The following is a 72,089-nucleotide window of genomic DNA, read 5'->3' as shown; positions in this document are numbered from 1 at the left end:
CCCCACCGTCATCGTCTGGATACTATCAGCTCTCCGGTTTTGAAAGCGGACCATCGGATCGCATCTATTATAGAGCCAAAGAAAGAATGAAATTGATGGCACATGATGTTTCCCCACCATCATCATCTGGATACTATCAGCACTCCGTTTTTGCAAGCGGACCATCGGATCGCATCTATTATAGAGCCGAAGAAAGAATGAAATTGATGGCACATAATGTTATCCCACCGTCATCATCTGGATACTATCAGCACTCCGTTTTTGCAAGCGGACCATCGGATCGCATCTATTATAGAGCTGAAGAAAGAATGAAATTGATGGGACATAAAGTTACCCCACCGTCATCATCTGGATACTATCCGCACTCCGTTTTTGCAAGCGGACCATCGGATCGCATCTATTATAGAGCCGAAGAAAGAATGAAATTGATGGCACATAATGTTATCCCACCGTCATCATCTGGATACTATCAGCATTCCGTTTTTTGCAAGCGGACCATTGGATCGCATCTATTATAGAGCCGAAGAAAGAATGAAATTGATAGCACATAATGTTACCCCACCGTCATCATCTGGATACTATCAACACTCCGTTTTTGCAAGCGGACCATCGGATCGCATCTATTATAGAGCCGAAGAAAGAATGAAATTGATGGCACATAATGTTACCCCACCGTCATCATCTGAATACTATCAGCACTCCTTTTTTGCAAGCGGACCATAGGATCGCATCTATTGTAGAGCCGAAGAAAGAATGAAATTGATGGCACATAATGTTAGCCCACCTTCATCATCTGGAAACTATCAGCACTCCGTTTTTGCAAGCGGACCATCGGATAGCAACTATTATAGAGCTGAAGAAAGAATGAAATTGATGGCACATAATGTTACCTCACCGTTATCATCTGGATACTATCAGCACTTCGTTTTTGCAAGCGGACCATCGGATCGCATCTTTTAGAGCGGAAGAAAGAATGAAATTGATGGCACATAATGTTACCCCACCGTCATCATCTGGATACTATCAGCACTCCGTTTTTGCAATCGGACCATCGGATCGCATATTATAGAGCCGAAGAAAGAATGAAATTGATGGCATATAATGTTACCCCACCGTCATCATCTGGATACTATCAGCACTTCGTTTTTGCAAGCGGACCATCGGATCGCATCTATTATAGAGCCGAAGAAAGAATGAAATTGATGGCATACAATGTTAGCCCATCGTCATCATCTGGATACTATCAGCACTCCGTTTTTGCAAGTGGACCATCGGATCGCATCTATTATAGAGCCGAAGAAAGAATGAAATTGATGGCACATAATGTTACCCCACCGTCATCATCTGGATACTATCAGCACTCCGTTTTTGCAAGCGGACGATCGGATCGCATCTATTATAGAGCCGAGGGAAGAATCAAATTGATGGCAAATAATGTTACCCCACCGTCATCATCTGGATACTATCAGCACTCCATTTTTGCAAGCAGACCATCGGATCGCATCTATTATAGAGCTGAAGAAAGAATGAAATTGATGGCACATAATGTTACCCCACCGTCATCATCTGGATACTATCAGCATTCCGTTTTTGCAAGCGGACCATCGGATCGCATCTATTATAGAGCCGAAGAAAGAATGAAATTGATGGCACATAATGTTTTCCCACCGTCATCATCTGGATACTATCAGCACTCCATTTTTGCAAGCGGACCATCGGATCACATCTATTATAGAGCCGAAGAAAGAATGAAATTGATGGCACATGATGTTTCCCCACCGTCATCATCTGGATACTATCAGCACTCCGTTTTTGCAAGCGGACCATCGGATCGCATCTATTATAGAGCAGAAGAAAGAATGAAAGTGATGGCACATAATGTTACCCCACCGTCATCATCTGGATACTATCAGCACTCCGTTTTTGCAAGCGGACCATCGGATCGCATCTATTATAGAGCCGAAGAAAGACTGAAATTGATGGCAAATAATGTTACCCTACCGTCATCATCTGGATACTATCAGCTCTCCGTTTTTGCAAGCGGACCATATGATCGCATCTATTATAGAGCTGAACAAAAAAATGAAATCGATAGCACATAATGTTACCCGACGATCGTCATCTGGATACTATCAGCACTCCGTTTTTGCAAGCGGACCATCAGATCGCATCTATTATAGAGCCGAAGAAAGAATGAAATTGATGGCAAATAATGTTACCCCACCGACATCATCTGGATACTATCAGCACTCCGTTTTTGCAATCGGACCATCGGATCGCATATTATAGAGGTGAAGAAAGAATGAAATTGATGGCACATAATGTTACCCCACCGTCATCATCTGGATACTATCAGCACTTCGTTTTTGCAAGCGGACCATCGGATCGCATCTATTATAGAGCTGAAGAAAGAATGAAATTGATGGCACATAATGTTACCCCACCGTCATCGTCTGGATACTATCAGCTCTCCGGTTTTGAAAGCGGACCATCGGATCGCATCTATTATAGAGCCGAAGAAAGAATGAAATTGATGGCACATAATGTTACCCCACCGTCATCATCTGGATACTATCAGCACTTCGTTTTTGCAAGCAGACCATCGGATCGCATCTATTATAGAGCCGAAGAAAGAATGAAATTGATGGCACATAATGTTACCCCACCATCATCATCTGGATACTATCAGCACTCCGTTTTTGCAATCGGACCATCGGATCGCATATTATAGAGCGGAAGAAAGAATGAAATTGATGGCACATAATGTTACCCCACCGTCATCATCTGGATACTATCAGCATTCCGTTTTTGCAAGCGGACCATCGGATCGCATCTATTATAGAGCCGAAGAAAGAATGAATTTGATGGCACAGAATGTTACCCCACCGTCATCATCTGGATACTATCAGCACTCCGTTTTTGCAAGCGGACCATCGGATCGCATCTATTATAGAGCCGAAGAAAGAATGAAATTGATGGCACATAATGTTACCCCACCGTCATCATCTGGATACTATCAGCATTCCGTTTTTGCAAGCGGACCATCGGATCGCATCTATTATAGAGCCAAAGAAAGAATGAAATTGATGGCACATGATGTTTCCCCACCATCATCATGTGAATACTATCAGCACTCCGTTTTTGCAAGCGGACCATCGGATCGCATCTATTATAGAGCTGAAGAAAGAATGAAATTGATGGCACATGATGTTATCCCACCGTCATCATCTGGATACTATCAGCACTCCGTTTTTGCAAGCGGACCATCGGATCGCATCTATTATAGAGCCGAAGAAAGAATGAAATTGATGGCACATAATGTTACCCCACCGTCATCATCTGGATACTATCCGCATTCCGTTTTTACAAGTGGACCATCGGATCGCATCTATTATAGAGCCGAAGAAAGAATGAAATTGATGGCACATAATGTTACCCCACCGTCATCATCTGGATACTATCAACACTCCGTTTTTGCAAGCGGACCATCGGATAGCATCTATTATAGAGCCGAAGAAAGAATGAAATTGATGGCACATAATGCTACCCCACCGTCATCATCTGAATACTATCAGCACTACGTTTTTGCAAGCGGACCATCGGATCGCATCTATTATAGAGCCGAAGAAAGAATGAAATTGATGGCACATAATGTTAGCCCACCTTCATCATCTGGATACTATCAGCACTCCGTTTTTGCAAGCGGACCATCGGATAGCAACTATTATAGAGCCGAAGAAAGAATGAAATTGATGGCACATAATGTTACCTCACCGTTATCATCTGGATACTATCAGCACTCCGTTTTTGCAAGCGGACCATCGGATCGCATATTATAGAGCCGAAGAAAGAATGAAATTGATGGCACAGAATGTTACCCCACCGTCATCATCTAGATACTATCAGCACTTCGTTTTTGCAAGCAGACCATCGGATCGCATCTATTATAGAGCCGAAGAAAGAATGAAATTGATGGCGCACAATGTTATCCCACCGTCATCATCTGGATACTATCAGCACTCCGTTTTTGCAAGCGGACCATCGGATCGCATCTATTATAGAGCCGAAGAAAGAATGAAATTGATGGCACATAATGTTACCCCACCGTCATCATCTGGATACTATCAGCATTCCGTTTTTGCAAGCGGACCATCGGATCGCATCTATTATAGAGCCGAAGAAAGAATGAAATTGATGGCACATAATGTTAGCCCACCTTCATCATCTGGATACTATCAGCACTCCGTTTTTGTAAGCGGACCATCGGATAGCAACTATTATAGAGCCGAAGAAAGAACGAAATTGATGGCACATAATGTTACCTCACCGTTATCATCTGGATACTATCAGCACTCCGTTTTTGCAAGCGGACCATCCGATCGCATCTTTTAGAGCGGAACAAAGAATGAAATTGATGGCACATAATGTTACCACACCGTCATCATCTGGATACTATCAGCACTCCGTTTTTGCAATCGGACCATCTGATCTCATATTATAGAGGCGAAGAAAGAATGAAATTGATGACACATAATGTTACCCCACCGTCATCATCTGGATACTATCAGCACTTCGTTTTTGCAAGCGGACCATCGGATCGCATCTATTATAGAGCCGAAGAAAGAATGAAATTGATGGCACACAATGTTAACCCATCGTCATCATCTGGATACTATCAGCACTCCGTTTTTGCAAGTTGACCATCGGATCGCATCTATTATAGAGCCGAAGAAAGAATGAAATTGATGGCACATAATGTTACCCCACCGTCATCGTCTGGATACTATCAGCTCTCCGGTTTTGAAAGCGGACCATCGGATCGCATCTATTATAGAGCCAAAGAAAGAATGAAATTGATGGCACATGATGTTTCCCCACCATCATCATCTGGATACTATCAGCACTCCGTTTTTGCAAGCGGACCATCGGATCGCATCTATTATAGAGCCGAAGAAAGAATGAAATTGATGGCACATAATGTTATCCCACCGTCATCATCTGGATACTATCAGCACTCCGTTTTTGCAAGCGGACCATCGGATCGCATCTATTATAGAGCTGAAGAAAGAATGAAATTGATGGGACATAAAGTTACCCCACCGTCATCATCTGGATACTATCCGCACTCCGTTTTTGCAAGCGGACCATCGGATCGCATCTATTATAGAGCCGAAGAAAGAATGAAATTGATGGCACATAATGTTATCCCACCGTCATCATCTGGATACTATCAGCATTCCGTTTTTTGCAAGCGGACCATTGGATCGCATCTATTATAGAGCCGAAGAAAGAATGAAATTGATAGCACATAATGTTACCCCACCGTCATCATCTGGATACTATCAACACTCCGTTTTTGCAAGCGGACCATCGGATCGCATCTATTATAGAGCCGAAGAAAGAATGAAATTGATGGCACATAATGTTACCCCACCGTCATCATCTGAATACTATCAGCACTCCTTTTTTGCAAGCGGACCATAGGATCGCATCTATTGTAGAGCCGAAGAAAGAATGAAATTGATGGCACATAATGTTAGCCCACCTTCATCATCTGGAAACTATCAGCACTCCGTTTTTGCAAGCGGACCATCGGATAGCAACTATTATAGAGCTGAAGAAAGAATGAAATTGATGGCACATAATGTTACCTCACCGTTATCATCTGGATACTATCAGCACTTCGTTTTTGCAAGCGGACCATCGGATCGCATCTTTTAGAGCGGAAGAAAGAATGAAATTGATGGCACATAATGTTACCCCACCGTCATCATCTGGATACTATCAGCACTCCGTTTTTGCAATCGGACCATCGGATCGCATATTATAGAGCCGAAGAAAGAATGAAATTGATGGCATATAATGTTACCCCACCGTCATCATCTGGATACTATCAGCACTTCGTTTTTGCAAGCGGACCATCGGATCGCATCTATTATAGAGCCGAAGAAAGAATGAAATTGATGGCATACAATGTTAGCCCATCGTCATCATCTGGATACTATCAGCACTCCGTTTTTGCAAGTGGACCATCGGATCGCATCTATTATAGAGCCGAAGAAAGAATGAAATTGATGGCACATAATGTTACCCCACCGTCATCATCTGGATACTATCAGCACTCCGTTTTTGCAAGCGGACGATCGGATCGCATCTATTATAGAGCCGAAGAAAGAATCAAATTGATGGCAAATAATGTTACCCCACCGTCATCATCTGGATACTATCAGCACTCCGTTTTTGCAAGCAGACCATCGGATCGCATCTATTATAGAGCTGAAGAAAGAATGAAATTGATGGCACATAATGTTACCCCACCGTCATCATCTGGATACTATCAGCATTCCGTTTTTGCAAGCGGACCATCGGATCGCATCTATTATAGAGCCGAAGAAAGAATGAAATTGATGGCACATAATGTTTTCCCACCGTCATCATCTGGATACTATCAGCACTCCATTTTTGCAAGCGGACCATCGGATCACATCTATTATAGAGCCGAAGAAAGAATGAAATTGATGGCACATGATGTTTCCCCAAAGTCATCATCTGGATACTATCAGCACTCTGTTTTTGCAAGCGGACCATCGGATCGCATCTATTATAGAGCAGAAGAAAGAATGAAAGTGATGGCACATAATGTTACCCCACCGTCATCATCTGGATACTATCAGCACTCCGTTTTTGCAAGCGGACCATCGGATCGCATCTATTATAGAGCCGAAGAAAGACTGAAATTGATGGCAAATAATGTTACCCTACCGTCATCATCTGGATACTATCAGCTCTCCGTTTTTGCAAGCGGACCATATGATCGCATCTATTATAGAGCTGAACAAAAAAATGAAATCGATAGCACATAATGTTACCCGACCATCATCATCTGGATACTATCAGCACTCCGTTTTTGCAAGCGGACCATCAGATCGCATCTATTATAGAGCCGAAGAAAGAATGAAATTGATGGCAAATAATGTTACCCCACCGACATCATCTGGATACTATCAGCACTCCGTTTTTGCAATCGGACCATCGGATCGCATATTATAGAGGTGAAGAAAGAATGAAATTGATGGCACATAATGTTACCCCACCGTCATCATCTGGATACTATCAGCACTTTGTTTTTGCAAGCGGACCATCGGATCGCATCTATTATAGAGCCGAAGAAAGAATGAAATTGATGGCACATAATGTTACCCCACCGTCATTGTCTGGATACTATCAGCTCTCCGGTTTTGAAAGCGGACCATCGGATCGCATCTATTATAGAGCCGAAGAAAGAATGAAATTGATGGCACATAATGTTATCCCACCGTCATCATCTGGATACTATCAGCACTTCGTTTTTGCAAGCAGACCATCGGATCGCATCTATTATAGAGCCGAAGAAAGAATGAAATTGATGGCACATAATGTTACCCCACCATCATCATCTGGATACTATCAGCACTCCGTTTTTGCAATCGGACCATCGGATCGCATATTATAGAGCCGAAGAAAGAATGAAATTGATGGCACATAATGTTAGCCCACCGTCATCATCTGGATACTATCAACACTCCGTTTTTGCAAGCGGACCATCGGATCGCATCTATTATAGAGCCGAAGAAAGAATGAAATTGATGGCACATAATGTTAGCCCACCTTCATCATCTGGATACTATCAGCACTCCGTTTTTGCAAGCGGACCATCGGATAGCAACTATTATAGAGCTGAAGAAAGAATGAAATTGATGGCACATAATGTTACCTCACCGTTATCATCTGGATACTATCAGCACTCCGTTTTTGCAAGCGGACCATCAGATCGCATCTTTTAGAGCGGAAGAAAGAATGAAATTGATGGCACATAATGTTACCCCACCGTCATCATCTGGATACTATCAGCACTCCGTTTTTGCAATCGGACCATCGGATCGCATATTATAGAGCCGAAGAAAGAATGAAATTGATGGCATATAATGTTACCCCACCGTCATCATCTGGATACTATCAGCACTTCGTTTTTGCAAGCGGACCATCGGATCGCATCTATTATAGAGCCGAAGAAAGAATGAAATTGATGGCATACAATGTTAGCCCATCGTCATCATCTGGATACTATCAGCACTCCGTTTTTGCAAGTGGACCATCGGATCGCATCTATTATAGAGCCGAAGAAAGAATGAAATTGATGGCACATAATGTTACCCCACCGTCATCATCTAGATACTATCAGCACTCCGTTTTTGCAAGCGGACGATCGGATCGCATCTATTATAGAGCCGAAGAAAGAATCAAATTGATAGCAAATAATGTTACCCCACCGTCATCATCTGGATACTATCAGCACTCCGTTTTTGCAAGCAGACCATCGGATCGCATCTATTATAGAGCTGAAGAAAGAATGAAATTGATGGCACATAATGTTACCCCACCGTCATCATCTGGATACTATCAGCATTCCGTTTTTGCAAGCGGACCATCGGATCGCATCTATTATAGAGCCGAAGAAAGAATGAAATTGATGGCACATAATGTTTTCCCACCGTCATCATCTGGATACTATCAGCACTCCATTTTTGCAAGCGGACCATTGGATCACATCTATTATAGAGCCGAAGAAAGAATGAAATTGATGGCACATGATGTTTCCCCACCGTCATCATCTGGATACTATCAGCACTCCGTTTTTGCAAGCGGACCATCGGATCGCATCTATTATAGAGCCGAAGAAAGAATGAAAGTGATGGCACATAATGTTACCCCACCGTCATCATCTGGATACTATCAGCACTCCGTTTTTGCAAGCGGACCATCGGATCGCATCTATTATAGAGCCGAAGAAAGACTGAAATTGATGTCAAATAATGTTACACTACCGTCATCATCTGGATACTATCAGCTCTCCGTTTTTGCAAGCGGACCAGATGATCGCATCTATTATAGAGCTGAACAAAAAAATGAAATCGATAGCACATAATGTTACCCGACCATCATCATCTGGATACTATCAGCACTCCGTTTTTGCAAGCGGACCATCGGATCGCATATTATAGAGGTGAAGAAAGAATGAAATTGATGGCAAATAATGTTACCCCACCGTCATCATCTGGATACTATCAGCACTCCGTTTTTGCAATCGGATCATCTGATCTCATATTATAGAGGCGAAGAAAGAATGAAATTGATGGCACATAATGTTACCCCACCGTCATCATCTGGATACTATCAGCACTTCGTTTTTGCAAGCGGACCATCGGATCGCATCTATTATAGAGCCGAAGAAAGAATGAAATTGATGGCACACAATGTTAACCCATCGTCATCATCTGGATACTATTAGCACTCCGTTTTTGCAAGTGGACCATCGGATCGCATCTATTATAGAGCCGAAGAAAGAATGAAATTGATGGCACATAATGTTACCCCACCGTCATCGTCTGTATACTATCAGCTCTCCGGTTTTGAAAGCGGACCATCGGATCGCATCTATTATAGAGCCAAAGAAAGAATGAAATTGATGGCACATGATGTTTCCCCACCATCATCATCTGGATACTATCAGCACTCCGTTTTTGCAAGCGGACCATCGGATCGCATCTATTATAGAGCCGAAGAAAGAATGAAATTGATGGCACATAATGTTATCCCACCGTCATCATCTGGATACTATCAGCACTCCGTTTTTGCAAGCGGACCATCGGATCGCATCTATTATAGAGCTGAAGAAAGAATGAAATTGATGGGACATAATGTTACCCCACCGTCATCATCTGGATACTATCCGCACTCCGTTTTTGCAAGCGGACCATCGGATCGCATCTATTATAGAGCCGAAGAAAGAATGAAATTGATGGCACATAATGTTATCCCACCGTCATCATCTGGATACTATCAGCATTCCGTTTTTTGCAAGCGGACCATCGGATCGCATCTATTATAGAGCCGAAGAAAGAATGAAATTGATGGCACATAATGTTACCCCACCGTCATCATCTGGATACTATCAACACTCCGTTTTTGCAAGTGGACCATCGGATCGCATCTATTATAGAGCCGAAGAAAGAATGAAATTGATGGCACATAATGTTACCCCACCGTCATCATCTGAATACTATCAGCACTCCTTTTTTGCAAGCGGACCATAGGATCGCATCTATTATAGAGCCGAAGAAAGAATGAAATTGATGGCACATAATGTTAGCCCACCTTCATCATCTGGAAACTATCAGCACTCCGTTTTTGCAAGCGGACCATCGGATAGCAACTATTATAGAGCTGAAGAAAGAATGAAATTGATGGCACATAATGTTACCTCACCGTTATCATCTGGATACTATCAGCACTCCGTTTTTGCAAGCGGACCATCGGATAGCAACTATTATAGAGCTGAAGAAAGAATGAAATTGATGGCACATAATGTTACCTCACCGTTATCATCTGGATACTATCAGCACTTCGTTTTTGCAAGCGGACCATCGGATCGCATCTTTTAGAGCCGAAGAAAGAATGAAATTGATGGCATATAATGTTACCCCACCGTCATCATCTGGATACTATCAGCACTTCGTTTTTGCAAGCGGACCATCGGATCGCATCTATTATAGAGCCGAAGAAAGAATGAAATTGATGGCATACAATGTTAGCCCATCGTCATCATCTGGATACTATCAGCACTCCGTTTTTGCAAGTGGACCATCGGATCGCATCTATTATAGAGCCGAAGAAAGAATGAAATTGATGGCACATAATGTTACCCCACCGTCATCATCTGGATACTATCAGCACTCCGTTTTTGCAAGCGGACGATCGGATCGCATCTATTATAGAGCCGAAGAAAGAATCAAATTGATGGCAAATAATGTTACCCCACCGTCATCATCTGGATACTATCAGCACTCCGTTTTTGCAAGCAGACCATCGGATCGCATCTATTATAGAGCTGAAGAAAGAATGAAATTGATGGCACATAATGTTACCCCACCGTCATCATCTGGATACTATCAGCATTCCGTTTTTGCAAGCGGACCATTGGATCGCATCTATTATAGAGCCGAAGAAAGAATGAAATTGATGGCACATAATGTTTTCCCACCGTCATCATCTGGATACTATCAGCACTCCATTTTTGCAAGCGGACCATCGGATCACATCTATTATAGAGCCGAAGAAAGAATGAAATTGATGGCACATGATGTTTCCCCACCGTCATCATCTGGATACTATCAGCACTCCGTTTTTGCAAGCGGACCATCGGATCGCATCTATTATAGAGCAGAAGAAAGAATGAAAGTGATGGCACATAATGTTACCCCACCGTCATCATCTGGATACTATCAGCACTCCGTTTTTGCAAGCGGACCATCGGATCGCATCTATTATAGAGCCGAAGAAAGACTGAAATTGATGGCAAATAATGTTACCCTACCGTCATCATCTGGATACTATCAGCTCTCCGTTTTTGCAAGCGGACCATATGATCGCATCTATTATAGAGCTGAACAAAAAAATGAAATCGATAGCACATTATGTTACCCGACCATCATCATCTGGATACTATCAGCACTCCGTTTTTGCAAGCGGACCATCAGATCGCATCTATTATAGAGCCGAAGAAAGAATGAAATTGATGGCAAATAATGTTACCCCACCGACATCATCTGGATACTATCAGCACTCCGTTTTTGCAATCGGACCATCGGATCGCATATTATAGAGGTGAAGAAAGAATGAAATTGATGGCACATAATGTTACCCCACCGTCATCATCTGGATACTATCAGCACTTCGTTTTTGCAAGCGGACCATCGGATCGCATCTATTATAGAGCCGAAGAAAGAATGAAATTGATGGCACACAATGTTAACCCATCATCATCATCTGGATACTATCAGCACTCCGTTTTTGCAAGTGGACCATCGGATCGCATCTATTATAGAGCCGAAGAAAGAATGAAATTGATGGCACATAATGTTACCCCACCGTCATCGTCTGGATACTATCAGCTCTCCGGTTTTGAAAGCGGACCATCGGATCGCATCTATTATAGAGCCGAAGAAAGAATGAAATTGATGGCACATAATGTTACCCCACCGTCATCATCTGGATACTATCAGCACTTCATTTTTGCAAGCGGACCATCGGATCGCATCTATTATAGAGCCGAAGAAAGAATGAAATTGATGGCACACAATGTAAGCCCATCGTCATCATCTGGATACTATCAGCACTCCGTTTTTGCAAGCGGACCATCGGATCGCATCTATTATAGAGCCAAACAAAGAATGAAATTGATGGCAAATAATGTTACCCCACCGTCATCATCTGGATACTATCAGCACTCCGTTTTTGCAAGCGGACCATCGGATCGCATCTTTTAGAGCGGAAGAAAGAATGAAATTGATGGCACATAATGTTACCCCACCATCATCATCTGGATACTATCAGCACTCCGTTTTTGCAATCGGACCATCGGATCGCATATTATAGAGCCGAAGAAAGAATGAAATTGATGGCACATAATGTTACCCCACCGTCATCATCTGGATACTATCAGCACTCCGTTTTTGCAAGCGGACCATCGGATCGCATCTATTATAGAGCTGAAGAAAGAATGAAATTGATGGCACATAATGTTATCCCACCGTCATCATCTGGATACTATCAGCACTCCGTTTTTGCAAGCGGACCATCGGATCGCATCTATTATAGAGCCGAAGAAAGAATGAAATTGATGGCACATAATGTTACCCCACCGTCATCATCTGGATACTATCAGCATTCCGTTTTTGCAAGCGGACCATCGGATCGCATCTATTATAGAGCCGAAGAAAGAATGAAATTGATGGCACATAATGTTACCCCACCGTCATCATCTGGATACTATCAACACTCCGTTTTTGCAAGCGGACCATCGGATCGCATCTATTATAGAGCCGAAGAAAGAATGAAATTGATGGCACATAATGTTAGCCCACCTTCATCATCTGGATACTATCAGCACTCCGTTTTTGCAAGCGGACCATCGGATAGCAACTATTATATAGCTGAAGAAAGAATGAAATTGATGGCACATAATGTTACCTCACCGTTATCATCTGGATACTATCAGCACTCCGTTTTTGCAAGCGGACCATCGGATCGCATCTTTTAGAGCGGAAGAAAGAATGAAATTGATGGCACATAATGTTACCCCACCGTCATCATCTGGATACTATCAGCACTCCGTTTTTGCAAGCGGACGATCGGATCGCATCTATTATAGAGCCGAAGAAAGAATGAAATTGATGGCATACAATGTTAGCCCATCGTCATCATCTGGATACTATCAGCACTCCGTTTTTGCAAGTGGACCATCGGATCGCATCTATTATAGAGCCGAAGAAAGAATGAAATTGATGGCACATAATGTTACCCCACCGTCATCATCTAGATACTATCAGCACTCCGTTTTTGCAAGCGGACGATCGGATCGCATCTATTATAGAGCCGAAGAAAGAATCAAATTGATGGCAAATAATGTTACCCCACCGTCATCATCTGGATACTATCAGCACTCCGTTTTTGCAAGCAGACCATCGGATCGCATCTATTATAGAGCTGAAGAAAGAATGAAATTGATGGCACATAATGTTACCCCACCGTCATCATCTGGATACTATCAGCATTCCGTTTTTGCAAGCGGACCATCGGATCGCATCTATTATAGAGCCGAAGAAAGAATGAAATTGATGGCACATAATGTTTTCCCACCGTCATCATCTGGATACTATCAGCACTCCATTTTTGCAAGCGGACCATCGGATCACATCTATTATAGAGCCGAAGAAAGAATGAAATTGATGGCACATGATGTTTCCCCACCGTCATCATCTGGATACTATCAGCACTCCGTTTTTGCAAGCGGACCATCGGATCGCATCTATTATAGAGCCGAAGAAAGAATGAAAGTGATGGCACATAATGTTACCCCACCGTCATCATCTGGATACTATCAGCACTCCGTTTTTGCAAGCGGACCATCGGATCGCATCTATTATAGAGCCGAAGAAAGACTGAAATTGATGTCAAATAATGTTACACTACCGTCATCATCTGGATACTATCAGCTCTCCGTTTTTGCAAGCGGACCAGATGATCGCATCTATTATAGAGCTGAACAAAAAAATGAAATCGATAGCACATAATGTTACCCGACCATCATCATCTGGATACTATCAGCACTCCGTTTTTGCAAGCGGACCATCAGATCGCATCTATTATAGAGCCGAAGAAAGAATGAAATTGATGGCAAATAATGTTACCCCACCGTCATCATCTGGATACTATCAGCACTCCGTTTTTGCAATCGGACCATCGGATCGCATATTATAGAGGTGAAGAAAGAATGAAATTGATGGCACATAATGTTACCCCACCGTCATCATCTGGATACTATCAGCACTTGGTTTTTGCAAGCGGACCATCGGATCGCATCTATTATAGAGCCGAAGAAAGAATGAAATTGATGGCACACAATGTTAACCCATCGTCATCATCTGGATACTATCAGCACTCCATTTTTGCAAGTGGACCATCGGATCGCATCTATTATAGAGCCGAAGAAAGAATAAAATTGATGGCACATAATGTTACCCCACCGTCATCGTCTGGATACTATCAGCTCTCCGGTTTTGAAAGCGGACCATCGGATCGCATCTATTATAGAGCCAAAGAAAGAATGAAATTGATGGCACATGATGGTTCCCCACCATCATCATCTGGATACTATCAGCACTCCGTTTTTGCAAGCGGACCATCGGATCGCATCTATTATAGAGCCAAAGAAAGAATGAAATTCATGGCACAAAATGTTATCCCACCGTCATCATCTGGATACATTCAGCACTCCGTTTTTGCAAGCGGACCATCGGATCGCATCTATTATAGAGCCGAAAAAAGAATGAAATTGATGGGACATAATGTTACCCCACCGTCATCATCTGGATACTATCCGCACTCCGTTTTTGCAAGCGGACCATCGGATCGCATCTATTATAGAGCCGAAGAAAGAATGAAATTGATGGCACATAATGTTACCCCACCGTCATCATCTGAATACTATCAGCACTCCTTTTTTGCAAGCGGACCATAGGATCGCATCTATTATAGAGCCGAAGAAAGAATGAAATTGATGGCACATAATGTTCGCCCACCTTCATCATCTGGAAACTATCAGCACTCCGCTTTTGCACACGGACCATCAGATCGCATCTATTATAGAGCCAACCAAAGAATGAAATTGATGGCAAATAATGTTACCCCACCGTCATCATCTGGATACTATCAACACTCCGTTTTTGCAAGCGGACCATCGGATCGCATCTATTATAGAGCCGAAGAAAGAATGAAATTGATGGCACATAATGTTACCCCACCGTCATCATCTGGATACTATCAGCTCTCCGGTTTTGAAAGCAGACCATCGGATCGCATCTATTATAGAGCCGAAGAAAGAATGAAATTGATGGCACATAATGTTACCCCACCGTCATCATCTGGATACTATCAGCACTTCATTTTTGCAAGCGGACCATCAGATCTCATCTACTATAGAGCCGAAGAAAGAATGAAATTGATGGCACATAATGTTATCCCACCGTCATCATCTGGATACTATCAGCACTCCGTTTTTGCAAGCGGACCATCGGATCGCATCTATTATAGAGCCGAAGAAAGACTGAAATTGATGGCAAATAATGTTACCCCACCGTCATCATCTGGATACTATCAGCTCTCCGTTTTTGCAAGCGGACCATATGATCGCATCTATTATAGAGCTGAAAAAAAAAATGAAATCGATAGCACATAATGTTACCCGACCATGATCATCTGGATACTATCAGCACTCCGTTTTTGCAAGCGGACCATCAGATCGCATCTATTATAGAGCCGAAGAAAGAATGAAATTGATGGCAAATAATGTTACCCCACCGTCATCATCTGGATACTATCAGCACTCCGTTTTTGCAATCGGACCATCGGATCGCATATTATAGAGGCGAAGAAAGAATGAAATTGATGGCACATAATGTTACCCCACCGTCATCATCTGGATACTATCAGCACTTCGTTTTTGCAAGCGGACCATCGGATCGCATCTATTATAGAGCCGAAGAAAGAATGAAATTGATGGCACACAATGTTAACCCATCGTCATCATCTGGATACTATCAGCACTCCGTTTTTGCAAGTGGACCATCGGATCGCATCTATTATAGAGCCGAAGAAAGAATGAAAGTGATGGCACATAATGTTACCCCACCGTCATCATCTGGATACTATCAGCACTCCGTTTTTGCAAGCGGACCATCGGATCGCATCTATTATAGAGCCGAAGAAAGACTGAAATTGATGTCAAATAATGTTACCCTACCGTCATCATCTGGATACTATCAGCTCTCCGTTTTTGCAAGCGGACCAGATGATCGCATCTATTATAGAGCTGAACAAAAAAATGAAATCGATAGCACATAATGTTACCCGACCATCATCATCTGGATACTATCAGCACTTCGTTTTTGCAAGCGGACCATCGGATCGCATCTATTATAGAGCCGAAGAAAGAATCAAATTGATGGCAAATAATGTTACCCCACCGTCATCATCTGGATACTATCAGCACTCCGTTTTTGCAAGCAGACCATCGGATCGCATCTATTATAGAGCTGAAGAAAGAATGAAATTGATGGCACATAATGTTACCCCACCGTCATCATCTGGATACTATCAGCATTCCGTTTTTGCAAGCGGACCATCGGATCGCATCTATTATAGAGCCGAAGAAAGAATGAAATTGATGGCACATAATGTTTTCCCACCGTCATCATCTGGATACTATCAGCACTCCATTTTTGCAAGCGGACCATCGGATCACATCTATTATAGAGCCGAAGAAAGAATGAAATTGATGGCACATGATGTTTCCCCACCGTCATCATCTGGATACTATCAGCACTCCGTTTTTGCAAGCGGACCATCGGATCGCATCTATTATAGAGCCGAAGAAAGAATGAAAGTGATGGCACATAATGTTACCCCACCGTCATCATCTGGATACTATCAGCACTCCGTTTTTGCAAGCGGACCATCGGATCGCATCTATTATAGAGCCGAAGAAAGACTGAAATTGATGTCAAATAATGTTACACTACCGTCATCATCTGGATACTATCAGCTCTCCGTTTTTGCAAGCGGACCAGATGATCGCATCTATTATAGAGCTGAACAAAAAAATGAAATCGATAGCACATAATGTTACCCGACCATCATCATCTGGATACTATCAGCACTCCGTTTTTGCAAGCGGACCATCAGATCGCATCTATTATAGAGCCGAAGAAAGAATGAAATTGATGGCAAATAATGTTACCCCACCGTCATCATCTGGATACTATCAGCACTCCGTTTTTGCAATCGGACCATCGGATCGCATATTATAGAGGTGAAGAAAGAATGAAATTGATGGCACATAATGTTACCCCACCGTCATCATCTGGATACTATCAGCACTTGGTTTTTGCAAGCGGACCATCGGATCGCATCTATTATAGAGCCGAAGAAAGAATGAAATTGATGGCACACAATGTTAACCCATCGTCATCATCTGGATACTATCAGCACTCCATTTTTGCAAGTGGACCATCGGATCGCATCTATTATAGAGCCGAAGAAAGAATAAAATTCATGGCACATAATGTTACCGCACCGTCATCGTCTGGATACTATCAGCTCTCCGGTTTTGAAAGCGGACCATCGGATCGCATCTATTATAGAGCCAAAGAAAGAATGAAATTGATGGCACATGATGTTTCCCCACCATCATCATCTGGATACTATCAGCACTCCGTTTTTGCAAGCGGACAAGCGGATCGCATTTATTATAGAGCCGAAGAAAGAATGAAATTAATGGCACATAATGTTACCCCACCGTCATCATCTGGATACTATCAACACTCCATTTTTGCAAGCAGACCATCGGATCGCATTTATTATAGAGCCGAAGAAAGAATGAAATTAATGGCACATAATGTTACCCCACCGTCATCATCTGGATACTATCAGCACTCCGTTTTTACAAGTGGACCATTGGATCGCATCTATTATAGAGCCGAAGAAAGAATGAAATTGATGGCACATAATGTTACCCCACCGTCATCATCTGGATACAATCAGCACTCCGTTTTTGCAAGCGGACCATCGGATCGCATCTATTATAGAGCCAAAGAAAGAATGAAATTGATGGCACATGATGTTTCCCCACCGTCATCATCTGGATACTATCAGCACTCCGTTTTTGCAAGCGGACCATAGGATCGCATCTATTATAGAGCCGAAGAAAGAATGAAATTGATGGCACATAATGTTATCCCACCGTCATCATCTGGATACTATTAGCACTCCGTTTTTGCAAGCGGACCAGCGGATCGCATTTATTATAGAGCCGAAGAAAGAATGAAATTAATGGCACATAATGTTACCCCACCATCATCATCTGGATACTATCAACACTCCGTTTTTGCAAGCAGACCATCGGATCGCATCTATTATAGAGCCGAAGAAAGAATGTAATTGATGGCACATAATGTTACCCCACGATCATCATCTGGATACTCTCAGAACTCCATTTTTGCAAGCGGACCATCGGATCGCATCTATTATAGAGCCGAAGAAAGAATGAAATTGATGGCACACAATGTTAGCCCACCGTAATCATCTGAATACTATCAGCACTCATTTTTGCAAGCGGTCCATCGGATCGCATCTATTATAGAGCCGAAGAAAGAATGAAATTGATGGCACATAATGTTACCCCACCGTCATCATCTGGATACTATCAGCACTCCGTTTTTGCAAGCGGACCAGCGGATCGCATTTATTATAGAGCCGAAGAAAGAATGAAATTAATGGCACATAATGTTACCCCACCGTCATCATCTGGATACTATCAACACTCCGTTTTAGCAAGCAGACCATCGGATTGCATCTATTATAGAGCCGAAGAAAGAATGTAATTGATGGCACATAATGTTACCCCATGGTCATCATCTGGATACTCTCAGCACTCCATTTTTGCAAGCGGACCATCGGATCGCATCTATTATAGAGCCGAAAAAAGAATGAAATTGATGGCACATAATGTTACCCCACCGTCATCATCTGGATACAATCAGCACTCCGTTTTTGCAAGCGGACCATCGGATCACATCTATTATAGAGTCAAAAAAAGAATGAAATTGATGGCACATGATGTTTCCCCACCGTCATCATCTGGATACTATCAGCACTCCGTTTTTGCAAGCGGACCATTGGATCGCATCTATTATAGAGCCGAAGAAAGAATGAAATTGATGGCACATAATGTTATCCCACCGTCATCATCTGGATACTATCAGCACTCCGTTTTTGCAAGCGGACAAGCGGATTGCATTTATTATAGAGCTGAAGAAAGAATGAAATTAATGGCACATAATGTTACCCCACCGTCATCATCTGGATACTATCAACACTCCGTTTTTGCAAGCAGACCATCGGATCGCATTTATTATAGAGCCGAAGAAAGAATGAAATTAATGGCACATAATGTTACCCCACCGTCATCATGTGGATACTATCAGCACTCTGTTTTTACAAGTGGACCATTGGATTGCATCTATTATAGAGCCGAAGAAAGAATGAAATTGATGGCACATAATGTTACCCCACCGTCATCATCTGGATACAATCAGCACTCCGTTTTTGCAAGCGGACCATCGGATCGCATCTATTATAGAGCCAAAGAAAGAATGAAATTGATGGCACATGATGTTTCCCCACCGTCATCATCTGGATACTATCAGCACTCCGTTTTTGCAAGCGGACCATCGGATCGCATCTATTATAGAGCCGAAGAAAGAATGAAATTGATGGCGCATAATGTTACCCCACCGTCATCATCTGGATACTATCAGCAATCCATTTTTGCAAGCGGACCATCAGATCGCATCTATTATAGAGCCGAAGAAAGAATGAAATTCATGGCGCATAATGTTACCCCACCGTCATCATCTGGATACTATCAGCACTCCGTTTTTGCAAGCAGACCATCAAATCGCATCTATTCTAAAGCCGAAGAAAGAATGAAATTGATGGCACATAAGGTTACCCCACCGTCATCATCTGAATACTATCAGCACTCCATTTTTGCAAGCGGACCATCGGATCGCATCTATTATAGAGCCGAAGAAAGAATGAAATTGATGGCGCATAATGTTACCCCACCGTCATCATCTGGATACTATCAGCACTCCGTTTTTGGAAGCGGACCATCGGATCGCATCTATTATAGAGCTGAAGAAAGAATGAAATTGATAGCACATAATGTTACCCCACCGTCATCATCAGGATACTATCAGCCCTCCGTTTTTGCAAGCGGACCATCGGATCGCATCTATTATAGAGCCGAAGAAAGAATGAAATTGATGGCACATAATGTTACCCCACCGTCATCATCTGGATACTATCAGCACTCCGTTTTTACAAGTGGAAAATTGGATCGCATCTATTATAGAGCCGAAGAAAGAATGAAATTGATGGCACATAATGTTACCCCACCGTCATCATCTGGATACAATCAGCACTCCGTTTTTGCAAGCAGACCATCGGATCGCATCTATTATAGAGCCAAAGAAAGAATGAAATTGATGGCACATGATGTTTCCCCACCGTCATCATCTGGATACTATCAGCACTCCGTTTTTGCAAGCGGACCATTGGATCGCATCTATTATAGAGCCGAAGAAAGAATGAAATTGATGGCACATAATGTTATCCCACCGTCATCATCTGGATACTATCAGCACTCCGTTTTTGCAAGCGGACAAGCGGATCGCATTTATTATAGAGCCGAAGAAAGAATGAAATTAATGGCACATAATGTTACCCCACCGTCATCATCTGGATACTATCAACACTCCGTTTTTGCAAGCAGACCATCGGATCGCATTTATTATAGAGCCGAAGAAAGAATGAAATTAATGGCACATAATGTTACCCCACCGTCATCATGTGGATACTATCAGCACTCTGTTTTTACAAGTGGACCATTGGATTGCATCTATTATAGAGCCGAAGAAAGAATGAAATTGATGGCACATAATGTTACCCCACCGTCATCATCTGGATACAATCAGCACTCCGTTTTTGCAAGCGGACCATCGGATCGCATCTATTATAGAGCCAAAGAAAGAATGAAATTGATGGCACATGATGTTTCCCCACCGTCATCATCTGGATACTATCAGCACTCCGTTTTTGCAAGCGGACCATCGGATCGCATCTATTATAGAGCCGAAGAAAGAATGAAATTGATGGCGCATAATGTTACCCCACCGTCATCATCTGGATACTATCAGCAATCCATTTTTGCAAGCGGACCATCAGATCGCATCTATTATAGAGCCGAAGAAAGAATGAAATTCATGGCGCATAATGTTACCCCACCGTCATCATCTGGATACTATCAGCACTCCGTTTTTGCAAGCAGACCATCAAATCGCATCTATTCTAAAGCCGAAGAAAGAATGAAATTGATGGCACATAAGGTTACCCCACCGTCATCATCTGAATACTATCAGCACTCCATTTTTGCAAGCGGACCATCGGATCGCATCTATTATAGAGCCGAAGAAAGAATGAAATTGATGGCGCATAATGTTACCCCACCGTCATCATCTGGATACTATCAGCACTCCGTTTTTGGAAGCGGACCATCGGATCGCATCTATTATAGAGCTGAAGAAAGAATGAAATTGATAGCACATAATGTTACCCCACCGTCATCATCAGGATACTATCAGCCCTCCGTTTTTGCAAGCGGACCATCGGATCGCATCTATTATAGAGCCGAAGAAAGAATGAAATTGATGGCACATAATGTTACCCCACCGTCATCATCTGGATACTATCAGCACTCCGTTTTTACAAGTGGAAAATTGGATCGCATCTATTATAGAGCCGAAGAAAGAATGAAATTGATGGCACATAATGTTACCCCACCGTCATCATCTGGATACAATCAGCACTCCGTTTTTGCAAGCAGACCATCGGATCGCATCTATTATAGAGCCAAAGAAAGAATGAAATTGATGGCACATGATGTTTCCCCACCGTCATCATCTGGATACTATCAGCAATCCATTTTTGCAAGCGGACCATCAAATCGCATCTATTATAAAGCCGAAGAAAGAATGAAATTGATGGCACATAATGTTACCCCAACCTCATCATCTGAATACTATCAGCACTCCATTTTTGCAAGCGGACCATCGGATCGCATCTATTATAGAGCCGAAGAAAGAATGAAATTGATGGCGCATAATGTTACCCCACCGTCATCATCTGGATACTATCAGCACTCCGTTTTTGGAATCGGACCATCGGATCGCATCTATTATAGAGCTGAAGAAAGAATGAAATTGATGGCACATAATGTTACCCCACCGTCATCATCAGGATACTATCAGCCCTCGTTTTTGCAAGCGGACCATCGGATCGCATCTATTATAGAGCCGAAGAAAAAATGAAATTGATGGCACATAATGTTACCCCACCGTCATCATCTGGATACTATCAGCACTCCGTTTTTACCAGTGGACCATTGGATCGCATCTATTATAGAGCCGAAGAAAGAATGAAATTGATGGCACATAATGTTACCCCACCGTCATCATCTGGATACAATCAGCACTCCGTTTTTGCAAGCAGACCATCGGATCGCATCTATTATAGAGCCAAAGAAAGAATGATATTGATGGCGCATAATGTTACCCCACCGTCATCATCTGGATACTATCAGCAATCCATTTTTGCAAGCGGACCATCAGATCGCATCTATTATAGAGCCGAAGAAAGAATGAAATTCATGGCGCATAATGTTACCCCACCGTCATCATCTGGATACTATCAGCACTCCGTTTTTGCAAGCAGACCATCAAATCGCATCTATTCTAAAGCCGAAGAAAGAATGAAATTGATGGCACATAAGGTTACCCCACCGTCATCATCTGAATACTATCAGCACTCCATTTTTGCAAGCGGACCATCGGATCGCATCTATTATAGAGCCGAAGAAAGAATGAAATTGATGGCGCATAATGTTACCCCACCGTCATCATCTGGATACTATCAGCACTCCGTTTTTGGAATCGGACCATCGGATCGCATCTATTATAGAGCTGAAGAAAGAATGAAATTGATGGCACATAATGTTACCCCACCGTCATCATCAGGATACTATCAGCCCTCGTTTTTGCAAGCGGACCATCGGATCGCATCTATTATAGAGCCGAAGAAAAAATGAAATTGATGGCACATAATGTTACCCCACCGTCATCATCTGGATACTATCAGCACTCCGTTTTTACAAGTGGACCATTGGATCGCATCTATTATAGAGCCGAAGAAAGAATGAAATTGATGGCACATAATGTTACCCCACCGTCATCATCTGGATACAATCAGCACTCCGTTTTTGCAAGCAGACCATCGGATCGCATCTATTATAGAGCCAAAGAAAGAATGATATTGATGGCGCATAATGTTACCCCACCGTCATCATCTGGATACTATCAGCAATCCATTTTTGCAAGCGGACCATCAGATCGCATCTATTATAGAGCCGAAGAAAGAATGAAATTCATGGCGCATAATGTTACCCCACCGTCATCATCTGGATACTATCAGCACTCCGTTTTTGCAAGCAGACCATCAAATCGCATCTATTCTAAAGCCGAAGAAAGAATGAAATTGATGGCACATAAGGTTACCCCACCGTCATCATCTGAATACTATCAGCACTCCATTTTTGCAAGCGGACCATCGGATCGCATCTATTATAGAGCCGAAGAAAGAATGAAATTGATGGCGCATAATGTTACCCCACCGTCATCATCTGGATACTATCAGCACTCCGTTTTTGGAAGCGGACCATCGGATCGCATCTATTATAGAGCTGAAGAAAGAATGAAATTGATAGCACATAATGTTACCCCACCATCATCATCAGGATACTATCAGCCCTCCGTTTTTGCAAGCGGACCATCGGATCGCATCTATTATAGAGCCGAAGAAAGAATGAAATTGATGGCACATAATGTTACCCCACCGTCATCATCTGGATACTATCAGCACTCCGTTTTTACAAGTGGAAAATTGGATCGCATCTATTATAGAGCCGAAGAAAGAATGAAATTGATGGCACATAATGTTACCCCACCGTCATCATCTGGATACAATCAGCACTCCGTTTTTGCAAGCAGACCATCGGATCGCATCTATTATAGAGCCAAAGAAAGAATGAAATTGATGGCACATGATGTTTCCCCACCGTCATCATCTGGATACTATCAGCAATCCATTTTTGCAAGCGGACCATCAAATCGCATCTATTATAAAGCCGAAGAAAGAATGAAATTGATGGCACATAATGTTACCCCAACCTCATCATCTGAATACTATCAGCACTCCATTTTTGCAAGCGGACCATCGGATCGCATCTATTATAGAGCCGAAGAAAGAATGAAATTGATGGCGCATAATGTTACCCCACCGTCATCATCTGGATACTATCAGCACTCCGTTTTTGGAATCGGACCATCGGATCGCATCTATTATAGAGCTGAAGAAAGAATGAAATTGATGGCACATAATGTTACCCCACCGTCATCATCAGGATACTATCAGCCCTCGTTTTTGCAAGCGGACCATCGGATCGCATCTATTATAGAGCCGAAGAAAAAATGAAATTGATGGCACATAATGTTACCCCACCGTCATCATCTGGATACTATCAGCACTCCGTTTTTACAAGTGGACCATTGGATCGCATCTATTATAGAGCCGAAGAAAGAATGAAATTGATGGCACATAATGTTACCCCACCGTCATCATCTGGATACAATCAGCACTCCGTTTTTGCAAGCAGACCATCGGATCGCATCTATTATAGAGCCAAAGAAAGAATGATATTGATGGCGCATAATGTTACCCCACCGTCATCATCTGGATACTATCAGCAATCCATTTTTGCAAGCGGACCATCAGATGGCATCTATTATAGAGCCGAAGAAAGAATGAAATTCATGGCGCATAATGTTACCCCACCGTCATCATCTGGATACTATCAGCACTCCGTTTTTGCAAGAGGACCATCAAATCGCATCTATTATAAAGCCGAAGAAAGAATGAAATTGATGGCACATAAGGTTACCCCACCCTCATCATCTGAATACTATCAGCACTCCATTTTTGCAAGCGGACCATCGGATCGCATCTATTATAGAGCCGAAGAAAGAATGAAATTGATGGCGCATAATGTTACCCCACCGTCATCATCTGGATACTATCAGCACTCCGTTTTTGGAAGCGGACCATCGGATCGCATCTATTATAGAGCTGAAGAAAGAATGAAATTGATGGCACATAATGTTACCCCACCGTCATCATCAGGATACTATCAGCCCTCCGTTTTTGCAAGCGGACCATCGGATCGCATCTATTATAGAGCCGAAGAAAGAATGAAATTGATGGCACATAATGTTACCCCACCGTCATCATCTGGATACTATCAGCACTCCGTTTTTGCAAGCGGACCATCGGATCGCATCTATTATAGAGCCGAAGAAAGAATAAAATTGATGGCACATAATGTAAGCCCACCTTCATCATTTGGATACTATCAGCACTCCGTTTTTGCAAGCAGACCATCGGATCGCATATATTATAGAGCCGAAGAAAGAATGAAATTGATAGCACATAATGATACCCAACCGTCATCATCTGGATACTATCAGCACTCCGTTTTTGCAAGCAGACCATCGGATCGCATCTTATAGAGTTGAAGAAAGTATGAAATTGATGGCACACAATGTTAGCCCACCGTCATCATCTGAATACTATCAGCACTCATTTTTGCAAGCGGCCCATCGGATCGCATCTATTTTAGAGCCGAAGAAAGAATGAAACTGATGGCACATAATGTTACCCCACCGTCATCATCTGGATACTATCAGCATTCCGTTTTTGCAAGCGGACCAGCGGATCGCATTTATTATAGAGCCGAAGAAAGAATGAAATTAATGGCACATAATGTTACCCCACCGTCATCATCTGGATACTATCAGCAATCCATTTTTGCAAGCGGATCATCGGATCGCATCTATTATAGAGCCGAAGAAAGAATGAAATTCATGGCGCATAATGTTACCCCACCGTCATCATCTGGATACTATCAGCACTCCGTTTTTGCAAGCGGATCATCGGATCGCATCTATTATAAAGCCGAAGAAAGAATGAAATTGATGGCACATAAGGTTACCCCACCCTCATCATCTGGATACTATCAGCACTCCGTTTTTGCAAGCGGACCATCGGATCGCATCTATTATAGAGCCGAAGAAAGAATGAAATTGATGGCACATAATGTTACCCCACCGTCATCATCAGGATACTATCAGCCCTCCGTTTTTGCAAGCGGACCATTGGATCGCATCTATTATAGAACCGAAGAAAGAATGAAATTGATGGCACATAATGTTACCCCACCGTCATCATCTGGATACTATCAACACTCCGTTTTGGCAAGCGGACCATCGGATCGCATCTACAGTTATATGAAAAAGTTTGGGCACCCCTATTAATCTTAAGCTTAATGTTTTATAAAAATTGGTGTTTTTGGACACAGTAATGTTTCTGCCTTGAAATGAGGTTTATTGTCCTAACAGAAAATGTGCAATCTGCATTCAAACAAAATTTGACAGGTGCATAAGTATGGGCACCCTTATCATTTTCTTGTTTTAAATACTCCTACCTACTTTTTACTAACCTACTAAAGCACTTTTTTGGTTTTGTAACCTCATTGAGCTTTGAACTTCATAGCCAGGTGTATGCAATCATGAGAAAAGCTACTTAAAGTGGCCACATGGAAGTTGTTCTCCTGTTTGAATCTCCTCTGAAGAGTGGCATCATGGGCTCCTCAAAACAACTGTCAAATGATCTGAAAACAAAGATTATTCAACATAGTTGTTCAGGGGAAGGATACAAAAAGCTGTCTCAGAGATTTAACCTGTCAGTTTCCACTGTGAGGAACATAGTAAGGAAATGGAAGAACACAGGGACAGTTCTTGTTAAGGCCAGAAGTGGCAGGCCAAGAAAAACATCAGAAAGGCAGAGAAGAAGAATGGTGAGATCAGTCAAGGACAATCCTCAGACCACCTCCAGAGAGCTGCAGCATCAACTTGCTGCAGATGGTGTCACTGTGCATCGGTCAACTATACAACGCACTTTGCACAAGGAGAAGCTTTATGGGAGAGTGATGCAAAAGAAGCCGTTTCTGAAAGCATGCCACAAACAGAGTCGGCTGAGGTATGCAAAAGCACATTTGGAGAAGTCAATTTCTTTTTGGAAGAAGGTCCTGTGGACTGATAAAACCAAGATTGAGTTGTTTGGTCATGCAAAAATGCGTTATGCATGGCGGCAAAAAACACAGCATTCCAAGAAAAACACTTGCTACCCACAGTAAAATTTGGTGGAGGTTCCATCATGCTTTTGGGCTGTGTGGCCAATGCCGGCATCGGGAATCTTGCTAAAGTTGAGGGACGCATGGATTCCACTCAGTATCAGCAGATTCTTGACAATAATGTTCAAGAATCAGTGACAAAGTTGAAGTTACACAGGGGATGGATCTTTCAGCAAGACAATGATCCAAAACACCGCTCCAAATCTACTCAGGCATTCATGCAGAGGAACAATTACAATGTTCTGGAATGGCCATCCCAGTCCCCAGACCTGAATATCATTGAACATCTGTGGGATCATTTGAAGAGGGCTGTCCATGCTCGGCGACCATCAAACTTAACTGAACTGGAATTGTTTTGTAAAGAGGAATGGTCAAAAATACCTTCATCCAGGATCCAGGAAATCATTAAAAGCTACAGGAAGCGACTAGAGGCTGTTATTTTTGCAAAAGGAGGATCTACTAAATATTAATGTCACTTTTCTGGTGAGGTGCCCATACTTATGCACCTGTCAAATTTAGTTTGAATGCAGAATGCACATTTTCTGTTAGTACAATAAACCTCATTTCAAGGCAGAAACATTACTGTGTCCAACAGTTATTACATATATCAAACTGAAATAGCTGTTGCAAAAACACCAATTTTTATAAAACATTAAGCTTAAGATTAATAGGGGTGCCCAAACTTTTTCATATAACTGTATTATAGAGCCGAAGAAAGTATAAAATTGATGGCACATAATGTAAGCCCACCTTCATCATTTGGATACTATCAGCACTCCGTTTTTGCAAGCAGACCATCGGATCGCATATATTATAGAGCCGAAGAAAGAATGAAATTGATAGCACATAATGTTACCCAACCGTCATCATCTGGATACTATCAGCACTCCGTTTTTGGAAGCGGACCATCGGATCGCATCTTATAGAGTCGAAGAAAGTATGAAATTGATGGCACACAATGTTAGCCCACCGTCATCATCTGAATACTATCAGCACTCATTTTTGCAAGCGTACCATCGGATCGCATCTATTATAGAGCCGAAGAAAAAATGAAATTCATGGCACATAATGTTACACCACCGTCATCATCTGGATACTATCAAAACTCCGTTTTTACAAGCGGACCAGCGGATCGCATTTATTATAGAGCCGAAGAAAGAATGAAATTAATGGCACATAATGTTACTCCACCGTCATCATCTGGATACTATCAGCACTCCGTTTTTGCAAGAGGACCATCGGATCGCAGCTTATAGAGCCGAAGAAAGAATGAAATTGATTGTACATAATGTTACCCCATCGTCATCATCTGGATACTATCAGCACTCCGTTTTTGCAAGCGGACCATCGGATCGCATCTATTATAGAGCCGAAGTAGGAATGAAATTGATGGCACATAATGTTACCCCACCGTCATCATCTGGATACTATCAGCACTCCGTTTTTGCAAGCGGATCATCAGATCACATCTATTTTAGAGCCGAAGAAAGAATGAAATTGATGGCACATAATGTTACCCCACCGTCATCATCTAGATACTATCAGCACTCCGGTTTTGCAAGCGGACCGTCGGATCGCATCTATTATAGAGCCGAAGAAAGAATGAAATTGATGGCACATAATGTTCCCCCACCGTCATCATCTGGATACTATCAGAACTCCATTTTTGCAAGCGGACCATCGGATCGCATCTATTCTAGAGCCGAAGAAAGAATGAAATTGATGGCACATAATGTTACCCCACCGTCATCATCTGGATACTATCAGCACTCCATTTTTGCAAGCGGACTATCGGATGGCATCTATTATAGAGCCGAAGAAAGAATGAAATTGATGGCACATAATGTTACCCCACCGTCATCATCTGGATACTATCAGAACTCCGTTTTTGCAAGCAGACCATCGGATCGCATATATTATAGAGCCGAAGAAAGAATGAAATTGATGTCACATAATGTTACCCCACCGTCATCATCTGGATACTATCAGCACTCTGTTTTTGCAAGCGGACCATCGGATCGCATCTATTATAGAGCCGAAGTAGGAATGAAATTGATGGCACATAATGTTACCCCACCGTCATCATCTGGATACTATCAGCACTCCGTTTTTGCAAGCGGATCATCAGATCACATCTATTTTAGAGCCGAAGAAAGAATGAAATTGATGGCACATAATGTTACCCCACCGTCATCATCTAGATACTATCAGCACTCCGGTTTTGCAAGCGGACCGTCGGATCGCATCTATTATAGAGCCGAAGAAAGAATGAAATTGATGGCACATAATGTTCCCCCACCGTCATCATCTGGATACTATCAGAACTCCATTTTTGCAAGCGGACCATCGGATCGCATCTATTCTAGAGCCGAGGAAAGAATGAAATTGATGGCACATAATGTTACCCCACCGTCATCATCTGGATACTATCAGCACTCCGTTTTTGCAAGCGGACCATCAGATCACATCTATTATAGAACCAAAGAAAGAATGAAATTGATGGCACATAATGTTACCCCACCGTTATCATCTGGATATTATCAGCACTCCGTTTTTGCAAGCGGCCCATCGGATAGCATCTATTATAGAGCCAAAGAAAGAAAGAAATTGATGGCACATAATGTTACCCCACTGTCATCATCTGGATACTATCAGCCCTCCGTTTTTGCAAGCGGACCATCGAATCGCATCTATTATAGAGCCGAAGAAAGAATGAAATTGATGGCACATAATGTTACCCCACCGTCATCATATGGATACTATCAGCACTCCATTTTTGCAAGCGGACCATCGGATCGCATCTATTTTATAGCCGAAGAAAGAATGAAATTGATGACACATAATGTTACCCCACCGTTATCATCTGGATATTATCAGCACTCCGTTTTTGCAAGCGGACCATCGGATCGCATCTATAATGGAGCCGAAGAAAGAATGAAATTGATGGCACGTAAAGATACCCCACCGTCATCATCTGGATACTATCAGCACTCCGTTTTTGCAAGCGGACCATCGGATCGCATCTATTATGGAGCCGAAGAAAGAATGAAATTGATGGCACATAATGTTACCCCACCGTCATCATCTGGATAATATCAGCACTCAGTTTTTGCAAGCGGACCATCGGATCGCATCTATTATAGAGCCGAAGAAAGAATGAAATTGATGGCACATAATGTTTCCCCACCATCATCATCTGGATACTATCAGCACTCCGTTTTTGCAAGCGGACCATCGGATCGCATCTATTATAGAGCCGAAGAAAGAATGAAATTGATGGCACATAATGTTTCCCCACCGTCATCATCTGGATACTATCAGCACTCCGTTTTTGCAAGCGGACTATCGGATCGCATCTATTATAGAGCCGAAGAAAGAATGAAATTGATGGCACATAATCTTACCCCATAGTCATCATCCGGATACTATCAGCACTCCGTTTTTGCAAGCGGACCATCGGATCGCATCTATTATAGAACTGAAGAAAGAATGAAATTGATGGCACATAATGTTACCCCACCGTCATCATCTGGATACTATCAGCACTCCGTTTTTGCAAGAGGACCATCGGATCGCAGCTTATAGAGCCGAAGAAAGAATGAAATTGATTGTACATAATGTTACCCCATCGTCATCATCTGGATACTATCAGCACTCCGTTTTTGCAAGCGGACCATCGGATCGCATCTATTATAGAGCCGAAGAAAGAATGAAATTGATGGCACAAAATGTTACCCCACCGTCATCATCTGGATACTATCAGCACTCCGTTTTTGCAGGCGGACCATCGGATCGCATCTATTATAGAGCCGAAGAAAGAATGAAATTGATGGCACATAATGTTACCCCACCGTCATCATCTGGATACTATCAGCACTCCATTTTTGCAAGCGGACTATCGGATGGCATCTATTATAGAGCCGAAGAAAGAATGAAATTGATGGCACATAATGTTACCCCACCGTCATCATCTGGATACTATCAGAACTCCGTTTTTGCAAGCAGACCATCGGATCGCATCTATTATAGAGCCGAAGAAAGAATGAATTAGATGGCACATAATGTTACCCCACCGTCATCATCTGGATACTATCAGCACTCCGTTTTTGCAAGCGGACCATCGGATTGCATCTATAATAGAGCCGAAGTAAGAATGAAATTGATGGCACATAATGTTAGCCCACCGTCATCATCTGGCTACTATCAGCACTCCGTTTTTGCAAGCGGACCATCAGATCGCATCTATTATAGAGCCGAAGAAAGAATGAAATTGATGGCACATAATGTTACCCCACCGTCATCATCTAGCTACTATCAGCACTCCATTTTTGCAAGCGGACCATCGGATCGCATCTATTATAGAGCCGAAGAAAGAATGAAATTGATGGCACATAATGTTACACCACCGTCTTCATCTGGATTCTATCAGCACTCCAGTTTTGCAAGCGGACCATCGGATTGCATCTATTATAGAGCCGAAGAAAGAATGAAATTGATGGCACATAATGCTACCCCACCGTCATCATGTGGATACTATCAGAACTCCATTTTTGCAAGCGGACCATCGGATCGCATCTATTCTAGAGCCGAACAAAGAATGAAATTGATGGCACATAATGTTACCCCACCGTTATCATCTGGATACTATCAGCACTCCGTTTTTGCAAGCGTACCATCGGATCGCATCTATTCTAGAGCCGGAGAAAGAAAGAAATTGATGGCACATAATGTTACCCCACCGTCATCATATGGATATTATCAGCACTCCGTTTTTGAAAGCGGACCATCGGATCGCATCTATTATAGAGACGAAGAAAGAATGAAATTGATGGCACATAATGTTACTCCACCGTCATCATCTGGATACTATCAGCACTCCGTTTTTGCAAGCGGACCATCGAATCGCATCTATTATAGAGCCGAAGAAAGAATGAAATTGATGGCATACAATGTTACCCCAACGTCATCATATGGATACTATCAGCACTCCGTTTTTGCAAGCGGACCATCGGATCGCATCTACTTTATAGCCGAAGAAAGAATGAAATTGAGGACACATAATGTTTCCCCACCGTCATCATCTGGATACTATCAGCACTCCGTTTTTGCAAGCGGACCATCGGATCGCATCTATTATAGAGCCGAAGAAAGAATGAAACTGATGGCACATAATGTTACCCCACAGTCATCATCCGGATACTATCAGCACTCCGTTTTTGCAAGCGGACCATCGGATCGCATCTATTATAGAACTGAAGAAAGAATGAAATTGATGGCACATAATGTTACCCCTCTGTCATCATCTGGATACTATCAGCACTCCGTTTTTGCAAGAGGACCATCGGATCGCAGCATATAGAGCCGAAGAAAGAATGAAATTGATGGCACATAATGTTACCCCACCGTCATCATCTGGATACTATCAGCATTCCATTCTTGAAAGCGGACCATCGGATCGCATCTATTATAGAGCCGAAGAAAGAATGAAATTGATGGCACATAATGTTACCCCACCGTCATCATCTGGATACTATCAGCACTCCATTTTTGCAAGCGGACTATCGGATGGCATCTATTATAGAGCCGAAGAAAGAATGAAATTGATGGCACATAATGTTACCCCACCGTCATCATCTGGATACTATCAGCACTCCGTTTTTGCAAGCGGACCATCGGATCGCATCTATTATAGAGCCGAAGTAAGAATGAAATTGATGGCACATAATGTTACCCCACCGTCATCATCTGGATACTATCAGCACTCCATTTTTGCAAGCGGACTATCGGATGGCATCTATTATAGAGCCGAAGAAAGAATGAATTTGATGGCACATAATGTTACCCCACCGTCATCATCTGGATACTATCAGCACTCCGTTTTTGCAAGCGGACCATCGGATCGCATCTATTATAGAGCCGAAGAAAGAATGAAATTGATGGCACATAATGTTACCCCACCGTCATCATCTGGATACTATCAGCATTCCATTCTTGCAAGCGGACCATCGGATCGCATCTACTATAGAGCCGAAGAAAGAAAGAAATTGATGGCACATAATGTTACCCCACCGTCATCATATGGATATTATCAGCACTCCGTTTTTGAAAGCGGACCATCGGATCGCATCTATTTTATAGCCGAAGAAAGAATGAAATTGAGGACACATAATGTTACCCCACCGTTATCATCTGGATATTATCAGCAATCCGTTTTTGCAAGTGGACCATCGGATCGCATCAATTATAGAGCCGAAGAAAGAATGAAATTGAAGGCACATAATGTTACCCCACCGTCATCATCTGGATACTATCAGAACTCCGTTTTTGCAAGTGGACCATCGGATCGCATCTATTATGGAGCCGAAGAAAGAAAGAAATTGATGGCACATAATGTTACCCCACCGTCATCATCTGGATACTATCAGCACTCAGTTTTTGCAAGCGGACCATCGGATCGCATCTATTATAGAGCCGAAGAAAGAATGAAATTGATGGCACATAATGTTTCCCCACCGTCATCATCTGGATACTATCAGCACTCCGTTTTTGCAAGCGGACCATCGGATCGCATCTATTATAGAGCCGAAGAAAGAATGAAATTGATGGCACATAATGTTTCCCCACCCTCATCATCTGGATACTATCAGCACTCCGTTTTTGCAAGCGGACCATCGGATCGCATCTATTATAGAACTGAAGAAAGAATGAAATTGATGGCACATAATGTTACCCCTCTGTCATCATCTGGATACTATCAGCACTCCGTTTTTGCAAGAGGACCATCGGATCGCAGCTTATAGAGCCGAAGAAAGAATGAAATTGATGGCACATAATGTTACCCCACCGTCATCATCTGGATACTATCAGCATTCCATTCTTGCAAGCGGACCATCGGATCGCATCTACTATAGAGCCGAAGAAAGAATGAAAATGATGGCACATAATGTTACCCCACCGTCATCATCTGGATACTATCAGCACTCCATTTTTGCAAGAGGACTATCGGATGGCATCTATTATAGAGCCGAAGAAAGAATGAAATTGATGGCACATAATGTTACCCCACCGTCATCATCTGGATACTATCAGCACTCCGTTTTTGCAAGCGGACCATCGGATCGCATCTATTATAGAGCCGAAGTAAGAATGAAATTGATGGCACATAATGTTACCCCACCGTCATCATCTGGATACTATCAGCACTCCATTTTTGCAAGCGGACTATCGGATGGCATCTATTATAGAGCCGAAGAAAGAATGAATTTGATGGCACATAATGTTACCCCACCGTCATCATCTGGATACTATCAGCACTCCGTTTTTGCAAGCGGACCATTGGATCGCATCGATTATAGAGCCGAAGTAAGAATGAAATTGATGGCACATAATGTTACCCCACCGTCATCATCTGGATACTATCAGCACTCCGTTTTTGCAAGCGGACCATCAGATCGATTCTATTATAGAGCCGAAGAAAGAATGAAATTGATGGCACATAATGTTACCCCACCGTCATCATCTAGCTACTATCAGCACTCCATTTTTGCAAGCGGACCATCGGATCGCATCTATTATAGAGCCGAAGAAAGAATGAAATTGATGGCACATAATGTTACACCACCGTCATCATCTGGATTCTATCAGCACTCCAGTTTTGCAAGCGGACCATCGGATCGCATCTATTATAGAGCCGAAGAAAGAATGAAATTGATGGCACATAATGCTACCCCGCCGTCATCATGTGGATACTATCAGAACTCCATTTTTGCAAGCGGACCATCGGATGGCATCTATTCTAGAGCCGAAGAAAGAATGAAATTGATGGCACATAATGTTACCCCACCGTCATCATCTGGATACTATCAGCACTCCGTTTTTGCAAGCGGACCATCAGATCGCATCTATTATAGAACCAAAGAAAGAATGAAATTGATGGCACATAATGTTACCCCACCGTCATCATCTGGATACTATCAGAACTCCATTTTTGCAAGCGGACCATCGGATCGCATCTATTCTAGAGCTGAAGAAAGAATGAACTTGACGGCACATAATGTTACCCCACCGCCATCATCTGGATACTATCAGCACTCCATTTTTGCAAGCGTACCATCGGATCGGATCTATTCTAGAGCCGAAGAAAAAAAGAAATTGATGGCACATAATGTTACCCCACCGTCATCATATGGATATTATCAGCACTCCGTTTTTTAAAGCGGACCATCGGATCGCATCTATTATAGAAACGAAGAAAGAATGAAATTGATGGCACATAATGTTACTCCACCGTCATCATCTGGATACTATCAGCACTCCGTTTTTGCAAGCGGACCATCGAATCGCATCTATTATAGAGCCGAAGAAAGAATGAAATTGATGGCACACAATGTTACCCCACCGTCATCATATGGATATTATCAGCACTCCGTTTTTGCAAGCGGACCATCGGTTCGCATCTATGTTATAGCCGAAGAAAGAATGAAATTGAGGACACATAATGTTACCCCACCGTTATCATCTGGATATTATCAGCAATCCGTTTTTGCAAGTGGACCATCGGATCGCATCAATTATAGAGCCGAAGAAAGAATGAAATTGAAGGCACATAATGTTACCCCACCGTCATCATCTGGATACTATCAGAACTCCATTTTTGCAAGTGGACCATCGGATCGCATCTATTATGGAGCCGAAGAAAGAATGAAATTGATGGCACGTAAAGTTACCCCACCGTCATCATCTGGATACTATCAGCACTCAGTTTTAGCAAGCGGACCATCGGATCGCATCTATTATAGAGACGAAGAAACAATGAAATTGATGGCACATAATGTTACCCCACCGTCATCATCTGGATACTATTAGCACTCTGTCTTTGAAAGCGGACCATAGGATCGCATCTATTGTAGAGCCGAAGAAAGAATGAAATTGATGGCACATAATGTTACCCCACCGTCATCATCTGGATACTATTAGCACTCCGTTTTTGAAAGCGGACCATCGGATCGCATCTATTGTAGAGCCGAAGAAAGAATGAAATTGATGGCACATAATGTTACCCCACCGTCATCATCTGGATACTATCAGCACTCCGTTTTTGCAAGCGGACCATCGGATCGCATCTATTCTAGAGCCGAAGAAAGAATGAAATTGATGGCACATAATGTTAACCCACCGTCATCATCTGGATATTATCAGCACTCCGTTTTTGCAAGCGGACAATCGGATCGCATCTATTATAGAGCCGAAGAAAGAATGAAATTGATGGCACATAATGATACCCCACCGTCATCATCTGGATACTATCAGCACTCCGTTTTTGAAAGCGGACCATCGGATTGCATCTATTATAAAGCCTAAGTAAGAATGAAATTGAAGGCACATAATGTTACCCCACCGTCATCATCTGGTTAGTAAAAGCACTCCGTTTTTGCAAGCAGACAATCGGATCACATCTATTATAGAGCCGAAGAAAGAATGAAATTGATGCCACATAATGTTACCCCACCGTCATCATCTGGATACTATCAGCACTCCGTTTTTGCAAGCGGACCATCGGATCGCATCTTTTATAGAGCCGAAGTAAGAATGAAATTGATGGCACATAATGTTACCCCACCGTCATCATCTGGATACTATCAGTACTACGTTTTTGAAAGCGGACCATCGGATCGCAACTTATAGAGCCGAAGAAAGAATGAAATTGATGGCACATAATGTTACCCCACCGTCATCATCTGGATACTATCAGCACTCCGTTTTTGCAAGCGGACCATCAGATCGCATCTTTTATAGAGCCGAAGAAAGAATGAAATTGATGGCACATAATGTTACCCCACCGTCATCATCTGGATACTATCAGTACTCCGTTTTTGAAAGCGGACCATCGTATCGCAACTTATAGAGCCGAAGAAAGAATGAAATTGATGGCACATAATGTTACCCCACCGTCATCATCTGGATACTATCAGCACTCCGTTTTTGCAAGCGAACCATCGTATTGCATCTTAAAGAGCTGAAGAAAGAATGAAATTGATGACACATAATGTTACCCCACCGTCATCATCTGGATACTATCAGTACTCCGTTTTTGAAAGCGGACCATCGGATCGCAACTTATAGAGCCGAAGAAAGAATGAAATTGATGGCACATAATGTTACCCCACCGTCATCATCTGGATACTATCAGCACTTTGTTTTTGCAAGCGAACCATCGGATCGCATCTTATAGAGCTGAAGAAAGAATGAAATTGATGGCACATAATGTTACCCCACCGTCATCATCTGGATACTATCAGCACTTCGTTTTTGCAAGCGGACCATCGGATCGCATCTAGTATAGAGCCGCAGAAAGAATGAAATTGATGGCACACAATGTTAGCCCACCGTCATCATCTGGATACTATCAGCACTCTGTTTTGGCAAGCGGACCATCGGATCGCATCTATAATAGAGCCGAAGAAAGAATGAAATTGATGGGACATAATGCTACCCCACCGTCATCATCTGGATACTATCAGCAGTCCGTTTTTGCAAGCGGACCAGCGGATCGCATCTATTATAGAGCCGAAGAAAGAATGAAATTGATGGCACATAATGTTACCCCACCGTCATCATCTGGATACTATCAGAACTCCATTTTTGCAAGCGGACCATCGGATCGCATCTATTCTAGAGCCGAAGAAAGAATGAACTTGATGGCACATAATGTTACCCAACCGTCATCATCTGGATACTATCAGCACTCCGTTTTTGAAAGCGGACCATCGGATCGCATCTATTATAAAGCCGAAGAAAGAATGAAATTGATGGCACATAATGTTACCCCACCGTCATCATTTGGATACTATCAGCACTCTGTTTTTGCAAGCGGACCATCGGATCGCATCTATTGTAGAGCCGAAGAAAGAATGAAATTGATGGCACATAATGTTACCCCACCGTCATCATCTGGATACTATCAGCACTCCGTTTTTGCAAGCGGACCATCGGATCGCATCTATTCTAGAGCCGAAGAAAGAATGAAATTGATGGCACATAATGTTAACCCACCGTCATCATCTGGATATTATCAGCACTCCGTTTTTGCAAGCGGACCATCGGATCGCATCTATTATAGAGCCGAAGAAAGAATGAAATTGATGGCACATAATGATACCCCACCGTCATCATCTGGATACTATCAGCACTTTGTTTTTGAAAGCGGACCATCGGATTGCATCTATTATAAAGCCTAAGAAAGAATGAAATTGAAGGCACATAATGTTACCCTACCGTCATCATCTGGTTAGTAAAAGCACTCCGTTTTTGCAAGCAGACAATCGGATCACATCTATTATAGAGCTGTAGAAAGAATGAAATTGATGGCACATAATGTTACCCCACCGTCATCATCTGCATACTATCAGCACTCCGTTTTTGCAAGCGGACCATCGGATCGCATCTATTATAGAGCCGAAGAAAGAATGAAATTGATGGCACATAATGTTTCCCCACCGTCATCATCTGGATACTATCAGTACTCCGTTTTTGAAAGCGGACCATCGGATCGCAACTTATAGAGCCGAAGAAAGAATGAAATTGATGGCACATAATGTTACCCCACCGTCATCATCTGGATACTATCAGCACTTCGTTTTTGCAAGCGGACCATCGGATCGCATCTAGTATAGAGCCGCAGAAAGAATGAAATTGATGGCACACAATGTTAGCCCACCGTCATCATCTGGATACTATCAGCACTCCGTTTTTGCAAGCGGACCATCGGATCGCATCTATTATAGAGCCGAAGAAAGAATGAAATTGATGGCACATAATGTTACCCCACCGTCATCATCTGGATACTATCAGCACTCCGTTATTGCAAGCGGACCATCGGATCGCATCTATTATAGAGCCGAAGAAAGAATGAAATTGATGACACATAATGTTACCCCACCGTCATCATCTGGATACTATCAGCAGTCCGTTTTTGCAAGCAGACCAGCGGATCGCATCTATTATAGAGCCGAAGAAAGAATGAAATTGATGGCACATAATGTTACACCACTGTCATCATCTGGATACTATCAGCACTCCGTTTTTGCAAGCGGACCATCGGATTGCATCTATTATAGAGCCGAAGAAAGAATGAAATTGATGACACATAATGTTACCCCACAGTCATCATCTGGATACTATCAGCACTCCGTTTTTGCAAGCGGACCATCGGATCGCATCTATTATAGAGCCGAAGAAAGAATGAAATTGATGGCACATAATGTTACCCCACCCTCATCATCTGGATACTATCAACAATCTGTTTTTGCAAGCGGACCTGCGGATCGCATCTATTATAGAGCCGAAGAAAGAATGAAATTGATGGCACATAATGTTACCCCACAGTCATCATCTGGATACTATCAGCAGTCTGTTTTTTCAAGCGGACCAGCGGATCGCATCTATTATAGAGCCGAAGAAAGAATGAAATTGATGGCACATAATGTTACACCACTGTCATCATCTGGATACTATCAGCACTCCGTTTTTGCAAGCGGACCATCGGATTGCATCTATTATAGAGCCGAAGAAAGAATGAAATTGATGACACATAATGTTACCCCACAGTCATCATCTGGATACTATCAGCACTCCGTTTTTGCAAGCGGACCATCAGATCGCATCTATTATAGAGCCGAAGAAAGAATGAAATTGGTGGCACATAATGTTACCCCACCCTCATCATCTGGATACTATCAACACTCCGTTTTTGCAAGCGGACCTGCGGATCGCATCTATTATAGAGCCGAAGAAAGAATGAAATTGATGGCACATAATGTTACCCCACAGTCATCATCTGGATACTATCAGCAGTCTGTTTTTTCAAGCGGACCAGCGGATCGCATCTATTATAGAGCCGAAGAAAGAATGAAATTGATGGCACATAATGTTACACCACTGTCATCATCTGGATACTATCAGCACTCCGTTTTTGCAAGCGGACCATCGGATTGCATCTAAGAATGAAATTGATGACACATAATGTTACCCCACAGTCATCATCTGGATACTATCAACACTCCGTTTTTGCAAGCGGACCATCGGATCGCATCTATTATGGAGCCGAAGAAAGAATGAAATTGATGGCACATAATGTAACCCCACCGTCATCATCTGGATACTATCAGCACTCCGTTTTTGCAAGCGGACCATCGGATCCCATCTATTATAGAACCGAATAAAGAATTAAATTGAAGGCACATAATGTTACCCCACCGTCATCATCTGGATATTATCAGCACTCCGTTTTTGCAAGCTGACAATCGGATCGCATCTATTATAGAGCCGAAGAAAGAATGAAATTGATGACACATAATGTTACCCCACCGTCATCATCTGGATACTATCAGCCCTCCGTTTTTGCAAGCGGACCATCGGATCGCATCTATTATAGAGCCGAAGAAAGAATGAAATTGATGGCACATAATGTTACCCCACCGTCATCATCTGGATACTATCAGCACTCCGTTTTTGCAAGCGGACCATCGGATTGCATCTATTATAGAGCCGAAGAAAGAATGAAATTGATGGCACATAATGTTACCCCACTGTCATTATCTGGATACTATCAGCACTCCGTTTTTGCAAGCGGACCATCGGATCGCATCTATTATAGAGCCGAAGAAAGAATAAAATTGATGGCACATAATGATTAGTGTTAAGCCACCCCCGTAGTGTTCGAGTTCGCTTCGGTTCGTCGAACACCCGTGTGTTCGCCGAACTGTTCGTCGAACTGTTCGTCGAACACCTTCGAACACCGTTAAAACCAATGGCAGGCAAACAAAAACACATAGAAACACATAGAAAACACCTTCAAAGTTGTCGAAAAGCTGACAAACTGCTCAGAAGACACAACTAACACATGGAAAAGTGACAAGTACATATAGTCATGCGAAAAGAAAAGAGGTGGAGGAGTAAAAGGAGGGGGAGACACAGATATAGGCATGTCATGCCCTTCTAAAATCCAAAAAGTGAGAAGCCGACACGTTCAGTCCGCTCCTGCCCGTGCCACCTCCGCGTCGCCGGGTTTGTGCCAGAGCCGCGGTGAACCCTGACGGCCAGCCCCCCTCTCCCAATACTGGTGCCTGTCCGCTGGTGGGTCGAGCGAGCCCCCCTGTGGTGGAGGCAGCTCTAAGCTTTTTAATTTAAATTGTCTCTCTAATTTGAATGAATACACTTTAAATCCATTTACAAGGATCTATTGGAGGGCAAGTCTCATGCCAGCAGCCGCGTAATTCCAGCTCCAGTAGCGTCCACTAAAGCTGCTGCAGTTAAAAAGCTTTTAAAAGGATCGAGCTCGGCTGTCCACCGCAAGGCATCCTACTGCCAGTCCCAGCCCCTATGCCTTGGGGTGCCTCCTGATACTCTTCACTGAGTAACCCGTGGTCCCGAAGCATTTCCTTTGAAAAAATTAAGTGTCCAAACTACAGGTGGTGTAGCTTGCTTAACAGCCGGGATAATCCGCTGACTAGCAGACACTGCTACTAGGCACAAAGTATGTCCTGGGCTAGATGCAGTTAAAAATTTGTAATTAGATACTCTCGTTGGATGCTGAGAAAGCATTCCATAGAGTCTCCTGGCACGCCATATATGATTCTCTTAAAAAGCTTGGGGTAGGGGTCTAGGGGACCCTTTTATAGCCAAAATCACGGCCCTGTATCGCAATACGTCACCTAGGCTGAAGATAAATGGAACTGTAGCACCCTGAGGGCTCGGTTGCTACAGAGGTATTGCACCTCACCCAGAGGTGTGATATCTCACTCTCAGGTAAGGATGTAGTGTGGATCAGGACCCGACACCTGCATGCATTACACCACATTGCCGTGGGGCAGGGCGACCAATATGCCCCTGAGATGGGCACGACAGTCCCTGTCCCTGGCTGGAGTGGGGGGAGGGAACACTGAGGAAGGGGAACCCTGTAGTGCAGGAGCAGGGAGGAAGCAGTTCCTGGGTGCATTGAGAAGGGAGTATAAAAGGTGGGCACCATCTTAGTTCAGTGCAGAGAAGTCTGAGCAGAAGTGGCAGGGAGCAGGGGCTCTGCATGAGCTCTGCTCCGGAGGCGGGCCTAGTAACAGAGGCCCAGGCCTGGAAGAGGGAGAAGGAAGGAAGAGGAGCGGAGAAGGCTCCAGGAACGAGGAACGAAGGGATCCCAGGGGTGCGGACGGGCCAGTCGCAACCGCACGCCCGAATCCACCTGCGTGGAGGGGTCAGGCCAAAGGGGGAGACCGGTCCCCGAAACTAGTGGAGGCAGGAAACGACCCTCAGCTAGAAACAGGAGGCTGTGACATTTTATGTGGCGCAGCCCCTCGCTACACCCGCTAGGAAGGCACCACATAGGGTCAGGGAAACTGGCGCCAAGTTTACCAAGAGGAGGCCCGAGGCAGCCGGACAGAAGGGTTGGTAAGAAAGGCCAGACAAAGGACACACAAAGGGGGTCCTGTGAAGCGCTCCAAAGTTATCTGGGAGTTGTCTGAGCTAGTCATCTGGTGAGCACAGTACGACGTGGGCAGCCGTTACCTGCAGACGTGGTCTGGATAATAAGAACTGTGAGTAAAGGCCCTGGACTGCATCACTGACTCCGTGTCGTTACTGCTGCTGCCCTGCACCATCACCCCCATCCTCCGCATACACTGCCCTGAGGCTATACTCCTCCCGTGGGGAGTTATGCTACGCTCTGCTGCACCCACAACACCAGCCTCAGCGGTCTGCCCTGGAGCGGCGGTTCACTCTGACCGCAATCCACGGGTGGCGTAGTCGGACATTTAAACATCAAAACCACATAAATAGTTCCGCCACTGGTTTGACCGCCCTAAGGCACGGAACCGGGTCGCCGCCACGGAGACTACAACCACCAGCATCCACCAAAAAGGGTCCGGCTCCGGGTGTCCCAAGGCCCAGGGGGCGCGTCAGAACATTTTCATCTCCTTTCACAATCACCAATGGGACAAGGCAGGGATGTTCTCTGTCCCCTCTCTTATACATCCTAGTGACGGAGCACCTGCTCTCATCAATTCACCATAACCCCAATATTAGGTGGATTGAGGTGGGAGGCACCGAGTACAAGTGCTCTCTATTTGCTGATGATGTCCTAGTATATATCACTCAATCACATATATCCATCCATGCTGTTATGGCTGAAATAGATCACTTTGTTACATGGTCAAATTTTAAAATCAATGCAGCGAAGTCTGAGGCCCTCGATGTCTCCCTCCCCAAATCCATATAGGATTCCATCCAGTCCAACTTTCCCTTTGCCTGGCCCTCACAGGGTATCAAATACTTAGGAATTCCTATTCATAGAGACCTCTCCCATCTATGTTATCTTAATTTTGGGCCCTTTATTGAACAACTCCATACAGACCACGGTTGGCAAGTTAGAACTGTAAGATTCACTACATGAACCACTGGTGTTTTGTGGAAAAGCACATGTACACTGTGTTCCAAATTATTATGCAAAAAGTGTTTAGGAGTGATAAGGGAAGAATTTGTTTGTTTGTCAGTTAAACTCATTGATGGTGATGTGTGTCAGGGCTCTTTATATCACTGTAAGCAATTGCAGACACCTGTGCTAATTAGTTTGGCAGGTGTGTCCAATGAAAGGCAAGACTACTTAAGAAGGCTGTCTCACATTATTAAGCAGCCTACATTTTCTGCCAAAATGGGAAAGAAAAAGGATGTGTCGGCTGCTGAGAAGCAACAAATTGTGGAGAGTTTAGGTCAAGGCATGACTACAATCAACATTGTGCGATGATCAGGATGAAGTGTCTTGGCAATCAAGAAGTATGTAGCTGATTCACAGTACACACGTGTGCGTGCTGATAAGGGCAAATTGAGGACTCTTTCCTACAGGCAATTACGTCAGGTTGAAAGAGCAGCGGCAAAAAAGCCTTGTCATAGCAGCAGACAAGTTTTTGAAGCTGCTGGTGCCTCCAACGTCCCCCGAACAACAAGATGCAGGGTCCTTCAGAGGTTTGCAGCTGTGCATACGCCATCCTGTCGACCTCCTCTATCCACTTCACACAAGCAGAAACGGCTCCAGTGGGCCAAACATTACATGAAGACTGATTTCAAAACTATTTTGTTCACGGATGATTGCCGTGCAGCGCTCGATGGTCCAGATGGATCGAGTGGAGGATGGCTGGTTGATGGACACCCCACGCAAACACGGCTACAGCGCCAACAAGGAGGAGGTGGAGTAATGTTTTGGGCTGGAATCATGGGGATAGAGATTGTCGGCCCCTTTAGGATCCCTGAAGGCGCTAAAGATGAACTCCATAATGTATGTGGATTTTCTCAAACAGCACTTCCTGCCATGGTTCAAGAAGAAGAACCGTGTATTTCACAGCAAGATCATTTTTTTGCATGATAATGCACCATCTCATGCTGCACATAAAACATCTGCATCTCTGGCTGATATGGGCATAAAAGGGGACAAACTTATGGTGTGACCCCCATGCTCCCCTGACCTCTACCCCATTCAGAACCTTTGGAGCATCATTAAAAGGAGTGTCTATGATGGCGGGAGGCAGTTCACATCTAAGCAACAGCTCTGGGAGGGTATTCTGTCCTCATGCAAAACAATTGAAGCAGAAACCATCCAAAACCTGACAAATTCAATGGACGAGAGAGTTCAGAAGCTCCTTTCGAACAAGGGGTCCTATGTGAAAATGTAACATCACCTAGAATAAAGTTTTGAGTTGAAAACTGTTTGATTTCAGTTTCTAACAACCTGCTAATGCTTATAATTTCAAAAATGACCATTTTTTTGGTCTTTATTAAAATGAAAAGGTTGATCGAAAAGTTTGGCGGATCTAAGAGTGTGGCAACCCAGTAGTCATGATTACTTCGAATTCTGACAATATGAGGGTCATGCTGCAGGTAGTGCAGCAAGAAGGCACTTATGTGTCTTGCGCATCTCGGAGCACCAAAATTATTTTCCAGGCTAGATGCAGCTAAAAATTATTATTAATTTTAAATCTGGTGAAGCTTTAGTATAGATGGCCTAATAGGATCAGTGCTGCACACTGCTACAAAGCCCAAATTATTTTCCAGTCAAGATACAGATAAACATGATTAGTAATTTTAAATCTGGTGGAGCTTATTATAGATGGCCTAATAGAATCAGTGCTGCACACTGCTACAAAGCCCAAATTATTTTCCAGCCAAGATACAGATAAACATGATTAGTAATTTGAAAGCTTAAAACGGTTGGTAGGGTGATTTTAACCAATCATCAAGCTTTTACTCTCCCCAGGATGACACAGGGGTAGAAAAGTCGTTTCGGATCCATGATTTGTTCATCTTTATGAACGTGAGTCTGTCTACATTATCAGTGGAGAGCCGCGTGCGCTTATCTGTCAGCACACCACCAGCAGCGCTAAACACACGTTCAGACAGAACGCTGGCTGCGGGGCATGACAAGATCTCCAAGGCGTAAGTGGCTAGTTCCGGCCATTTATCCAGATTGGAAGCCCAAAAAGAGCAAGGGTCCAGTGACACAGTCATGGCTTCAATGTTTACTTGGAGATACTCCTGTACCATCGTCTCTAGGCGTTGACTATGTGTCAGACTTCTTGTCTCCTGTGGCCTTGCAAAGGATGGGCTAAAAAAGTGGTGAAATGATTCCGCAAAATTGATGTTACCAGCAGATACTGTGGTTCTGTTACGGTTTGAGTGCTGAACACTTGACGGTCCTACGGTTGGCAAGTTGGAACTGTGAGATTCACTACGTGCACCACTGGTATTTTGTGGAAAAGCACATGTAAGATTCTGCAACAGTCTCTGCTGATACTCCTGCATGTGTGCATCCCTTTCTATGGCAGGAATCATTTCTGCAAATTTACTTTTGTACCGGGGATCTAACAGTGTGGCAACCCAGTAGTCAGGATTATTTCTAATTCTCACAATTCGAGGGTCATGTTGCAGGTAGTGCAGCAAGAAGGCACTCATGTGTGTTGCGCATCCAGGAGCACCAAGTCCCTGTTGTATTGGTGGCAAGGTAACAATCATGCTTCCTTCCTCTGTCCTCTCCCCCCAACCTCGCACAACAGAAATGTGATCAAGGTCTCCCTCATCTGATGAGTCTTCCATCAGTTCGTCCTCCACTTCTTCCTGGGCTCCTGCACCTTCCTCACTAGTTTGGCTGCTACCATGCACCCTGGTAAAACCATCTCCCCCACCCTCACATGCCTGCCGCCTTGGTGCTGCCGACCGTCTGGACCTTGCAGATCTAAGCCCTTCCGCATACAACTCCTCCTCCTCTACTTCCTCCACCTCCTCTTGTGCCACCACCTGACTCCGAATTCTGTTTAACATGTGCTCCAGCATGTAAATCACCGGAATAGTCATGCTGATAATGGCATCGTCAGCACTAAACATCTTCGTCGCCATTTCAAAACTGTGCTGAAGGGTGCATAGGTCCCTGATCTGAGACCACTCCTCCAGCGTGATTTGCCCCACCTCTGGATCTCGTTGGCCCAGGCTATACGTCAGAACGTATTGCACCAGGGCTTGTCGGTGCTGCCACAGTCGCTGCAACATGTGCAGAGTTGAATTCCACCGGGTAGGCTCATCGCATTTTAGCCGGTGAAGTGGCAGGCCCAACGACTTCTGTAGAGATGTAAGTCGCTGAGCTGCGGGATGCGAACGGCGGAAGTGAGCACACAGCGACCGTGCCCTCTGCAGAAGGCCATCTAGTCTGGGATAGTGGGCTAAAAATTGCTGGACAACCAGGTTCAACACGTGAGCCATACAAGGCACGTGTGTGACATTGCCCCGGCGAAGGGCCGCACCCAGGTTTGCAGCATTGTCGCACACGGCCTTCCCTGGTTTCAGGTCCAGTGGAGACAACCATTCATGAAATTGGTTCTCCAGAGCTGACCACAACTCCTCAGCTGTGTGACTCACATTTCCCAGACATTTCAATGTAAAAACCGCCTGATGACGTTGAGCCCTACTGCCAGCATAGTAAGGAGGTGTGCAGGATCCCTTCTGCGCAGTTAGAAAGCTTGTGGCATGACCAGACAGGCTTTGGGTGCAGGTGGAAGACCGAGAGGAGGTTGAGGAGGCAGAAGCAGTGGAGGAACTTTGACATAAAGAGGATTGACGCACAACTCGTGGGGACGGCAAGACTTGGACAGCAGCCCCTTGTCCTGCTGTCACCATAGTTACCCAGTGCCCAGTCAGCGACATGTAACGCTGCTGTCCATGCCTACTAGTCCAAGTGTCTGTGGTGAAATGCACCCTGTCACACACAGAGTTTCTCAAAGAAGCGGTGATGTTGTGTGCGACATGCTGGTGGAGCGCAGGCACACCTTTCTTTGAGAAGTAGTGCCGACTGGGCATCTGGTACTGGGGCACTGCGACGGACATAAGGTCTCGAAAATTCTCTGTGTCCACCAGGTGGAAAGGCAACATTTCTGTAGCCAAGAGCTTGCAGATGGTGAAATTCAACCTCTTAGCTTTCTCATGGCTAGGAGGAAATGGTCTTTTACTTGTCCACATCTGAGGGACCGAGGACTGGCTATTGTGCTTAGATGGGGTTGATAAGGGTGTCCCCGGCAAACTGCCGGTCTGTGAGGAAGATGCAGGCGGACATGTTAGGTTGCCTTGATCCAAAGGTGGTGCTATCGATGTCGGACAGCGCTCAACACCAGCTGGTGTTACCACCTCCAAAGAAAATGATGACCTGCCAATCACGCTGGCTGTTGCGGGTAAAGAGGTGGCAGGTCTGCGCCCCAAAACAGGTGTGACTGCTGTCCCCCCAGTCACAGAGGATGAAGAGGCCGCGGATGCACAAGATATGGCAGACGGTGGTTGGCCCGGCCGGCTAGGCCGCATTGTAGCACACTGAGCTTCCCACTGCAACTTATGCTTCATGTCCATGTGCTGGTTCATGCATGAAGTACTCAAACTATGTATTTTTTGGCCTCTACTTAGCTTTTGCTGACAAATGTTACAGATAACACGAGTTGGGTCATCTTTATCGATCTGAAAAAATGCCCAGGCTATGCAAGGCTTAGCACCCATGCGACCTGAAGAGCCACCACGACTTGTGGTGAGAGGCAGAGTTGTGTTTGAGGATGCAGTTGTTGACGTGCTTCCAGTACTACGTCTCTGTCCAGGAAGGCGCAACCTAACCTCGTCGTCACTAGCATCTTCCTCCACCTCCTCTGCTGACCTCATCTCTTGGCTGACTGTGGGTTGACAGTAAGTGGGATCTCCAACCTCATCATCATCACCCTGTGCGTTATCACACCCGTCGTCCTCAGAGCCAACCTGTTCCTGCCCTGACAAAAAACTAAAGTTGTCGCTCCAATCAGGTATTTGAGTCTTATCATCGTCTTCCTCATTGTCTCCACCAACAGGAGTTACAGTTTGGGAATGAGGGTCTACATTATGGTCAGAACCTTCTGCGTCTGGTCCTGGATCCGACTCATAAAGATTCTGGGCATCAGTGCAGATCATTTCCTCGTCTGGATTCACAGAAGCGTTGGAGTCGACCTCTGATTCCCAGGCTATAGTATGAGTAAACAGCGCTGCAGACTCAACCATCTGTTCTACCTCATACTCAGACGGGCAGCTGGAGATTTGGGAGCTGTGAGGAAGCAAGTGCGATTGGGGTGACACCTTTGAGGACTGGAGTATTTGTGATGTTGAAGTTGATGTGGAGGAGAGCCCACTTAAAGGAGCACTTGATATCCGTTGAAGCACCTGCTGTTTTTGTGCCTCATCTGGAATTTGTAGCGATTGGCGTGGCCGTAAGAAAGGGATCTTATCACATTGTCCGCTAAAAGAAGTAGACATTTTAGTTTGGCTGGAAGATGGTCTTTCTTCTGCAGATGTTACTGTTGCTTTAACACCTACCCCACGGACACAACCTTTTTTCCCCATCCCAACACGCCTATTCCCCTTTCCACCAGCAGCAGGCCTTTTTCCACTCATTTTGGTGGTTAACTAATTCACAACTCTGGAGTTGTTTGCACAAAAAAACAATGGATGGGAACCGAGCAGAGCTGAGTGGCCAAACTGTGGTATTAGGCCAAAACTATTGGCTGGGTTAGATGCAGAAAAAAATTATATTCAATTTGCAACCTGATGGAGGTCAGTATAGATGGACTAATAGAACAAGTCCCACACACAGCTAGAAGCCCAAATATTTTTTCAGAGGTAGATGCAGAAAAATTTTTTATTCAGTTTGCAACCTGATGGAGGTCTGTATAGATGGATTAATAGAACAAGTCCCACACACAGCTACAAGCCCAATATTTTTTCAGAGGTAGATGCAGAAAAAAAATATATTCAGTTTGCAACCTGATGGAGGTCAGTATAGATGGACTAATAGAGAAAGTCCCACACACTGCTGGAAGGCCAAATATTTTTTCAGAGCTAGATGCAGACAAAAAATTATTTTGAATTTGCAACCTGATGGAGGTCAGTATAGGTGGACTAATAGAACAAGTCCCACACACTGCTAGAAGGCCAAATATTTTTTCAGAGCTAGATGCAGATAAAAATTATATTCAATTTGCAACCTGATGGAGGTCAGTATAGATGGACTAATAGAACAAGTTCCACACACAGCTAGAAGCCCAAATATTTTTTCAGAGGTACTGTAGATGCAGATAAAAATTATTTTTAATTTGCAACCTGATGGAGGTCAGTATAGATGGACTAATAGAGAAAGTCCCACACACTGCTAGAAGGCCAAATATTTTTTCAGAGCTAGATGCAGTTAAAAATTATTTTTAATTTGCAACCTGATGGAGGTCAGTATAGATGGACTAATAGAGAAAGTCCCACACACTGCTAGAAGGCCAAATATTTTTTCAGAGCTAGATGCAGATAAAAATTATATTCAATTTGCAACCTGATGGAGGTCAGTATAGATGGACTAATAGAACAAGTCCCACACACAGCTAGAAGCCCAAATATTTTTTCAGAGGTACTGTAGATGCAGATAAAAATTATTTTTAATTTGCAACCTGATGGAGGTCAGTATAGATGGACTAATACAACAAGTCCCACACACAGCTAGAAGCCCAATATTTTTTCAGAGGTAGATGCAGAAAAAAATATATTCAGTTTGCAACCTGATGGAGGTCAGTATAGATGGAGTAATAGAACAAGTCCCACACACAGCTAGAAGCCCAAATATTTTTTCAGAGGTAGATGCAGATAAAAATTATTTTTAATTTGCAACCTGATGGAGGTCAGTATAGATGGACTAATAGAGAAAGTCCCACACACTGCTAGAAGGCCAAATATTTTTTCAGAGCTAGATGCAGATAAAAATTATATTCAATTTGCAACCTGATGGAGGTCAGTATAGATGGACTAATAGAGAAAGTCCCACACACTGCTAGAAGTCCAAATATTTTTTCAGAGCTAGATGCAGATAAAAATTATATTCAATTTGCAACCTGATGGAGGTCAGTATAGATGGACTAATAGAACAAGTCCCACACACAGCTAGAAGCCCAAATATTTTTTCAGAGGTACTGTAGATGCAGATAAAAATTATTTTTAATTTGCAACCTGATGGAGGTCAGTATAGATGGACTAATAGAGAAAGTCCCACACACTGCTAGAAGGCCAAATATTTTTTCAGAGCTAGATGCAGAAAAAAATTATATTCAGTTTGCAACCTGATGGAGGTCAGTATAGATGGACTAATAGAGAAAGTCCCACACACTGCTAGAAGGCCACATATTTTTTCAGAGGTAGATGCAGAAAAAAATATATTCAGTTTGCAACCTGATGGAGGTCTGTATAGCTGGATTAATAGAACAAGTCCCACACACAGCTAGAAGCCCAATATTTTTTCAGAGGTAGATGCAGAAAAAAATATATTCAGTTTGCAACCTGATGGAGGTCAGTATAGATGGACTAATACAACAAGTCCCACACACAGCTAGAAGCCCAATATTTTTTCAGAGCTAGATGCAGAAAAAAATTATATTCAATTTGCAACCTGATGGAGGTCAGTATAGATGGACTAATAGAATGATGCTATGCCCAAAAGATTTTACTTCACTAGGTGCAGTAAAAAAATTGGTATTCTATACACAGGTGGTATATCTTGCAACACAGATAGGCTACTCCACTGACTAACACACTCTGCAATAGGCCAAAAAGGATTAGCTTTGCTAGATTCAGCCAAATGCTGTGAAAAAAACTTGCACAGCACTGGCACAGACCTGCCTGGCAAAAGCTGATAGGAACTGATGTAACCTAGTCCTGAAAAGGACTCCAATTACAATTAGTCTTTACTCCCACAATCTATCTATTTAAGAGCACAGACCTGCCTGATAAAAGTCGTAGGAAATGCTGTAACCTAGTCCTTAAAAGGACTGCAATCACAACTATTCCCTACTCCCAAGCTATCTGTAGATTTGTGCGAAAATTGGCTTGAAATTAAAAAGGTATAGCGCACACAGCAACAGCGGTGCCGTCTAACACGCAGCTGCAGCAGTGAGAAAATGGTGGCGACGGGGAAAATGGCTTGGTCTTATAGGGCAAGGGCATGTGACATACACTGCCAATGACACATGCCCTTGCTTGGGTGAAAAAAAGCACTTCGCTCCGTGTGTGCGCTGCTGATAGGCTGACAGATTGCACCTCCCCACTGTAAATGCGGGAAAGAGAAAAAAAAAATGGAGATCTTCATTGTTCCTGCAGAGATCCATCCCCTGTCCCTCCCCCCACCCCGCTGTACACTCAAACTGCGGATTAACATTAATTTTCATCATTACTGAGAAAAAATCCAGTTATGATTTTGGTGCACGAACAGTTATCGAACATAACCTCGAACAGCCGAATTTTTCTCAAATTGTTCGTGTTCGCCGAACGGCTCGAACACCGCCCAAAACAGCTCGAATTTGAGATTGGCGAACAGTTTGAGTAGAACAACGCTCATCTCTAATAATGATACCCCACCGTCATCATCTGGATACTATCAGCACTCCATTTTTGCAAGCGGACCATCGGATCGCATCTATTATAGAGCCGAAGAAAGAATGAAATTGATGGCTCATAATGTCACCCCACCGTCATCATCTGGATACTATCAGCACTCCGTTATTGCAATCGGACCAACGGATCGCATCTATTATAGAGCCGAAGAAAGAATGAAATTGATGGCACATAATGTTACCCCACCGTCATCATCTGGATACTATCAGCACTCCGTTTTTGTAAGCGGACCATCGGATCGCATCTATTATAGAGCCGAAGAAAGAATGAAATTGATGACACATAATGTTACACGACCGTCATCATCTGGATACTATCAGCACTCCGTTTTTGCAAGCGGACCATGGGATCGCATCTATTATAGAGCCGAAGAAAGAATGAAATTGATGGTTCATAATGTTACCCCACCGTCATCATCTGGCTAATATCAGCACCCCATTTTTGCAACTGGACCATAGGATCGCATCTATTCTAGAGCCGAAGAAAGAATGAAATTGATGGCACATAATGTTACCCCACTGTCATCATCTGGATACTATCAGAACTCCTTTTTTGCAAGCGGACCATCGGATCACATCTATTATAGAGCCGAAGAAAGAATGAAATTGATGGCACATAATGTTACCACACCGTCATCATCTGGATACTATCAGCACTCCGTTTTTGCAAGCGGACCATCGGATCGCATCTATTATTGAGCCGAAGGAAGAATGAAATTGATGGCACATAATGATACCCCACCGTCATCATCTGGATACTATCAGCACTCCGTTTTTGCAAGCGGACCATCGGATCGCATCCATTATAGAGCCGAAGAAAGAATGAAATTGATGGCACATAATGTTACCCCACCGTCATCATCTGGATACTATCAGCACTCCGTTATTGCAAGCGGACCATCGGATCGCATCTATTATAGAGCAGAAGAAAGAATGAAATTGATGGCACATAATGTTACCCCACCGTCATCATCTGGATACTATCAGCACTCCGTTTTTGCAAGCGGACCATAGGATCGCATCTATTATAGAGCCGAAGAAAGAATGAAATTGATGGCACATAATGTTACCCCACCGTCATCATCTGAATACTATCAGCTCTCCGTTTTTGCAAGTGGACCATCGGATCGCATCTATTATAGAGCCAAAGAAAGAATGAAATTGATGACACATAATGTTACACGACCGTCATCATCTGGATACTATCAGCACTCCGTTTTTGCAAGCGGACCATCGGTTCGAATCTATTATAGAGCTGAAGAAAGAATGAAATTGATGGCACATAATGTTACCCCACCGTCATCATCTGGATACTATCAGCACTCCATTTTTGCAAGTTGACCATAGGATCGCATCTATTCTAGAGCCGAAGAAAGAAAGAAATTGATGACACATAATGTTACACGACCGTCATCTGGATATTATCAGCACTCCGTTTTTGCAAGCGGACCATCGGATCGCATCTATTATAGAGCCGAAGAAAGAATGAAATTGATGGCACATAATGTTACCCCACCGTCATCATCTGGATACTATCAGCACTCCATTTTTGAAAGTGGACCATAGGAACGCATCTATTCTAGAGCCGAAGAAAGAATGAAATTGATGGCACATAATGTTACCCACCGTCATCATCTGGATACTATCAGCACTCCGTTTTTGCAAGCGGACCATCGGATTGCATCTATTATAGAACCGAAGAAAGAATGAAATTGATGGCACATAATGTTACCCCACCGTCATCATCTGGATACTATCAGCACTCCGTTTTTGCAAGCGGACCATCGGATCGCATCTATAATAGAGCCGAAGAAAGAATGAAATTGATGGCACATAATGTTACCCCACCGTCATCAACTGGATACTATCAGCACTCCGTTTTTGCAAACGGACCATCGGATCGCAGCTTTTAGAGTCGAAGAAAGAATGAAATTGATGGCACACAATGTTAGCCCACCGTCATCATCTGGATACTATCAGCACTCATTATTGCAAGCAGACCATCGGATCGCATCTATTATAGAGCCGAAGAAAGAATGAAATTGATGGCACATAATGTTACCCCACCGTCATCATCTGAATACTATCAGCACTCCATTTTTGCAAGTTGACCATAGGATCGCATCTATTCTAAAGCCGAAGAAAGAATGAAATTGATGGCACATAATGTTACCCCACCGTCATCATCTGGATACTATCAGAACTCCGTTTTTGCAAGCGGACCATCGGATCGCATCTATTATAGAGCCGAAGAAAGAATGAAATTGATGGCACATAATGTTACCCCACCGTCATCATCTGGATACTATCAGCACTCCGTTTTTGCAAGCGGACCATAGGATCGCATCTAGTATAGAGCCGAAGAAAGAATGAAATTGATGGCACATAATGTTACCCCACCGTCATCATCTGAATACTATCAGCTCTCCATTTTTGCAAGTGGACCATCGGATCGCATCTATTATAGAGCCAAAGAAAGAATGAAATTGATGACACATAATGTTACACGACCGTCATCATCTGGATACTATCAGCACTCCGTTTTTGCAAGCGGACCATCGGTTCGAATCTATTATAGAGCTGAAGAAAGAATGAAATTGATGGCACATAATGTTACCCCACCGTCATCATCTGGATACTATCAGCACTCCATTTTTGCAAGTTGACCATAGGATCGCATCTATTCTAGAGCCGAAGAAAGAATGAAATTGATGGCACATAATGTTACCCCACCGTCATCATCTGGATACTATCAGAACTCCGTTTTTGCAAGCGGACCATCGGATCGCATCTATTATAGAGCCGAAGAAAGAATGAAATTGATGGTACATAATGTTACCCCACCGTCATCATCTGGATACTATCAGCACTCTGTTTTTGCAAGCGGACCATCGGATCGCATCTATTATAGAGCCGAAGAAAGAATGAAATTGATGGCACATAATGTTACCCCACCATCATCATCTGGACACTCTCAGCACTCCGTTTTTGCAAGCGGACCATCGGATCGCATCTATTATAGAGCTAAAGAAAGAATGAAATTGATGGCACATAATGTTACCCCACCGTCATCATCTGGATACTATCAGCACTCCGTTTTTGCAAGCGGACCATCGGATCTCATCTATTATAGAGCCGAAGAAAGAAAGAAATTGATGACACATAATGTTACACGACCGTCATCTGGATATTATCAGCACTCCGTTTTTGCAAGCGGACCATCGGATCGCATCTATTATAGAGCCGAAGAAAGAATGAAATTGATGGCACATAATGTTACCCCACCGTCATCATCTGGATACTATCAGCACTCCATTTTTGAAAGTGGACCATAGGAACGCATATATTCTAGAGCCGAAGAAAGAATGAAATTGATGGCACATAATGTTACCCACCGTCATCATCTGGATACTATCAGCACTCCGTTTTTGCAAGCGGACCATCGGATTGCATCTATTATAGAACCGAAGAAAGAATGAAATTGATGGCACATAATGTTACCCCACCGTCATCATCTGGATACTATCAGCACTCCGTTTTTGCAAGCGGACCATCGGATCGCATCTATAATAGAGCCGAAGAAAGAATGAAATTGATGGCACATAATGTTACCCCACCGTCATCAACTGGATACTATCAGCACTCCGTTTTTGCAAACGGACCATCGGATCGCAGCTTTTAGAGTCGAAGAAAGAATGAAATTGATGGCACACAATGTTAGCCCACCGTCATCATCTGGATACTATCAGCACTCATTATTGCAAGCAGACCATCGGATCGCATCTATTATAGAGCCGAAGAAAGAATGAAATTGATGGCACATAGTGTTACCCCACCGCCATCATCTTGATACTATCAGCACTCCGTTTTTGCAAGCGGACCATCGGATCGCATCTATTATAGAGCCGAAGAGAGAATGAAATTGATGGCACATAATGTTACCCCACCGTCATCATCTGGATACTATCAGCACTCCGTTTTTGCAAGCGGACCATCGGATCGCATCTATTATAGAGGAGAAGAAAGAATGAAATTGATGGCACATAATGTTACCCCACCGTCATCATCTGGATACTATCAGCACTCCGTTTTTGCAAGCAGACGATCGGATCGCATCTACTATAGAGCCGAAGAAAGAATGAAATTGATGGCACATAATGTTACCCCACCGTCATCATCTGGATACTATCAGCACTCCATTTTTGCAAGCGGACCATCGGATCGCATCTATTATAGAGCCGAAGAAAGAATGAAATAGATGGCACATAATGTTACCCCACCGTCATCATCTGGATACTATCACAACTCCTTTTTTGCAAGCGGACCATCGGATCGCATCTATTATAGAGCCAAAGAAAGAATGAAATTGATGGCACATAATGTAACCCCACCGTCATCATCTGGATACTATCAGCACTCCGTTTTTGCAAGCGGACCATAGGATCGCATCTATTATAGTGCCGAAGAAAGAATGAAATTGATGGCACATAGTATCCAGATGATGACGGTCGGGTAACACTATGTGCAATCAATTTCATTTTTTCTACGGCTCTATAATAGATGCGATCCGATGGTTCGCTTGCAAAAACGGAGTGCTGATAGTATCCAGATGATGACGGTGGGGTAACACTATCAGCACTCCGTTTTTGCAAGCGGACCATCGGATCGCATCTATTATAGAGCCGAAGAAAAAATGAAATTGATGGCACATAATGTTACCCCACCGTCATCATCTGGATACTATCAGCACTCCGTTTTGGCAAGCGGACCATCGGATCGCATCTATTATAGAGCCGAAGAAAGAATGAAATTGATGCCACATAATGTTACCCCACCGTCATCATCTGGATACTATCAGCACTCCGTTTTTGCAAGCGGACCATCGGATCGCATCTATTATAGAGCCGAAGAAAGAATGAAATTCATGGCACATAATGTTAGCCCACGGTCATCATCTGGATACTATCAGCACTCCGTTTTTACAAACGGACCATCGGATCGCATCTATTATAGAACCGAAGAAAGAATGAAATTGATGGCACATAATGTTACCCTACCATCATCATCTGGATACTATCAGCACTCCGTTTTTGCAAGCGGACCATCGGATCGCATCTTATAGAGCCGAAGAAAGAATGAAATTGATGGTACATAATGTTACCCCACCGTCATCATCTGGATACTATCAGCACTCCGTTTTTGCAAGCGGACCATTGGATTGCATCTATTATAGAGCCGAAGAAAGAATGAAATAGATGGCACATAATGTTACCCCACCGTCATCATCTGGATACTATCAGTTCTCCGTTTTTGCAAGCGGACCATCGGATCGCATCTATTATAGAGCCGAAGAAAGAATGAAAGTGATGGCACATAATCTTACCCCACTGTCATCATCTGGATACTATCAGCACTCCGTTTTTGTAAGCGGACCATCGGATCGCATCTATTATAGAGCCGAAGAAAGAATGAAATTGATGGCACATAATGTTAACCCACCGTCATCATCTGGATACTATCAGCACTCCGTTTTTGCAAACGGACCATCGAATCGCATCTTATAGAGTCGAAGAAAGAATGAAATTGATGGCACACAATGTTAGCCCACCGTCATCATCTGGATACTATCAGCACTCATTTTTGCAAGCAGACAATCGGATCGCATCTATTATAGAGCCGAAGAAAGAATGAAATTGATGGACCACAATGTTAGCCCATCGTCATCATCTGGATACTATCAGCACTCCGTTTTTGCAAGCGAACCATCGGATCGCATCTATTAGAGAGCCGTAGAAAGAATGAAATTGATGGCACATAGTGTTACCCCACGTCATCATCTGGATACTATCAGCACTCCGTTTTTGCAAGCGGACCATCAGATCGCATCTATTATAGAGCCGAAGAAAGAATGAAATTGATGGCACATAATGTTACCCCACCGTCATCATCTGGATACTATCAGCACTCCGTTTTTGCAAGCGGACCATCGGATCGCATCTATTATAGAGCCGAAGAAAGAATGAAATTGATGGCACATAATGTTACCCCACCGTCATCATCTGGATACTATCAGCACTCCATTTTTGCAAGCGGACCATCGGATCGCATCTATTATAGAACTGAAGAAAGAATGAAATTGATGGCACATAATGTTACCCCACCGTTATCATCTGGATATTATTAGCACTCCGTTTTTGCAAGCGGACCATCGGATCGCATCTATTATAGAGCCGAAGAAAGAATGAAATTGATGGCACATAACGTTACCCCACCGTCATCATCTGGATACTATCAGCACTCCGTTTTTGAAAGCGGACCATCGGATCGCATCTATTATAGAGCCGAAGAAAGAATGAAATTGATGGCACATAATGTTACCCCACCGTCATCAACTGGATAGTATCAGCACTCCGTTTTTGCAAGTGGACCATCGGATCGCATCTATTATAGAGCTGAGGAAAGAATTAAATTGATGGCACATAATGTTACCCCAACGTCATCATCTGGATACTATCAGCACTCCGTTTTTGCAAGCGGACCAGCGGATCGCATCTATTATAGAGCCGAAGAAAGAATGAAATTGATGGTACACAATGTTAGCCCACCATCATCATCTGGATACTATCAGCACTCCGTTTTTGCAAGCGGACCATCGGATCGCATCTATTATAGAGCCGAAGAAAGAATGAAAGTGATGGCACATAATGTTACCCCACTGTCATCATCTGGATACTATCAGCACTCAATTTTTGCAAGTGGAAAATCGGATCGCATCTATTATAGAGCCGAAGAAAGAAAGAAATTGATGGCACATAAAGTTACCCCACCGTCATCATCTGGATACTATCAGAACTCCGTTTTTGCAAGTGGACCATCGGATCGCATCTATTATGGAGCCGAAGAAAGAATGAAATTGATGTCACGTAATGTTACCCCACCGTCATCATCTGGATACTATCAGCACTCCGTTTTTGCAAGCGGACCATCGGATCGCATCTATTATAGAGCCGAAGAAAGAATGAAATTGATGGCACATAATATTACCCCACCGTCATCATCTGGATACTATCAGCACTCCGTTTTTGCAAGCGGACCATCGGATCGCATCTATTATAGAGCTGAAGAAAGAATGAAATTGATGGCACATAATGTTACCCCACCGTTATCATCTGGATATTATCAGCACTCCGTTTTTGCAAGCGGACCATCGGATCGCATCTATTATAGAGCCGAAGAAAGAATGAAATTGATGGCACATAACGTTACCCCACCGTCATCATCTGGATACTATCAGCACTCCGTTTTTGAAAGCGGACCATCGGATCGCATCTATTATAGAGCCGAAGAAAGAATGAAATTGATGGCACATAATGCTACCCCACCGTCATCATCTGGATAGTATCAGCACTCCGTTTTTGCAAGTGGACCATCGGATCGCATGAATTATAGAGCTGAGGAAAGAATGAAATTGATGGCACATAATGTTACCCCAACGTCATCATCTGGATACTATCAGCACTCCGTTTTTGCAAGCGGACCATCGGATCGCATCTATTATAGAGCCGAAGAAAGAATGAAATTGATGGCATATAATGTTACCCCACAGTCATCATTTGGATACTATCAGCACTCCGTTTTTGCAAGCGGACCATCGGATCGCATCTATTATAGAACCGAAGAAAGAATGAAATTGATGGCACATAATGTTACCCCACCTTCATCATCTGGATACTACCAGCACTCCATTTTTGAAAGCGGACCATCGGATTGCATCTTATAGAGCCGAAGAAAGAATGAAATTGATGGCACATAATGTTACCCCACCGTCATCATCTGGAAACTATCAGCACTCCGTTTTTGCAAGCGGACCATCGGATCGCATGTTATAGGGCCGATGCAAGAATGAAACTGATGACACATAATGTTACCCCACCGTCATCATCTGGATACTATCAGCACTCCGTTTTTGCAAGCGGACCATCGGATCGCATATTATAGAGCGGAAGAAAGAATGAAATTGATGGCACATAATGTTACCCCACCGTCATCCTCTGGATATTATCAGCACTCCGTTTTTGCAAGCGGACCATCGGATCGCATCTTATAGAGCCGATGAAAGAATGAAACTGATGGCACATAATGTTACCCCACCGTCATCATCTGGATACTATCAGCACTCCGTTTTTGCAAGCGGACCATCGGATTGCATCTATTATAGAGCCGAAGAAAGAATGAAATTGATGGCACATAATGTTACCCCACCGTCATCATCTGGATACTATCAGCACTCAGTTTTTGCAAGAGGACCATCGGATCGCATCTATTATAGAGCCAAAGAAAGAATGAAATTGATGGCACATAATGTTACCCCACCGTCATCATTTGGATGTTATCAGCACACCGTTTTTGCAAGCGGACCATCAGATCGCATCTATTATAGAGCCGAAGAAAGAATGAAATTGATGGCACATAATGTTACCCCACCGTCATCATCTGGATACTATCAGCACTCCGTTTTTGCACGCGGACCATCGGATCGCATCTATTATAGAGCCGAAGAAAGAATGAAATTGATGGCACATAATGTTACCCCACCGTCATCATCTGGATACTATCAGCACTCCATTTTTGCAAGCGGACCATCGGATCGCATCTATTATAGAACTGAAGAAAGAATGAAATTGATGGCACATAATGTTACCCCACCGTTATCATCTGGATATTATTAGCACTCCGTTTTTGCAAGCGGACCATCGGATCGCATCTATTATAGAGCCGAAGAAAGAATGAAATTGATGGCACATAACGTTACCCCACCGTCATCATCTGGATACTATCAGCACTCCGTTTTTGAAAGCGGACCATCGGATCGCATCTATTATAGAGCCGAAGAAAGAATGAAATTGATGGCACATAATGTTACCCCACCGTCATCATCTGGATAGTATCAGCACTCCGTTTTTGCAAGTGGACCATCGGATCGCATCTATTATAGAGCTGAGGAAAGAATTAAATTGATGGCACATAATGTTACCCCAACGTCATCATCTGGATACTATCAGCACTCCGTTTTTGCAAGCGGACCAGCGGATCGCATCTATTATAGAGCCGAAGAAAGAATGAAATTGATGGTACACAATGTTAGCCCACCATCATCATCTGGATACTATCAGCACTCCGTTTTTGCAAGCGGACCATCGGATCGCATCTATTATAGAGCCGAAGAAAGAATGAAAGTGATGGCACATAATGTTACCCCACTGTCATCATCTGGATACTATCAGCACTCAATTTTTGCAAGTGGAAAATCGGATCGCATCTATTATAGAGCCGAAGAAAGAAAGAAATTGATGGCACATAAAGTTACCCCACCGTCATCATCTGGATACTATCAGAACTCCGTTTTTGCAAGTGGACCATCGGATCGCATCTATTATGGAGCCGAAGAAAGAATGAAATTGATGTCACGTAATGTTACCCCACCGTCATCATCTGGATACTATCAGCACTCCGTTTTTGCAAGCGGACCATCGGATCGCATCTATTATAGAGCCGAAGAAAGAATGAAATTGATGGCACATAATATTACCCCACCGTCATCATCTGGATACTATCAGCACTCCGTTTTTGCAAGCGGACCATCGGATCGCATCTATTATAGAGCTGAAGAAAGAATGAAATTGATGGCACATAATGTTACCCCACCGTTATCATCTGGATATTATCAGCACTCCGTTTTTGCAAGCGGACCATCGGATCGCATCTATTATAGAGCCGAAGAAAGAATGAAATTGATGGCACATAACGGTACCCCACCGTCATCATCTGGATACTATCAGCACTCCGTTTTTGAAAGCGGACCATCGGATCGCATCTATTATAGAGCCGAAGAAAGAATGAAATTGATGGCACATAATGCTACCCCACCGTCATCATCTGGATAGTATCAGCACTCCGTTTTTGCAAGTGGACCATCGGATCGCATGAATTATAGAGCTGAGGAAAGAATGAAATTGATGGCACATAATGTTACCCCAACGTCATCATCTGGATACTATCAGCACTCCGTTTTTGCAAGCGGACCATAGGATCGCATCTATTCTAGAGCCGAAGAAAGAATGAAATTGATGGCACATAATGTTACCCCACCGTCATCATCTGGATACTATCAGCACTCCGTTTTTGCAAGCGGACCATCGGATCGCATCTATTATAGAACCGAAGAAAGAATGAAATTGATGGCACATAATGTTACCCCACCTTCATCATCTGGATACTACCAGCACTCCATTTTTGAAAGCGGACCATCGGATTGCATCTTATAGAGCCGAAGAAAGAATGAAATTGATGGCACATAATGTTACCCCACCGTCATCATCTGGATAATATCAGCACTCCGTTTTTGCAAGCGGACCATCGGATCGCATGTTATAGGGCCGATGCAAGAATGAAATTGATGGCACATAATGTTACCCCACCGTAATCATCTGGATACTATCAGCACTCCGTTTTTGCAAGCGGACCATCGGATTGCATCTATTATAGAGCCGAAGAAAGAATGAAATTGATGGCACATAATGTTACCCCACCGTCATCATCTGGATACTATCAGCACTCTGTTTTTGCAAGCGGACCATCGGATCGCATCTACTCTAGAGCCGAAGAAAGAATGAAATTGTTGGCACATAATGTTACCCCACCGTCATCATCTGGATACTATCAGCACTCCGTTTTTGCAAGCGGACCCTCGGATCGCATCTATTATAGAGCCGAAGAAAGAATGAAATTGATGACACATAATGTTACCCCACCGTCATCATCTGGATACTATCAGCACTCCGTTTTTGCAAGAGGACCATAGGATCGCATCTATTATAGAGCCGAAGAAAGAATGAAATTGATGGCACATAATATTACCTGAACGTCATCATCTGGAAACTATCAGCACTCCATTTTTGCAAGTCGACCATAGGATCATATCTATTCTAGAGCCGAAGAAAGAATGAAATTGATGGCGCATAATGTTACCCCACCGTCATCATCTGGATACTATCAGCACTCCGTTTTTGCAAGCGGACCATCGGATTGCATCTATTATAGAGCCAAAGAAAGAATGAAATTGATGACACATAATGTTACCCCACCGTCATAATCTGGATACTATCAGCACTTCGTTTTTGCAAGCGGACCATCGGATCGCATCTCATATAGAGCCGAAGAAAGAATGAAATTGATGGCACATAATGTTACCCCACCGTCAACATCTGGATACTATCAAAACTCCGTTTTTGCAAGCGGACCATCGGATTGCATCTATTATAGAGCCGAAGAAAGAATGAAATTGATGGCACATAATTTTACCCCACCGTCATCATCTGGATACTATCAGCACTCCGTTTTTGCAAGCGGACCATCGGATCGCATCTATTATAGAGCCGAAGAAAGAATGAAATTGATGGCACATAATGTTACCCCACCGTCATCATCTGGATACTATCAGCACTCCATTTTTGCAAGCGGACCATCGGATTGCATCTATTATAGAGCCGAAGAAAGAATGAAATTGATGGCACATAATGTTACCCCACCGTCATCATCTGGATACTATCAAAACTCCGTTTAGCAAGCGGACCATTGTATCGCATCTATTATAGAACCGAAGAAAGAATGAAATTGATGGCACATAATGTTACCCCACCGTCATCATTTGAATACTATCAGCACTCCGTTTTTGTAAGCGGACCATCGGATCACATCTATTATAGAGCCGAAGAAAGAATGAAATTGATGGCACATAATGTTACCCCACCGTCATCATCTGGATACTATCAGCACTCCGTTATTGCAAGCGGACCATCGGATCGCATCTATTATAGAGCCGAAGAAAGAATGAAATTGATGGCACATAATGTTACCCCACCGTCATCATCTGGATACTATCAGCACTCCGTTTTTGCAAGCGGACCATCGGATTGCATCTATTCTAGAGCCGAAGAAAGAATGAAATTGATGGCACATAATGTTACCCCACCGTCATCATCTGGATACCATCAGCACTCCATTTTCGCAAGCGGACCATCGGATCGCATCTCATATAGAGCCGAAGAAAGAATGAAATTGATGGCACATAATGTTACCCCACCGTCATCATCTGGATACTATCTAAACTCCATTTTTGCAAGCGGACCATCGGATCGCATCTATTATAGAGCCGAAGAAAGAATGAAATTGATGGCACATAATGTTACCCCACTGTCATCATCTGGATACTATCAGCACTCCATTTTTGCAAGTCGACCATAGGATCGCATCTATTCTAGAGCCGAAGAAAGAATGAAATTGATGGCACATAATGTTACCCCACCGTCATCATCTGGATACTATCAGCACTTCGTTTTTGCAAGCGGACCATCGGATCGCATCTCATATAGAACCGAAGAAAGAATGAAATTGATGGCACATAATGTTACCCCACCGTCATCATTTGAATACTGTCAGCACTCCGTTTTTGCAAGCAGACTATCGGATCACATCTATTATAGAGCCGAAGAAAGAATGAAATTGATGGCACATAATGTTACCCCACCGTCATCATCTAGATACTATCAGCACTCCGTTATTGCAAGCGGACCATCGGATCGCATCTATTATAGAGCCGAAGAAAGAATGAAACTGATGGCACATAATGTTACCCCACCGTCATCATCTGGATACTATCAGCACTCCATTTTTGCAAGCGGACCATCGGATCGCATCTATTATAGAGCCGAAGAAAGAATGAAATTGATGGCACATAATGTTACCCCACCGTCATCATCTGGATACTATCAGCACTCCGTTTTTGCAAGTGGACCATCGGATCGCATCTATTTCAGAGCCGAAGAAAGAATGAAATTGATGACACATGATGTTACCCCACCGTCATCATCTGGATACTATCAGCACTCCGTTTTGGCAAGCGGACCATCGGATCGCATCTATTATAGAGCCGAAGAAAGAATGAAATTGATGGCACATAATGTTACCCCACCGTCATCATCTGGATACTATCAGCAGTCCATTTTTGCAAGTCGACCATAGGATCGCATCTATTCTAGAGCCGAAGAAAGAATGAAATTGATGGCACATAATGTTACCCCACCGTCATCATCTGGATACTATCAGCACTCCATTTTTGCAAGCGGACCATCGGATCGCATCTCATATAGAGCCGAAGAAAGAATGAAATTGATGGCACATAATGTTACCCCACCGTCATCATCTGGATACTATCTAAACTCCATTTTTGCAAGCGGACCATCGGATCGCATCTATTATAGAGCCGAAGAAAGAATGAAATTGATGGCACATAATGTTACCCCACTGTCATCATCTGGATACTATCAGCACTCCATTTTTGCAAGTCGACCATAGGATCGCATCTATTCTAGAGCCGAAGAAAGAATGAAATTGATGGCACATAATGTTACCCCACCGTCATCATCTGGATACTATCAGAACTCCGTTTTTGCAAGCGGAGCATCGGATCGCATCTATTATAGAGCCGATGAAAGAATGAAATTGATGGAACATAATGTTTCCCCACCGTCATCATCTGGATACTATCAGCACTCCGTTATTGCAAGCGGACCATCAGATCGCATCTATTATAGAACCGCAGAAAGAATGAAATTGATGGCACATAATGTTACCCCACCGTCATCATCTGGATACTATCAGCACTTCGTTTTTGCAAGCGGACCATCGGATCGCATCTCATATAGAGCCGAAGAAAGAATGAAATTGATGGCACATAATGTTACCCCACCGTCATCATCTGGATACTATCAAAACTCCGTTTTTGCAAGCGGACCATCGGAACGCATCTATTATAGAGCCGAAGAAAGAATGATATTGATGGCACATAATGTTACTCCACCATCATCATCTGGATACTATCAGCACTCCGTTTTTGCAAGCGGACCATCAGATTGCATCTATTATAGAGCCGAAGAAAGAATGAAATTGATGGCACATAATGTTACCCCACCGTCATCATCTGGATACTATCAGCACTCCGTTTTTGCAAGCAGACCATCGGATCGCATCTACTATAGAGCCGAAGAAAGAATGAAATTGTTGGCACATAATGTTACCCCACCGTCATCATCTGGATACTATCAGCACTCCGTTTTTGCAAGCGGACCCTCGGATCGCATCTATTATAGAGCCGAGGAAAGAATGAAATTGATGACACATAATGATACCCCACCGTCATCATCTGGATACTATCAGCACTCCGTTTTTGCAAGCGGACCATCGGATCGCATCTATTATAGAGCCGAAGAAAGAATGAAATTGATGGCACATAATGTTACCCGACCGTCATCATCTGGAAACTATCAGCACTCCATTTTTGGAAGTCGACCATAGGATCGTATCTATTCTAGAGCCGAAGAAAGAATGAAATTGATGGCACATAATGTTACCCCACCGTCATCATCTGGATACTATCAGAACTCCGTTTTTGCAAGCGGACCATCGGATCGCATCTATTATAGAGCCGAAGAAAGAATGAAATTGATGGCACATAATGTTACCCCACCGTCATCATCTGGATACTATCAGCCCTCCGTTTTTGCAAGCGGACCATCGGATCGCATCTATTATAGAGCCGAAGAAAGAATGAAATTGATGGCACATAATGTTACCCCACCGACATCATCTGGATACTATCAGCACTCTGTTTTTGCAAGCGGACCATCGGATCGCATCTATTATAGAGCCGAAGAAAGAATGAAATTGATGGCACATAATGTTACCCCACCGTCATCATCTGGATACTATCAGCACTCCGTTTTTGCAAGTGGCCCATCGGATCGCATCTATTATAGAGCCAAAGAAAGAATGAAATTGATGGCACATAATGTTACTCCACCGTCATCATCTGGATACTATCAGCACTCCATTTTTGCAAGCGGACCATCGGATCGCATCTCATATAGAGCCGAAGAAAGAATGAAATTGATGGCACATAATGTTACCCCACCATCAACATCTGGATACTATCAAAACTCCGTTTTTGCAAGCGGACTATAGGATCGCATATATTATAGAGCCGAAGAAAGAATGAAATTGATGGCACATAATTTTACCCCACCATCATCATCTGGATACTATCAGCACTCCATTTTTTCAAGCGGACCATCGGATCGCATCCATTATAGAGCCGAAGAAAGAATGAAATTGATGGCACATAATGTTACCCCATCGTCATCATCTAGATACTATCAGCACTCCGTTTTGCAAGCGGACCATTGGATCGCATCTATTATAGAGCCGAAGAAAGAATGAAATTGATGGCACATAATGTTACCCCACAGTCATCATTTGAATACTATCAGCACTCTGCTTTTGCAAGCGGACCATAGGATCGCATCTATTATAGAGCCGAAGAAAGAATGAAATTGATGGCACATAATGTTACCCCACCGTCATCATCTGGATACTATCAGTAGAGATGAGCGGTGTTCGAATCGAACTGTTCGCCAATCTCAAATTCGAGCTGTTTTGGGCGGTGTTCGAGCCGTTCGGCGAACACGAACAATTTGAAAAAAATTTGGTTGTTCGAGGTTATGTTCGATAACTGTTCGTGCACCAAAATCATAACTGGATTTTTTCTCAGTAATGCTGAAAATTAATGTTAATACGCAGTTTGAGTGTACATCGGGGCGGGGGGGGGGGCAGGGGATGGATCTCTGCTGAAATAATGAAGATCTCCATTTTTTTTTCTCTTTCCCGCATTTACAGTGGGGAGGTGCAATCTGTCAGCCTATCAACAGCGCACACACGGAGCGAACTGCTTTTTTTCACACAAGCAAGGGCATGTGTCATTGGCAGTGTATGTCACATGTCCTTGCCCTATAAGACCCAGCCATTTTCCACGTAGCCACCATTTTCTCACTGCTGCAGCTGCGTGTTAGATGGCACCGCTGTTGCTGTGTGCGCTATACTTTGTTAATTTCAAGCCAATTTTCGCACAAATCTACAGATAGCTTGGGAGTAGGGAATAGTTGTGATTGCAGTCCTTTTGAGGACTAGGTTACATCATTTCCTACGACTTTTATCAGACAGGTCTGTGCTCTTAAATAGATAGGTTGGGAGTAAAGACTAATTGTAATTGCAGTCCTTTTGAGGGCTAGGTTACATGAGTTCCTATCACTTTTTGCCAGCCAGGTCTGTGACAGTGCTGTGCAAGTTTTTTTTACAGCATTTGGCTAAATCTGGCAAAGCAAATCCTTTTTGGCCTCTTGCAGTGTGTGTTAGTCAGTAGAGTAGCATATCTGTGTTGCAAGCTACACCACCTATGTATAGAATACCAATTTTTTTACTGCATCTAGTGAAGCAAAACCTTTTGGGCATAGCATCATCCTATTAGTCCATCTATATATACTAACCTCCACCAGGTTGCAAATTAAAAATAATTTTTATCTACATCTAGCTCTGAAAAAATATTTTGGCTTGTAGCAGTGTGTGGGACTTGTTCTATTAGTCCATCTATACCAAGCTCCACCAGGTTGCAAATTAAAAATAATTTTTATCTGCATCTAGCTCTGAAAAAATATTTGGGCTTGTAGCAGTGTGTGGGACTTGTTCTATTAGTCCATCTATACTAACCTCCACCAGGTTGCAAATTCAATATAATTTTTTTCTGCATCTAGCTCTGAAAAAATATTTCGGCTTGTAGCAGTGTGTTTGACTTGTTCTATTAGTCCATCTATACTAACCTCCACCAGGTTGCAAATTCAATATAATTTTTTTCTGCATCTAGCTCTGAAAAAATATTTTGGCTTAGAACAAGTCCCACACACTGCTACATCAGTCCATCTATACCAAGCTCCACCAGGTTGCAAATTAAAAATAATTTTTATCTGCAGCTAGCTCTGAAAAAATATTTTGGCTTGTAGCAGTATGTGGGACTTGTTCTATTAGTCCATCTATACTAACCTCCACCAGGTTGCAAATTCAATATAATTTTTTTCTACATCTAGCTCTGACAAAATATTTCGGCTTGTAGCAGTGTGTGTGACTTGTTCTATTAGTCCATCTATACAAACCTCCACCAGGTTGCAAATTCAATATATTTTTTTCTGCATCTAGCTCTGAAAAAATATATTGGCTTGTAGCAGTGTGTGGGACTTGTTCTATCAGTCCATCTATACCAAGCTCCACCAGGTTGCAAATTAAAAATAATTTTTATCTGCATCTAGCTCTGAAAAAATATTTGGGCTTGTGGCAGTATGTGGTACTTGTTCTATTAGTCCATCTATACCAAGCTCCACCAGGTTGCAAATTAAAAATAATTTTAATCTGCATCTAGCTCTGAAAAAATATTTCGGCTTGTAGCAGTGTGTGGGACTTTTTCTATTAGTACATCTATACTAACCTCCACCAGGTTGCAAATTAAAAATAATTTTTATCTGCATCTAGCTCTGAAAAAATATTTGGGCTTGTAGCAGTATGTGGTACTAATTCTATTAGTCCATCTATACGAAGCTCTACCAGGTTGCAAGTTAAAAATAATTTTTATCTGCATCTAGCTCTGAAAAAATAATTCGGCTTGTAGCAGTGTGTGGGACTTGTTCTATTAGTCCATCTATACCAAACTCCACCAGGTTGCAAATTAAAAATAATTTTTATCTGCATCTAGCTCTGAAAAAATATTTGGGCTTGTAACAATATGTGGTACTTGTTCTATTAGTCCATCTATACCAAGCTCCACCAGGTTGCAAATTAAAAATAATTTTTATCTGCATCTAGCTCTGAAAAATTTTTTCGGCTTGTAGCAGTGTGTGGGACTTGTTCTATTAGTCCATCTATACCAAGCTCCACCAGGTTGCAAATTAAAAATAATTTTTATCTGCATCTATCTCTGAAAAAATATTTCGGCTTGTAGCAGTGTGTGGGACTTGTTCTATTAGTCGATCTATACCAAGCTCCACCAGGTTGCAAATTAAAAATAATTTTTATCTGCATCTAGCTCTGAAAAATTTTTTCGGCTTGTAGCAGTGTGCTGGACTTGTTCTATTAGTCCATTTATACCAAGCTCCACCAGGTTGCAAATTAAAAATAATTTTTATCTACATCTAGCTCTGAAAAAATATTTCGGCTTGAAGCACTGTGTGGGACTTGTTCTATTAGTCCATCTATACCAAGCTCCACCAGGTTGCAAATTGAAAATAATTTTTATCTGCATCTAGCTCTGAAAAAATATTTCGGATTTTAGCAGTGTGTGGGACTTGTTCTATTAGTCCATCTATACTAACCTTCACCAGGTTGCAAATTCAAGATAATTTTTTTCTGCATCTAGCTCTGAAAAATATTTCGGCTTGTAGCAGTGTGTGGGACTTGTTCTATTAGTCCATCTATACTAACCTCCACCAGGTTGCAAATTCAATATCATTTTTTTCTGTATCTAGCTCTGAAAAAATATTTCGGCTTGTAGCAGTGTGTGGGACTTGTTCTATTAGTCCATCTATACCAAGCTCCACCAGGTTGCAAATTAAAAATAATTTTTATCTGCATCTAGCTCTGAAAAAATATTTCGGCTTGTAGCAGTGTGTGGGACTTGTTCTATTAGTCCATCTATACCAAGCTCCACCAGGTTGCAAATTAAAAATAATGTTTATCTGCATCTAGCTCTGAAAAAATATTTCGGCTTGTAGCAGTGTGTGGGACTTGTTCTATTAGTCCATCTATACCAAGCTCCACCAGGTAGCAAATTAAAAATTATTTTTATCTGCATCTAGCTCTGAAAAAATATTTCGGCTTGTAGCAGTGTGTGGGACTTGTTCTATTAGTCCATCTATACCAAGCTCCACCAGGTTGCAAATTCAAAATAATTTTTATCTGCATCTAGCTCTGAAAAAATATTTCGGCTTGTAGCAGTGTGAGGGACTTGTTCTATTAGTCCATCTATACCAAGCTCCACCAGGTAGCAAATTAAAAATAATTTTTATCTGCATCTAGCTCTGAAAAAATATTTCGGCTTGTAGCAGTGTGTGGGACTTGTTCTATTAGTCCATCTATACCAAGCTCCACCAGGTTGCAAATTAAAAATAATTTTTATCTGCATCTAGCTCTGAAAAAATATTTCGGCTTGTAGCAGTGTGTGGGACTTGTTCTATTAGTCCATCTATACCAAGCTCCACCAGGTTGCAAATTAAAAATAATTTTTATCTGCATCTAGCTCTGAAAAAATATTTTGGCTTGTAGCAGTGTGTGGGACTTGTTCTATTAGTACATCTATACCAAGCCCAACCAGGTTGCAAATTAAAAATAATTTTTATCTGCATCTAGCTCTGAAAAAATATCTGGGCTTGTAGCAGTGTGTGGGACTTGTTCTATTAGTCCATCTATACCAAGCTCCACCAGGTTGCAAATTAAAAATAATTTTTATCTGCATCTAGCTCTGAAAAAATATTTCGGCTTGTAGCAGTGTGTGGGACTTGTTCTATTAGTCC

Source organism: Phyllobates terribilis, unplaced genomic scaffold (assembly GCF_046119375.1).
Source record: "Phyllobates terribilis strain yellow unplaced genomic scaffold, ASM4611937v1 Scaffold_1__5_contigs__length_1240528914, whole genome shotgun sequence".
Classification (NCBI taxonomy): domain Eukaryota; kingdom Metazoa; phylum Chordata; class Amphibia; order Anura; family Dendrobatidae; genus Phyllobates; species Phyllobates terribilis.
Note: the sequence above shows the minus strand (reverse complement) of the source record.